We start from the raw sequence: 72,089 nt of genomic DNA, 5'->3' as shown, positions 1-72,089 counted from the left end.
TTGGTTCATCTAAAGCCAAGTAAAATATAAAATCACAGAAGAAGTAGGTCTGAATTGACACCGGTATTGTTATTTTTGGAATTTAACTCTTTGCCAGTTCTGTGGTACTGACTTTTCTTTCTTCTTTGTTTTTTTTTGTTTTTACACAAATTCTTCCTAACATTGTGATTATGGTAACAAAATTTGGTTTTAATAACCTGCAACTTAAAGGGCACAAGGATTCCACAGATCTCATCCTGGATGTCATCTAGATTTATCTTCTCTAATTTTCATATGGAAAACACATCTCCCTGAAGTTCCTCATCATCGTTTAGACACTTTGTCATCACCTGTGTCAGATACAGTTCAGGACCTGACATATATCTTTTCAAGAGGTACCAGAATCATTATACTTTTAATAACTTCAATCTTGAATTTAAGTTTTAAATTAAATTCTCTCTGAGGTAGATTTCTTGTTCAACTCAGGAATTATCATTAAAATGACTGTTTCTGCTTGACTAAGAAGAGTAATTTCACAGCACATTCTAGTTAATGGCTTCATTAATCTGTCTCAAATTTTTTTGTACTCAACTATTTTGTTAGGCATATGAAATGTTATTTCATAAGGAAGTTTGACTGTGTTAGTTAAGATAATGATATAGGCTTGAGCACCTTCAGTGGCAACAGTTATTACATGACAGAGGTGATCTACCAGGAAGAAAAAGTTCCAAAACACTTCCTGCAAATCTAACTTCATACATAGAAGGCCAACAAAACTCAACACGGGGTTAGTCCACTGAAGTTATTCTTTCATTTATAGATATGGTTCATGAAATGGTCTTCCACAGTCTAGAGACGCTTTATTTTTAATCCTGTTTTTTAGATCTTTTGATCTGGGAAGATTTTGACCTCATTTTTCCCTTTTCAACCTGCTCCCCAAAAAAGATTTTTTTTTTTCCATAAAATTTCACCTCCTTTTCCTCATCACTGCTATTGCCAACTCCTTTCCTCTGTATCCTGTGTAAGGACAGTCTGAAGAAATTCAGTGCAGGATAAGTTTGGTCCAAATGTGGGTATGGCAGTATCTCATAACTGAATAAATGGAGACTGCTAAGAAGGTTGTGAACTTGGTCTCTTCTGATCAGGGTATCTTTAACCGGAAAGTATGTGTGATTCCTGGACTGGTATTGAGACACACAGGAACAACTGTGAAATGGAGAGAGTGAATGATGAAGACAGGTAGTATTGCAGTTAAGGAAGTAGATAAGGGGCTTATAAGATCAGCCCCTGGCCTGGTGAAAAGGTTCAGGGATACTACAGAAAATTCCTTCTCTTGATTGCTGCTCTCCTGGTTATCAGGTAGGAGCCTGACAACAGTAAAACTATGAAAGTTCATCAGAACAAAGAAATGACGCAGAATCATTTAGAATAATTACAGGTCCACTTCTGTGAGCCAGGTTTTGAAAGAAAATATAAGCTTCTTAGATTTGTTTTCGATTTTGATGAGAAGGTCTTTGGTTTGAATTCTAGTCAAAATTGATTAGATGTGTTTAAAATAACTTTCATCTTAATAATTTTGATTTAGATATTCTTCCTTATGCTGCTTTGACCGTATCAAACATTGTAATTTTGATTCATCTTTGTCAGAACTCTCTTATTATTATCTCTTACTTTCAGTTATGGTTGAAGTGACATTTTCCACAGGAAACTCCTGCTTTCAGCATATCAGTAATTTCCAGAACAAGTAGATATTTCAGGGCTGGATTTTTTTAAAGTTTCATTAAAATAAATTTAAGTATTAAAATAAATTAAGTTCCAACAACATAGAGATAAATAAGTCCTCTAGGAGTTTTTTACTGTTTTATAAGTCTTGTTTTGTCATAACACATATACTCAACACTTCACAGTGAATTTAAGAGAAACATATATTTCAATTATTCCTCCTTTCTTCCAAAGCAAAACAAAACAAAGTAACTCCTACATTGTTTCTTTTTTTTTTTTTTTAAAAAAAAAAGGTGTTTTCAAAGATAAATTTTAAAAAGCATTTCTACACCTATTTTATAATTCTTTCTTGTTGTAACATTATAATGTTCCATTCAAATGGTAGGTAAATTCGTACTAAGATTGATGGAATAATTTATTTAAATTCCAGTATATATCACAATTTTTGCGAGACTCAAAATCTGATTGATCCTTCTTTGAAGTGCCTTTGGCAATAACAAGTACTTATCTCTATTTCTTTCACCTAATTCAGAAAAGCAGTACCTGAAGTCTAAAGTCAGAATACCATTCCTGGATATTATAAGATAATTTTATTGATTGACTGATTTTTATCAAGCCAGATTAAGCAACCTCTGACTTTACATGGAGCTCCTGGTACTCTCCTCTTTCTCAGAAGATTTTTTTTTTTTCAGTTCAACCTGAACTTTGTCTTTTAAGAAAGCAGATCTAATATAACTTACTCTACATTCTAGAATGCCAGAGAATGAATCATCCTGAGAAGTCTCTGTGGACTAGTAAGCCCCCAGCCTGAAGAAGAGGCAGACAAATCAGAATGGTTTGCATTAGCAGACTGACAGCATCTGTGTCCCCATGCTTCCCTGGTTCAGCTGTATGAGTCCTTTTGAAGGGCAGCACAGTGAAGGCTGGGGACTTCCCTAAAATACCATATTACCATATTACCATATTATCATAACTTTGGTGGTGAACATTTCCTTTAATTTATGATGTGTGAACCTGCAGAGAGGCTTATGTCCTTTAACAGATTAAAGCATAGAAATTTACCCACTCAAATTTACCAACAAACAAACCAATCACACTCCAGTATAGATGCCATTAGCAACATATTATGAGAACTTATCCAGGACGTACTAATTTCGCTTTCAAATCCACCTTGATTTCATGCTCTATATTTACTGGAAGCTGGTCTGAAATCTAGATGTATGGTAAACTCACACTAAAGTGTCAGTCAAAATCTCTTCAAATAGTTGTGCTGCTGAATAGTTAGTGGTTCCTACTGAGAGTCAATAGCACGCTAATCTTCCCAGCATTTTCTTCATCACATATTGTTATTTCAATAAAAATCTGATGCTGAAATCAGGATTTGTCTCCAGTATATTGGATGCTGCAGACAGACAAAAACACAATGCCTAAAATCAAAAGCTTACATCCTTGGAAAACAAAACAAAACGCATATACACACACACATAACACAAAGCAAAATCAAGAAATAACACAGAAAAAAAACCACAAAGGTTCAAGAAAGTTTCATGACATAATGATTTTTCTATCTTATGTTACAAAACACATATGTGCTCTGAAGCACATGTACCTCAAAGCTCAATTGCAATTGCATCTTTGTAGAATATACTCAGACATTTCCAAGAAATTTTTCTTTTCCCTGGCATACAGTGAGTTACAGCTTCCGTTCAGGCTCACTGTCCAGGCTACAATGTACATATTTACCCTTTGTGCCATTAATATATACCCCAATATCTAAGTGGTTCGGCCAATATCCTTTTCATTCAATATCAGACTCAGATTCAGCAGTATCAGACTCTGTGATTTAGGTCAATAAAGGGCCTTGTTGCCTTATACCAACACCAAAACATGTTAGGCTTATTACTTTTTTGTTGTTTTTTTGTTGTAGATTTTTTTTTTCCCAGGAGACTGCGATTAATAAGCAATTTCTGAGGTCAAACAAACTAAAACAATGAATGGAGATGGTTATGACTGCTTCAGCTGCAAGCAGTTCTGTCCAGGGTTGGTTGTTGCACTTGACCTAAGTTTAAGGAAGTTGCCAATATTAATTAAATTGTTGAAGCTGAGATGATCTCAAGAGCTGTTCTCATTTGTTAGTTCATGTATTCTTTCATTGCCCTGCGGATCCAGATTTACCTTACGTCCATCTGAATAAATGTTCTAATACTTGTTCGTATGCATATATGTTGTGACAGTGCTGGAAACCAGATATAGACACTCTCTATTTTCTTTGTGTGATATTTGGGATTGTTTTATAATACAAAACATTATTGGAATTAATATGAAATGCCACCAATTACCAATATTTCTCAGATGAAACTAAAAGACTATAAAAATAATGTTCTGATGCTGACAGAAAACACCAAAAATGAATGGCAAATACTTTTGGTATTCAGGGTTGGTTTCTTGTTGTTTCTGCTTTATTATTCTACCACTAAGTGAAACATTTTTTGCATCTTCTCAGTCTCTAGGGATTGCTTCTTTACTTCTCCCACGAAAGGAAATATCTTTCAACAATTCTTACCTTATTTCCATCCAAATCTGTTCAGAGGAAACTGCATTTGAAATAATGAAGAATTAAAGATCATTCAGCATGCACGAAAATATAGAGAATTCCACAGAAGCTGTGTAGGTATATGATAAATGTGATAATACTTTATTCAAAATGATAGTAGAGCTCTTTAGAGTTCACAAAACCAAAGCAGATTATCATAGTGGAACAAGGCGTGGAACATTATCGTAGTGGAATAAAGTGAACATGGCTCAGGGCAAAATTACAATATTTTCACAGTTAGATGCATGAGAAGAAAAAGTCTTCCCAAGGATGTGAAAACACACATGCCTAACGGAAGCTAACAAACAGGTTCTGCTAGGAACTGACTGGAAACTGGAAGTTCTTGAATGGAAACTCCAACTAAAAAAAAATTAAATTATCCTAAAAAAGACAAGCAAAAAATACCTTTTATTCCCTTCCTCTGTGGTATAGTGATTTTGAATTTTCTCTTTAAAAAAAAAAAAAAAATTACTGAATTTTTTTACTAGTTTTTCAAGAGCCAGAGTAGACCATGAAGGCTGGAGGCTAGGAGTAAGGTTTTTCTAGAATTAGCAAAAAACTGAACATTTTGTGGACGCTGTCTTTCTGTGTCCCCCAAAAGAATATCCACGGATTTGAGAAAAACTATCAGACTCCACATTTTCTGGGGGAAAAAAAAAAGAAAAGAATAGTTTAATTTTTCAAATGAGTAGAAAATGAAATTTCCAGTGCAAAATAAATCTTAATCAAAGCTCACATGATCTCTGTCCTTGATATACCTCAAATGCTGAGTTTTACCTGCTTATACTGTAAATTCCTAATAAAATACATTTCTCATGGGATATGTTCACTCTTGCCGGATCTTTTATATAGTTTGTGAGATTTTAAAATATTGTTCTCGTTCTGGTCAAGTTAGGTAGGGATCACTACCTAATCCAAACTCAAATTACATAGACACCAAATCTTTGGTGAGATCTGCCGTAGACTCAGAAATAAACATGAACATCAATCCTAGCTGCTGACTACATTGCTAAAACATTTAGATGACTTCACAGTTGGTATTATATGGTGCTTCCAAATACTGAGAGGTTAAGGAAATATTTATTATGCTTAAATCATGTTGACATGCAAACTTCATTTACAGTCTTGTATTTCCTGTATCTTCCAATATTTCTTGTTTTCTGTGGAAAACTCAGGTCATCCACCTTCTGAATTTACATCATTTCAGAAGGTCTCTAGTGCAACCATCTGCTCTAAGCAGGGTCACTTCTGACCTCAGGCTAGGTTGACAAGGGCTTTTCCGTTTAGGTCTTGAAAACCTCCAGGGAAAGAGATTGAGCAGACTGTTCCACTGAATGACTTTGCTCATGATAATTTTTTTTTTCTCCTTATGTCAAATCATAAACTTCTCTGTTTCAGTTTATGATTCCCCATCTCTCATCCTCCTGCCATATTGAAAGATTTGTTCCATCTTCTCAACAACCTCCTCTTAGTTCACCAGATGGTTGGGGTTGTAAGGGATCTCTGGCAGCCAAGTGATCCAAACACTGACTAAGCAGGGCCACTAACAGGAGGTTGCCCAGCACCACATCCAGGCAGCTCTGAAGGTCTCTACTCACTGGGCAACCTGCATCAGTGCTTTGTCATCCACACTGCACAGAAGTGCTTTCTGATGCTCAGAGGGAACTTTCTGTTTTCTAGTTTGTGTTCACTGCCTCTTTTCCTGGCACTGAGCACCACTGGAAAGAGCCTGGCTCCATTTTTTTTGCACCCTGCCTTCAGGTAGGTATATACACTGATAAGATCTCCCTCAAGTCTCTTATTGCTGGAATACCATTCCTAAATCCCTCCCAGCCTCTTCTTCTCTAGTTTTCATGAGTTCTTGTGATTATTAACTCTCCTGCAAGACTTTTGACATCAGCTACCTATTAAGAAGCTGTTTTTCTAATTACACATGTAAACATGAAAAATCTGCCTTTAATAAATCCTTCAGATTTTACTGGTTTATTTTTCCTGTAAAATATTAGGAATAAGGAAAATCAAATAAGTACATCTCTACCTTATTTTTCATGCCTGAACTTGTAAAATGTAACGTGTCAATGAATAAAGAAATATCTATGAGTTTGTTTTAATGATGTAATTGATTTTCCTACACAGTCCACTAAGAGTCTTATGCTATTTTTGGCATGAGAATACTTTCATTTATTTGTCACTACGCTTCTGTTATTTGCTTCCACTAGACAGAGCCCAGACACAAAATTGTAGTCCTTCAGATGCTAGTAGGAGATCTGCTGCTGACAAAGGGAATCTCACAGCTGGCTTCACATTAATTTTTCAAACTATTGTGTACTTTTACATATCAGAGTGCTATTTTTCTCTTCCTAAAGAATATGAAATCCCTGCAGGAAATGGTGCACTTTAAAACACTTAACTTGAAAAAATTACTATGCAGATAAACTCCAACTTGTAGATATTGTGCATTTGACCACTTGGTGCAAGATTTCATCAGCTTTTGCTAGATCTTCTATTTTTATATCCAGACACGTAATTAGCAGGAAATAGTTGCCAAAGCTGATGTACTGATGAAAATAATACTGACAGGAATTCTGGGAAATGTTGCAAATGACACTTTTTGAAATACCATATGTGTGTTCACGAGTACACTTTTAATTTTCAGTCACACAGTGTAAAATATATAACTTAAGGAAAAGAAAATCTAGATGCATATTTTAAATTAAATAGGACAGACCTAATTGAGGAATGCTTAATATAGTGGAAGATACACATATATAATTTATTGTAAATTATTATTTATAATATAAATATTTATGTAATATTTATATTATAAATATTTTCTCCTTACTCTATTTCTCAAGGATCTATCATAAAAATTCTATTTCCTTAGTTATATTGTTACTTTTTTGTTGTTCTTTTTATTTTTTCCTTTTAAGTCAAGCTGAACATTTATCAATAATAATTTATATTTTCTAGGTGTCAGCTGCATTACAAAGCTGATAGTGAATCCTTCTTGCCATTTGATATGCACTCATTCCTCTTCTCATTATTGCATCGCTAGACTATCCGATTTGTTTATTGTCCATTCACATAATTTATAAAGATAAGAAATTACGAAAGTCATTTAGATGCCTGCAGACACCCCATATGGTGGAGTCTCAAATGGATGTGGTCTTTTTCCTGTCAAATTAATGCATGCTATATATTCACTGCTTCTTTTGCAATCTTCGGTTTTATTTAGCCTCTCACTTATGGATGAGTCACTCACAGAGACCTTCATCAGTCAGTCAGTTATTCCACCATTAGTTATGTTCTGCTCTTCAAATGAGCATCTTTAGGCAAATAAAAACAAATCTGCAATTTCTGCAGATGATAAAAAGGGGGAAATAAATGGGTATGATTTAAAATGTGATTAAAATAGTTTCAGTAGATGACTTAAAATGAAATGAGACAGACTTATTAAAATGAACACACAATACAGATTCTACCATATCAAAGATTCTCAATGCCTCAGAGAACTGTGGTGGCATCTTTCTGCTTCCCATCAAGCCTTCCCATAATAAACACCCCACTGTAATACTTCTCAAGGTTGCTTGCAAATTGAAGACCAAAAATGATGGCCCAAGACTTAAAAGGCTCCTTAAAATCAACTGAAATACTTTGGCAAGCCAGTAGATTCTCAGGCAGCTTTGCTGTCTTAGAACTAAGCAGAAAGCAGGACATAGCAAAGCAATAATGAGTAACTGCCATTCTCCTAATTAGAAGTCAAGTTTGAGTTTATTGCTCTAATTAGACTGTAAATAACGAAAGAGGCATGAAGAAGAGCCACAAATAGCTCTTGTGATGACACTTGTACAGATGGTTTGGGCACTGAGGATGGCATATTTATACATATTTATGTGCATACTATCTCGATGTGAAGAATAAAATATTTCCTACACTTCAGTTTGCCAATATTATATTGTCCATAGGAAAAGGATGAAATCAGGGAATGCTGCTAGAGGAGCAGCTGAACAGGCATCTCTCTGTGGAACCTCTCAGTCAATGACTCTACAGAGCAAATAGACTATTCTCTGTGAAGAATTAACTGACCTAATACCCAGGCATATCAGAGAAGATGGTTTAACAAGATGGTTTAGAGAACATCAGAAGGGGAACATCATACTCAAGATGAACTGTTCAGAACAAACTTCTGACAGAAAGAAAAGCAGAGGCATATGTTTTCTTTCTAAGTCCACGCATGGAACTAATCTGGATCTACTGGGACCGAAGAAAAAAAAAGAAAATAGAAAAAAGAAATGAGGGAAATGCCATGTTTTACTGTTTTAATTAATTTTTTTAGACATCTTGTTCAAGCAGGCTAGAATGTTTTATGGATGAACAGATTGGGACGCTTTTAATCTCCTATCCCAAGTGGTCAAGCACCGATTGGATTAACAGAAGGGAGGAATTCTGGGACCAGTCCTGAACAAAAGCTTCTGTCAATGCCTGGGGCTCCACAGCGAGAGATCTTCATTCCTCAAGCACAACACTTCCCAAGGAGATGGCAACTCTGCAGTCAAATGAACAAGTTCTGGCCTAAAGAGCAAGTGAAGCACAAGAATTGGATGAATGTGACCTGACAAGTGTTGGGGGTACTGATGGAGGTCATATTGCCCCTGAAGTACTAAGAAAGCTAGGCCACAGAATGGCCATGTTTCCAAAAAGTACTTTCATGTCCCATTTCACTGAAATTCTGCAATTCCATTTGATATGCAAAAGGTCAAGATCATAGCCCACAGATTGGTATGTTCTTTCCTGAAGAATCAGAATAGCTAGTGGCACTACCTGACCTTAAATCAAGGAAGAAATAATTTTTAAACTTTCTCCTTCTCAAGGTTTTACATCACTCTGCAGATGCTTTCAATGAAATTGCAGTATACTGTTAAGTATTCAGGGACTGGCCATGTTTTCAGAGCAGTGGTGAACCCAGAACCATGCAGTGTTGCTCTATTTCAGAGGGAAATCTGGAAAACACAAACATTTACACAAGTAAAAGAATGTTTAGAGAAGATCAGAACATGGCACCTCATCCATATCTTTCTGTAGAAAGCAGCAGTCTCTTCTACTGTGTTCTGCAATCTTTGTGTAGTCCTCTCATTCCCCCATCTCCTTCCATCTGGTGACTGCACACAGGACACTGCCCACCAGACTGCTTCATTTCTGGGCAATGCCAGAGCTTCTTCACCCTGAGTATCAACATCCAAAGCAAACATTTAAATTCTTCTTAATAATACCTGTGGGAGAAGGAAGGGAATTTTGAATCAGAACTTAAGCAATAGTCCTGGCTTCTTTTCCAAGCAATTTAATTAATATAAAGGAAAATTTTAAAAGGTAGAATTTCTGAAGGGAGCATTTAAGGGAGTTAATATGTCTTTTATAGCCAACTACCACAGTGTAATACTAACTTCCCAGACAACTAAGAATGTTACGAAGAAGGTCAAATGAAATCTTATTTAAAAATTCTTATTAAATTGTCATGTTAATGATGTCTGTCTCAACTCTTTCTGAAAACTGGTCAGTCCAATCCAGGGTTTTCTAAAAGCAATTTTTTTGTAGAAAAACATTTTGTCTCAATAAGTCATGCTACCTTTGGACATGCAAATATCCATGTCAGAGAGCTCTGAAATGAGAGTTTATGTTCCAAAGCTGTAGGCCCAGGAAATCCATTATCATGGAAACCTGTCTGTTAAAAGAGACACAAGTTAATGTTTTATGTGAGTCTCTTCATTGTAACCACGATGAACCAATAAAGTCTGTTTTTATAAGGATGGGCATAAAGAAACATCTAATACAGATAGCGCTTTCTTTAAGCATGTTTGCGTGTGTTTGTGCATACAAAATAATAAATACCTATACGGTAGCAGATTCCATAAATTTATTCTTGCTGTAGCTTCACCTATCACCAGTTAACAGGCTTTCAGTGTTCAGAGCTTATTTAAATCTATCTAAAATTCTTGTTTGAAAGCAAAACTAGTACTGAGGAAAAGGTTTTGCCCAAATGCTGTTTTTATGCAACTGTCCCTAACCAGCAAGGTTGCCTGCTGAATTGTAATTCCAGTTTTGGAGTATTATTCACAGCAACAAACTACAAAGTCAGTTTTCAGTGTGTCACTCATTGTTTGGTTAAACTAATGGAATTAAAGCTCATTTTACATCATGTTTTCCTTTGGTTTTCAACATTTACTAGTCACTAGACAATAACAATTGTTTAATAACATAATTAGTCAGGCATCGATTTACAAGACATGTGACTTGAAACCATATGATTTCCAGGATTTCAGTAATTATTTTTATTCAAGCTGTAAAAATTCCATGCCATATTAACCAGCAAGTCTGGGAAAGAAGCCAACAATGCAGTTTAACATTTTATGATTAAAAAAAATCTTCTTTTCCAAACTGCTTAATAGACAACTTTCTGTGAAGATATTTCTGTATTAAAGCCGTGAGGGCTAGTCACCCCAAAAATGAAACAGAAAATGGTGAGTAACGTCTAGACGGAACTTTCATGGACCATCTCCTCTATGGACCCAGTGTGAGATGTTTTAAAAGCTACCAGTTCCAGTGCAGCAACAGAAGGAACTCAGCAAAGCAAGGTATTGTAACCAGTGGCTCAGTGAAAGCTTCTTTGAAAGATTTGGCTGAATTTCTGCAGACACAAACAAAATTAAGATTTGCTGAATTTTGTCTACTGCACTGTGAGGGCTCATGAGAATTCCTTTCTCAGATATAGTCCCCTTAGACTGATTGTATGGACATACCTTCCTCACAAGGGTTGATTGCTCTTATTCTTATTGCTTCTCAGTCATTCAACTAAAAATACATATATATGTAATTATTCACATGAGTAGGGAAATGTTCAAAACTCAGGAGTGAACTTTTGTAGGATGTTCCTTCAGAATGTACAGATAAAAAAATCTTTATTTCAATTGATTCAAAGACAATTTTCAGAAAGCATTTCTCCTGTACAAGTCACAATTCATAAGCATAGAACTCATATATGACCCCGAGGAAGCAACTAGTCTAGCTGTGCAGTAGTAGTGTGGTGGAAGAGTATTCAACTTGCTCTGTGGGATTTTCAGTGCTCAGAGACCCCAATTTCTTGCATAGAAAGAAAGTACTGCTTATGATACATCCTCAATAATCAAATTTGTATGGAAAAAAAATCTCACAACATTAACAAATGCCTTTTGAGGTACATGATTACTTTTTTAATGCTAAACTTGAAGAAAACAATATATGTTCTCAATAAGAACTATGCACATAGAGATATATCCCTATCAAAAGCATGGTGAATTCAATAAGTTCATGTGAAGCACATTGAAAGTTTGGATTTGAAAGCTGAACAGAATTCTACATATGAATGTATGATTTCCACACATGACCACTCAGTTGCAATTTTTCAGAGATCACTCAATAGAAAAGTTAGCATGACAAAATTCTGTGTGAAAGAGAACTCAAGAAATAAAAAAATATTTACTTCAAAAATGTTTAAGCAAGTTGGTTTTATGTACTCATACTCACTCATCTGCTCCTAAGATTTATTCACTCACACACTCATATCTGCTTATGTACAAGCACCTACATGTACACCGTGTAGTTAAACCCCAGAAGGGCAGGCGATGATGTCTGTCAAGGTGTTCTTGATAGGAAATGATAGGTTCCAAGGAGATGTAATAGTAGCCTTCCAGTACTAGAAGGGGGCCTACAGGAAAGCTGGGGAGGGACTTTTTATAAGGGCTGGTAGAGAGAGGACTAAGGGAAATGGCTGTAGCTGGAAAAGGGTAAATTTAGACTAGATGTTAGGAAGAATAATGTGTGTGGTGAGATATTGGAACAGGTTGCCCAGAGAGGTTGTGGATACCCCCTCCCTGGAAGCATTGAAAGCCAGGCTGGATGGAACTTTGAGCAACCTGGTCTAGAGGGAGGTGTCCCTGCCTATTGCAGGGGGTTGGAACTACAAGGTCTTAAAGGTCCCTTCCAACCCAAACATTCTATGATTTTATGATGATCTTGGACAGACCTTTCATATTTTTCAGGAGATGTCGACTGTGAAGGGGGTCTTCATTAGTTCAAATTTTAATTTACTCCATAACTCTCAGACCATGCTGTGCCAACTCATTGTCTGTTTTCTCTTGTTTGGACAATGTGTTTGAGATATTGACCTGCAGTTTATTTTCCTGTAGGGCTAGTGTGAAAAGAAAGTGTGAATGGGTTTTATTGCATCCTTGTTGCCAAGCATGAGGGTGTAGGGTCTCCTGATGGCGAGACATCTGTGCTATGATTTTATCAGAGTACAAGCCCTGTGATATTAACATAAGAATCTCATTCTCCAGTATTAGTACTTGGAGTGGGAGGATGGCAATGATGATCTGAGGTCATAAAAACAGAGGCCATTTTTTTCAGTCTTTCTATTTTTCTTCTGGTACTTCATGCACTTTCCTAATTCCATTCATAGTAATTCTAATTGTAATATTTCTCTTAGAAATCTCTGTAGTCTGAAAGAATTGGCAAATATGGCTTATAAATCAAGGGGGTTTTCTCACGTACTTGACTCCTTTGAAATTCTGGCCAGCATCTGAAGTGTGAGTTTGTTGTTAGCTATCTGTGTTTCTAATTATAAGCATCTTGCAACAGGCTGAAACTACAAAATAATCATCTATTTTATATCTTACTGGAGTCTGCTTTTTAGTTCAAATTTAATAAATATCTTTAGATTAAAGACCTTACCTGTTATAGTCTGAATCACTGATTTATAAATCATTTTTCATGAGTAAATAGATTTTAAATAGACATTAAATAAACAAAAATCTTTCTTTATTATTCCTGTAACATAAATTTGAAAAATCTGTTAGGTAGACTTTGAACACGGTATTTTTCTATCTTACTTCCCTTGACCTCAGCCAGTTCAACTGTCTTTAATTTATTCTCTTTAATTTTTGTAAATGTGACAAGTCTTCATTTCTTAGCCAGTTTTAGATAGTACTTGCATATCACTTTTTTACTGTATTTGCTGAGCAGAATAGAATACACATACTTTAGTTTATACAAAAAAATTTGCAAAAGGTTTTGTAATAAAGTGTGTTATTTTATTAAGAACAGTAAAATTATCACTGTACATAAGTTTCACCATATAGCTTATTTTAAATGGGGCAGAATATTTTAATGGTCCAAGAAAAGACATATTTTATAACTTACAACTAGAGATATATCTGTAATTTTTTCCATAAAATATGCATGAATGATTTTCAGCTCCATTTAACTAATGTGTTTTGGAAAGTCTTTGCAATAGCAAATGCAACAAATCTCAGGCAAAGTGAGAAGTAATAAGTAAATGTGGTTAAGGGTAAATTTTCTTTTTGCAATTCAGATTTTGGATCAAGTATCTCTCTAGGTAGATTGCCTCAGCATTATTTTGGAATGTGACAGAGAGATCATCAGGTATAAAAATGCAATTTATGTCAGAAAATAAAAGCGTCCAGACATCGTACATTACTCACAATGCATTTGCTAATGGAAAAAGAAGTATATTCGCCTTTGCACTAACTAGAGATCTTCTGAGAACTATCAGCAGCTATATAAATAGGTGCAAAAGAAAGTGTTGAGTCTTGAGCTGAGAGCTACTGAATACAGAGTGACAGCAGAAGTCACTAAGAAAAAGCAGGTGAGAGACAGTCTAAAAATCCATGAGATACCTACAACTGCAAGGGCACGTTGCCCTCTGCCCTCCTCTCACACACCCACCATGAAATCGTGCTTTTTCTTTGATACTATCCAGACACAGTGAAGCAATGCCAGAAACTGCAGGGTTTTGAAATAGTAGGAATAAGCCTGATTCCTAAAACAGAATCAAGAGCAGCAAATACAATTTTGCAAATAATTGATGGACATATCAAAATCACTATAAAGATTCTAACAGTAATTGATCTAGTTAAAAAGGGAAAAATGTCTCACCAGAAGCAAATGGTCAGGATTTCAAACTGCAAACAGAATTCCCCATCACAATATTAGTTATCCCTCTTTACTCAAAGGAATCAGCTCAGAAATGAATGCCTTCAGTGTTTGCTTCTGATAAATAACTAGAGCTAATCACCTCCATATATCTCTTTAGGTCATCTACAGACTTAATCTGCAGGAAGTAGGCTTATCAGAAGAGAAATACTTTTTATAAGAGAGCACAGATAAAAAACAAACACAGTCACAAATAAAAGGGATAGAGGTACAGTTCTGGTCCCTCCCTAATGAATTCATATGCTGGTTTCACTATAATGGCAGGTAAACTGCACCACAATGCTCTTTCACTTTTCTGCCTTGAAGAAAAAAAGGGACAAATACAATGGAAAAGATCTCATGGGCAGAGATAAGGACAAGACAAGAACTACAGGGCATACTTTTGGCTATAGTAAGGTATACTAAAAAGGACATATTTTGGGGACATGAACCTTGGAGGTAGGCTTTTGCTCTAGGATGAATAATCAAGCTCATTAGTTATTCTTCAAATTTATTCTATGGCCAAATGGTACTCTTTTTTTTTTTTTTTTTTTTTAAAGAAAGGCTGTGGATTTAAAGAAAAGCCTTATGTAAGAGTTGCAAGATTTAGTCCTCTGTTTGCCAGTCAGCAACATTTTTGCTATCAAATGCTGTGCGACTGCCTCACAAAAATTCTACATCTGCAAATGTTGTCAATATATGGATTGTTTCCTACGTTGGAAAGTCTATCTTGAAATATTCTGTTTTCAGACGTTATAACAAGAAATTAAGAAACACAAGACGGCTAATGTTATGTTTTACTTGATTGGTATTATTGAAGGGAAAACACAGTTACACCGTCTCTTACTTCATTTTAAAAACCCAAGCAATACTATTTATGGAAAGGTGCGATTGAAAATACAGCAAATGGAAATCCAGATAGTAGAAAAAGTATAATACATGCAGTACCAGTATATTATTTATTATGTGCTAAACTGCACCATTAACATAACTTCTGACCTTCAAATATCACTGTAAAGACAGAATAATAGTTCTACCTCAATGATGGCTTGATTTTTGCATTTTATATGGAAAATTACAAGATATCTGGGTTATCTGTCCATTTTAAGACTATCTGTTGCAACTCCTTGTAATGAACACACAGTTAGCTTAATCTTTAGGTAAGTAATGTGCAAAACAAGGTCAGCTAAACAATATTTGAGCAAACATAGTCTGGAGATTGATCTAAAATTCACTTTTAGGACAAGAAAAATATCTGAGAATTGGCTTTAAATTTGACATGCATTTTGAATGTGTCACCTCTATGCACAACAGGAGTTTAAGATCCAAAAAAGCAAAAGTGAGCACTTCCTGGAACACAGGATTTATATATGCTTCCATGTATATGTAGCAAATCAAGCCACTTTTTTCCTCAGGAAAAACAATCCACACTTGCATTTGTTTTTCTGCCTCTACTATAAATAATAATTGAGCACCATTCCATCTACTTTCTAATTAATCCTGCATTGCTCAACTTAGTATTCAGAATTTATCTAAGAATGATGTCAACAATGTTTAATATTTCAGTGCTATGACTGTAAAGAAATGAATGGAATAAAATCATGGTAATCTTTTGCAGCTAGTAATTAATTTAATACCATGGATGATGAATATTGATGAATAATGTGGACAATTTCTTTTTTCTTTCCTCTCCATAGAAAGTCAAAAAACAAGACTCACCAAAGGAAAAATTAACTTCAAGAAGTTAGGTGCAGTACATGACGATAACTGGGATGGAGCCAAGGCAAATGTTCTTAGGCATATTGCCTGGATATATTCAGATTTCAAGGAGGTAGTGTCAACTTCAGTAAGTACTTGGGCAGATGCTCGTGATATGTTAACGGCTTATTCAGATCAAAATCCTGTGTGGCAGACCCTGACCTAATGTCCCTTCTCCCCAGTAAAAACTATTAGCAAAAACTTCTGTTTTATATAAAAATAATATAAAAAAAAAAGCTCTTGCACAAAGTTTTGCAGCATCAGTATTACAAGATCAAGTTTCAATCGAACTCCCAATTTGATATTCCAAAGACCTTATGTGAATATGTTTATTCTCATATTTTGTGGGGGAGAGAAAGACTGTGTGTTCCTGCCTGTATATAAAATAAGATAGTACATACAAGGTAGAACACGAAGGTTTAAAAAATAGTAACATTGTACTATCAATTTGAAACTGAAATAAATATAACGTATAAAAATGTCTTTGATACCTCAGTAATAATATTTTATTCTGGACCAAAAAGACACATAAAGCAATGCTACCAACAATTAAATGTGAACTGTATTCCCTCTCTATCACAAGAGAATTGCATAACTTTTTGCTAAGGAATATATTAGAAGGGGTCACGATACAGTTTGCAAATTATACTTTAGAAGATATTTTCATAGTGAGACTGAAAGGTATTAAATATATTAATTATCCACAGATTAAGTTATGGATTTATAGAGGATATAGATCAATTTGGTGAGAGAATGTGAGGCAAGAGTTGTAGGATATGTATCTTAAATTACCTTTATTTTTTTTGCTATCTTACATATGGTTCTAACACATGAGAATTATAATTATTTTATAATATGAGATTGGTATGTCATCCCTTTTTTAAACTGAAATACTGAGCTTCACTAAAGTCCAGGAGAATTTTTATTTCAAATTTAACTAAATGATCACTTCACCTTTGGCTTTTCTAACTCAGATACATCTGATCTAGACAGTTATTACAAGTAGTATCCTTTTCAGTTAGCATACATGTTAAAAAGTTAATTGAATATATCAAACTAAAATTATTCATATTGTTCTCTTCCCCTTATGTCCTCTACGACATTCAAAAACTTTGTTATTCATATGAAATGCACTTGAATATGAGTAGCTTCATTCTTTCTCTACTCGCACCCCAGATCTAAGAAGGCATAAGTTGTTCACAAACTCTTGACATATAATCACAACAATAAATGTAAAGTTGGGATTCATGAGGTACCCTGATATTTGCATGAAGTAGAAATATTTGCATATTCCTTAAAGTAATAGAAAAAGTATTTCAAAATAGTGAGGATGTGTTTGTTTATCATTACACTTTTACTCCTGCATACACCTCAACTGAAACTATTTTATAACCACCATTATCACTATTCAAATTTCACATTCAGTGAAACTTCCTTTACGGAGGTTAGGTATGTCATGTGAATGGCAGTGTATAGGTAAGAATTCAAATGTGCACTCTTGAAAATTGGCTAGTCACTCTCCACAACACTTGCTTGCCTGGTAGCAGAAAAAAAAACAACATGATCTTTGATTGTGTTGCAATACGAATATGAATGTATAGGTAACTGGATGCATACAGATGTACATACACACTGGTGGACTGATTCAAAAGTAACAACTCCTATTTTATTACTATTGGTCCATGAAGTCAAAGATGTATGTTGGTGATATGAAAGTAAAGGCTGAACTTTCCCATCAATTTTTCAATACATTTTGTTGTCATGTTGCAGATGGCAGCAGAGGGACAGTCTGAATAAATGGCATAAGACGTGGAAGTATGGATGAAACAAAAGTGTGTCCATTCCTCCGTGAGAAAAAAATTGCAACCATTGACATTCACCTATGGTTGCCAAACTTTTATGAAAATCAAGTAGCAAATGGAACATTTTCATGCCAAAAGCACATTTGAAAATATCTTGGGATGTATTTTCCTCATAACTAGTTTTTCTAAACTGAAATTTATAGAATATTTAATAGTCTAATAGTAATGTTTTTCCATACTACATAAATTATATAAATCCTATCTTATTTCCTTTTAAATTTATAAATAATATGCCTCTAGCAACCCTTCAAGAAATCATAGGCAACAGTCGTTTCATTCTTTCATCATTTAGGCTTCAAATTTAGGAAAGAATCTTCAGTATACAGGCATGACTTTCTTTTTACTAATAATGAACATTTTCACAGAACATTTTATCTAATTTATATAATATATATGAGCATGATTATGCTCTCCTTTTGGTGAAGAAATAGAATACACAGAAAATACCAGAACCACCTCTGGCTCTGCAGAGATGTTCCATGGTAGTGAAATGGCTCTGTCACTTCCTACATTCCTTAAACTTTTGTTGTTAAAGCATTCTGCCTCCCAGGAATCGTTTGCCAGAGGTGAGATACATACTGTGCATCTCTGTGTATGCAAGGATTGTTTTTATTGATATTTCTCAGAACAATTTTTTTTATTTAAGAAAAAAAATATGAATGGATTAGTCAGAGAGAGCCAGAGTTAGTCAGAGGGTTGTCTTCAAAGGGTGCTTCAAGATAAGCAATATCACCGAATCCCTTCCTAGTTCATTTAATAATTTCAATGAGATAACTCTAACCATCCACTTTCATTAGTAGTATAAAAGGAGATGTGAATTTTATTTGAGAAATCAATTAATTACAGGCTGAGCACAACACGAGCCATGTTGTTATGTGCTGAGTTTAGAGTTTTGGGATCAAATATTCCATACTACATCTTAATATGCTTTAAACTCCTGGTAACCAATGTTTCATTATAAACAGTCTACTTTATTTATGGTTTTTATCTTAACAAAAAATTACTGACAAATTCCCTCAGAAAGTCAAGCTGGTCACCTACTATCTGGTTAAAACTAGTAGGAGAGCAGGCAGGAGGCATAAAGAGAACAGTTGTGTATTCTATTTCTGAGGAAAACTAGCTAGGATCATTGAAAAGTTACAGGCAGGACACTGTAAAATTGCAGTACAACAGCTGCTGTACAATACAAACTCTTATATTTCATCATCATCTTATGTTACTGTGCTCCTCATTACAGAGTAAAAAAGCAGTTAATAATTAAGGCAGGTGCTGAATGCATTGCCATAAATTCTGTTCTGAGGCAAAACTAACCACTAGCATGTCAATAAAGATCCTCATGGCTGTGTAAAGAGAAGAAATTTGTCTGTCTCTCGCAAGTATTTTTCTTACACACTTTGTGATTATTCTTTAACTTTTTCAGATTGATTTTATTATTTTATTTAGTATTCGCCCTTAGACAGGTTGTAGTAACAACTACCAGGCACAGTATGGCCATAAAATATTTCACAACATTTCTTTAATTAGGTTATCCATTAAGATCAATATGATGTATTCTATTTTCTCTATCATAAGCAGAACAGGGATGGCAAACCCCGTAATACACTAGCTTATACTACTTAGGTATATATGTAAGAATTAATAAATTTTCCAAATAAATGACGCATACTGAAATGTTACAATGTACAGATACAAAATACAGTAAAGATCCAGTATTTATTTTTTAAAGTATGCAAATTGTATGTTTGTCTCAAAAGACTACAAACAGATGGAGCGTTGTGTTCAGCGCATTTCTTCAGAGTTTCTATATCTGCCTGATGGGAATTCTGTTACCTGCACCAGCTGTACACCTGACCTCTTTGACTTCCACTTGCCAGACTCGGAATAAATGAGGCAGCACTGGCTTGTATTTAAAATAAAGTATATGTAAATATGGACATATCTGACATGTTGCTGCAGTGTCTATTTAAAATGTATGCTTTCTGGTATAACCCTTGCACTCATAACTATAATTTTTTTCCAACTGTCTATGCAATAAAATAATTTTATATATCTTTTATTTTTTGGTTACTCTGCTTTACTTTTTTTTTTTTTTTCCTTAATCAGAATTGGTTAAGATTTCTAATCTAAAAATCATTATTAATTGTAGATCTAATTTATTGCAGGAAAAAAAGAATATTTATTGGAAGTCTCTGAGATGTTAATAACACAGTTAATGTTTCATACACTTAGTTTCTACTCCATTTTCTTGGTGTTATGATTACTCCTTTCAAATAGTGGAAGGTTGCAATAAGGTCTCCCCAGAGCCAACTCTTCTCCAAACTAAAAAGGCCAGCTCCCTCAACCTTTCTTCGTAAGAACTGTACATGCAGTACTTATAATTTATTCTCCTTGTTACATCTAAAAGTAGCTTTGTCCAGGTCCAGATCTGAATTTTTTTAGCAGTCCAGGGGTCAGTTATTCACAACCCTGAGGTGTCCAGTGCCAGTCTGTGCCCAACTATCATTTCAATATTCATCTACACCACAGTCTGTCTGAATTTCCAGTGATTCTACTGTTTTACCTGCCTGGACTACATCACCTCGGCAGTCATAGGTAGCTCACTACGTAAATAATAAGCACTTAATTTTTGTATCTCAGTAAAACTATGATTGTACAAAGACAAAGAAAATAGAACACAAGCTACAACCACTTGGTTATTAGGAGAATTGTTGTTCAAGCTAGCCTCCATTCAGAGGCCTTGCAAACTCAGTTCAAAAGCTGTGTCCAAATACTATCAATGCTGTATTATAGGTCTATAAGACCACAGAGTTAAGTGCCTGTTTTGTAACAATAACTATATATCATGAAAAAAACATCAGAGATTATTTTCATTTTGTGTAATGGCAGTCATCTTAAATCACTACACACCATATCAAATTCCTCTGCTGAATTAATTTCTGGCAAACTTGCACACCCTGGATTTTAACAGAGCTCTATCTGATCAATGTTCAAAGCATACCCTGACCCAACACACCCCATTGCTGCCAAAAGTCCTCTTCTATCTCCAATACACAGTCTGAAAAAGACTGCCTCCCTGCTGCAGCATCAGCTGGGACTAGAAATTAGCTCAGGAGAGTGAAGAGAGGTATTTAAGGCAACCTTAGAAAAGAATTGAAAAGAAACTGATATGGAGCAGAAATAAAATGTGAAAAGTGAGTAAGCAGGTTTTAGGAATGGGCACTTGAAGACAGAAAAGAGGTGGAAAGTTGAAGAGGTAATGAGCTTGAAAGCATTTCTGTGTCTGTATATATGAGAGAGAGAATTCATACTTGTAGAAGTGTCAACCTACAGTTTCACAAACCACATAATTGAGAGAAATATAGAGCATATTCTGTACCAGGTGCCTAATCTCCATGATGTGAAATTTACTGTCTATACTAACTGCAAGAAATTCTACAAATTGACCCAAAATCTGAAACATGATAGATTTCCTGTGGCTAGCACTAACCTTCCCTTTATATTTCTCAGTACTGGTGAATTTAAAAAATGTATTTACTTTCAATCTTAAAAATGTCAGCCAGTAATAATTCTAATCAAGATTTACAAGGATCTAGTAACTACTTATGGAAATATTCTATGGGCTTTGCAGAAACAGCTCATAGTTTACAATAGTTTAACAAATGCAACAAGAGGCTGTGCTTGCAGGCCATAAAAATGGAGTAAAAACCTAAGATTGCTATTATGAATTTGAAATAGCCAGCCAATCTCAAGTCTAGTATCATCTCATCTAAAAAAATTGATTGTAACATTTTTATTATAAGGCCTGGATATAGCAGGTTTCAAAAAAAAAAAAAAAAAAAAAAAAGCACACTTTCAAAAGTTTGACATTTGAAAGTGAAAAACATAATTCTTTAATTTACTTCAAAATGTGTTTATTTTACACTATGAACAGCCAAAGTGTGGAAGAGTTTACCTGCCTTTAAAAATAGCTTTGAGTAATAGTAGTTTAATCCCTTCTTAGATGGGGAACACTGATGCTACCTGAAAAACAAATTTCATTTTCCTCACATGACAACTCACTATAATGGAACCCAGGTGTTAGATTAATTTCTAATTTAACCATAAATGAAGAAAAGAGAAATATTAATCCTCAATGCAAGTTGCTGTGGTATTACAGAATCCATCATAATGAAGAAATGACCCCATTTTGCACAAAGGTTAACTGTACAAATGGTACTCTATTGACAAAAATGTTAATGAGTTTGCGTGGCAGCAGGTAAGCAAGAACTGGCAGAAGGAAGCTATTGTGATAGGCAGATAATTACAATGGAAGTCATGTCTTTGGTAATGACTAGGATTCACATCACATATTTTTCCAGTCACAGTACAATTTCACCAGTTCTGTTTATGGTAATCTACAGGATTATTTGACAGCAAGGTGACACCTTGACTTTGGAAAAAAAATTCCTTCATAGATAGCACAATTACTGATATTGTGACATTCAATTGGATATATCACTGCTGTATAATTTTGATTTTAGAAAATATACAATCATGAGGTACATTTTTCATCAGTACATGAAGTTCTTTGTTTCTCCATTTGAATCTCATTGTGCTTTGATTTTACTAATATGTGGGATTCAGGAGAAATTTAACAGCTGTGTATCTTTAACTGTTCAACTGTGGGTTTAATAAAGAAAAAGGAGAAATGATACATTTTAAATACACTCTTTTCTAAAAGAGAAGGAATATAAATTTTCAGGCAACGTTTGTCGATGTTGTAAACTCTACTATGTAGCAACAAATATGCAAATGCTTTTGAAAAGGGAATTCTTTGAAGGCTGTGTTGCCATTCAGCAAGACCTGGATAGGCTGGAGAGCTGGGCAGAAAAAAACCGGATGAGGTTTAACAAAAGCAAGTGTAGAGTCTTGCATCTGGGGAGGAATAATTGCATGCACCAGTACAGGTTGGGGGATGAGCTGCTGGAGGGGAGCTCTGCGGAAAGGGACCTGGGTGTCCTGGTGGACGACAGGTTGGCCATGAGCCAGCAGTGTGCCCTTGTGGCCAAAAAGGCCAATGGCATCCTGGGGTGCATTAAAAAGAGCGTGTCCAGCAGGTCAATGGAGGTGATCCTCCCCCTCTACTCTGCCCTGGTAAGACCTCATCTGGAGTACTGCTTCCAGTTCTGGGCTCCCCAGTACAAAAAAGACAGGGATCTCTTGGAAAGAGTCCAGCGGAGGGCCACAAAGATGGTGAAGGGCCTGGAGCATCTCTCCTATGAAGAAAGGCTGAGTGAACTGGGTCTGTTCAGCCTTGAGAAAAGGAGACTGAGAGGGGACCTGATCCAGGTCTATAAATATCTAAGGTGTGGGGGGCAGAATGGCGAGGCCGGACTCTTTTCATTGGTGAGTGGAGACAGGACAAGGGGAAACAGCTGGAAACTGCAGCACAGGAAGTTCCGCACAAACATGCGCAAGAACTTCTTTACAGTGAGGTGACGGAGCACTGGAACAGGCTGCCCAGGGAGGTGGTGGAGTCTCCTTCTCTGGAGATATTCAAGACCTGCCTGGATGCCTACCTGTGCTACCTGGTGTAGGGAACCTGCTTTGGCAGGGGGGTTGGACTCGATGATCTCTGGAGGTCCCTTCCAACCCCTACAATTCTGTGATTCTGTGATTCTTTGACAGTAGATATTAAATCGCATGCCAGGCCAAATGCTCAGTTTCATTTACCTCAGTTTCACTAAGAACAGGAAAACAGTCATGTTCAAAAACACGCCACTCCTCCTACTCTTTATGTAAGCAATGTGAAATAGAGGAGAGAGGACAGGACTGACAGCAGAAGTTCCACAGTATCTTTGGTTCATGGGAATAAGCCGGATCTTATGGTGAACATTTCATTACAAGACCAAAGCCCACAGCATTCTGTCGGTACTTGGATGTAATTAAATAGTATTCAGCAGTCACAAATGAAAAAAAGATGCACTCTGGCAAACAGACAGTTTTCTCTTTGAAATTCACCATGAAATGCTTTGTGCAAAAAAACCCCTTTGCTTCAGGGATGCTCATGAACATTTTGTCCCTCTGCTTCATGTGCATGTTTCAGTGTCTGAACTTCTATGATCATTTACAGAAAGTGCATTATTTTTATTTAGTTCTTTCAGTGGCTGAACTAACCTTCGATAGCCATCTCATCTAAATCTATCTTGCTTCTTAATAGTGTATCTTCACAAATACAACATTCTAAGTAAGATTTTTTTTGCAAACAAAAATGAAAGAAATAGAAATAAGAATATAAAAAAGGATATGTATATATTGGAAACAAAGCTTGCTTAGAGAAAAAGCTTTCCTGCAAATACTTTATCTTACTATTACCATGTCTCATCACAGTAGTGATTTTTCTTCACTTTGCTGTGGGTTTTGCAGTCTGGAGTTTGTGTTATCTGCCTTCTTTTTAACTCTGAACCTCTGTGAAAACTTCGTTATTTTAAGGCATGGAATCTAAGCATTAATCAATGAGCAGCATTAAGGTACGACAGTGACTCCTAATCTGCATGGAGTCTGCATCATTCTTCTATTGAATTCAAGTGTAAACTTTTATACTGAAATTGGATTAGAAAAGTTGGCTTAGGTAACTTATTGATAGTCATGATGTGGAAAAAAACAATTTGCTACTAGTATCCCATTATTTCCACTTCTGTTCAGTAATTTGTGACTTGAATTAATAAAATCTAAGGTTTTAATGGGACGAGGATGCTGCTAAGATTTGTTAGAGCAGTGACAGAGTAGAGAACATCATGCTTACTCTCTCCAAGGAGACAGGCTGCAGTCATAATTACCTTACATTTGTATAGGGCATCTTCATGCCAAAGAACCCCTAAATGCTTTAAAAATTTATAAATTATATATATAAAAATCTTTTTGTTCACCACTGAACTTCAGAAGTCCTTGCTGCAAAAGACTTTAAACAATGCACAGAAATGTCTCATTCACTTTAGGAAAAGATACAGCTACTATAAAGCAAGAAGATTCTGCATGCAGACAATAACATTTCAGATGGAAATGTAAAGACCACTGAAGGTAATTTAGTACTTAGGAAGTGTGGGACATTGGTTTAACAACGTTTTGTGTATTAAAAGGACCGCACATCCAATAACTCACTGAGCAAGTCCAAGGGCACTTGATGCACCTGGAGCACAGTTCTTTAAGGTGCCAAGCACTGTGGTTCACAAGAAAACAAACGTTTAGTCTGTAAATATGACATGAATAAATGTAAATAAGTGCTTAATTGATCAGAGCTTGCATTGTTGTATGAAAGAGCCAGTGCCCCTGAGAGCCTGAGGTTCATATCTGGAAGCAAGGATTCATGAAAAGAAACAGAAACAGTGAGAGGACTCAGTACTTTTCACTGGCAGAAATAGGTAATTCCCCTCAAAATCCTTTATTTCACTCATTCCTCAAGAATCTGCTTTATGAGCTACAGGTGAAAAGGACAAGATCTGTTTAAAAAAAAAAAAAAAAGATTAAAACCAATCAGAAAAAAATTAAATCAGAAAAAATGTCTATGTCTCTAAAAAATGTTTACAGTTATTAACCTAACAGTAGAGATACCTATTTCTACAAACATTTTCAGTGCTCTATTAAAGATTGTGCAAGGAAGAGGTCTACCATAAACACTGCTTTAAGAAGTATCTCAGATGGAGGCAAATATTCTTGAGGACAGATAGCTGCTGCAGCCACAGCAGTTGTACTTCTTTGGTAATAGACAGAGCTGGCAGCAGTCTGATGGGACTCCAGGACATGAGTAGTATATCTGAAGGTCTCAAAGAAGTAAGAGGGAGAGCTACCAGAAGGGAAGATGGTTTTGATAGGGAGGTCATTTATCTTAGTCTTCTAAAGTTCACCCAAAGGTGCATCGTCATCTTTAACAGCTTTGGATTGCTGATCCTCAGAGATCCCTAACCCCAAATCTGCAACCATATTTGCTGTCTTTTACATCAACGTTTGGGTTAGAGTTAGGTTTCCTGTGTTAAATGTATAATGAAAGGTGACCGTTACATGTCTCAAAAAGGACCCAGAAAGGCCAGCACAGCAAAATGAAAGCAACCTAAAGTTATAATGTTAAACTGCAGTACACCCTAGAGTGAAATCTAAAGAAAATGTTTAAAAGTGTTGTCACTGTTTTTTTCACAAGCCAAGACACATTTTCACATTTTTCAAGATTGTATGATAGCTCTCATTTCTTTGTTTTTCAGATACACGGACCCAATTCTGAAGTTAGTATACATACCCTGTCTTTCTATCAAAACTGAAATTGTAGACATACTTTCTTTTTAAAACAGTAGGAAGTAAAGGGAAATGAGCTGTTTTATAAAATACAGTTGTTAGATAACTCATCTACGTAACAGATGACTAAGTTCAAGTATCTGTACCCTAAGATACTGAACTTTTATCTATCATCTCACTAGAAGTCCTAACCAATAAGCTACAAAGTAATGAAACTAAGCCACACTGCAATTCATTACTGACCGGTCCAAGGCTAAGGGAAGGAATCTCTGTAGATTACCCTGGGAAGGAATGATCTGCACCCTCGTTTTGCCTTTTCTCTTCCTTCTTTTTCTTTTTCTTTTTTTTTCTTTTTTTTTTAACATTTCTATAGTAGATTCACAATAATATCAATAAGCTTTCAAAATATTGAAGACAAAATACCAAAGACTCAGACAAGCCTGGTAATTACTCCCTAAAATGGCTGTGTGAGTGAGTCTAGTACAAAGAAAAGTATAACGTGACTTCAAATACTTCAAACTCTAGAGAACACTTTAAATTTGCAGCCACTAGCAAAGTGTTTTATTTCATACTAACATTAGTTCTAAGGATATTGGTAAGACTTCTCCAGTAGACTTAGTTGCTAAATGGAGAAAAATGTGACATAAAGATCAAGTTACAAATGTCTATAGTGACTCAAGAGGGATTAGCATCCCAAATAGAGCTGAATATGCAGTAGGTGTCACACTTCAAAGTAAGGCAAGTAAGTTAACCACAGTGTGCAAGTTACATGCCTGACCTCTCTGGGAGGTGTTAGTGAGTCACTAGAAAGTGTCATCAGAAAATCCCCCTCTCAGCCCAACAAAGGAGATCAAAAAGGTGCAGCCTCACCAGAGCTAATATAGAGGGATGATCACCTCTTTTCTCCTGCTGACTGCACTATTTCTGATTCAAGCCAGGATGCTGTTGTCCTTCTCAGCCAACTGGGCACACTGCTGGCTTGTGTTCAGCCAAGCACTGACCAAGATCCCCAGATCCTTTTTCTCCACACAGGTTTCTAGCCACTCTGCCCCAAGCCTGTAGCATTGCATGGGGTTGTTGTGACCACAGTACAGGATCTGGTAATTGGTCTTGTTGAATCTCATACAACTGGCATCAGCCTATCAATCTAGTCTGTACGGGTTTATCTGTAAAGGGTTTGACTATTAAAGATAGATGTAAAAAGGGCATTGAGAATCTCAACCTTTTACTTACCCTCAGCAGTCTTGTTCCCCACTGTATCCAGTAAAGAAGGGAGATTCTCCTTAGCCCTCCTCTTACTGTTAATGTATTTGTAAAAATATATTTTGTTGTCCTTTATCACAGTGGCCAGGTTGATCTCATGTTCGGCTTTAGCTTTTCTGATCTTCTCCCTAGATGGAAATATGTTTGTGAGCTTCTTCCATTACATCACTACAGGTCTAGTCTTCATATCAGATCTAAGGCAGCAAGAATGATATCTAAGAGAGACAGACATTCTCTGATACCCAGGCATACCCACAAAAGAATATTCAGCCCTATCAGGAGTTTGGCTCAGTGTCAGCATGATGTCTGACTAGTAACCCCCACTCCCTACCTTTGCTGAGGAAGCATATTTCCAAACAGATTCTCAGATGGATTCCAGCAGAATGACTAACCAAGAAAGTAAAGCCTGGCAGAGCATCAGCTGGCACCAACAATGGTTCAGTATGGATGAGGGCAGCCAAGGATGTGAAGAAAGAGTCAGGAGCTGGGGGTTGAAGCAAGTGGGGCAGATGTAATCAGGGCATGTATATAAGCTGATATTTAAACATGGGCATATGACAAGAGTTAAGAGGGAAGCCCTATAAAAATAGTACTGAGGAAAGGGGATTTACCTCCTCCTGTACAGTCTGCTTCTGTGAATTGCCAGATTAGACCCAGCAGTCCAGTCTTCATTGGTCAGAGATGAATCCACTGTTGAGTTAGGAGATGGAAATTAAAAGGGAATACTGGGATGAAATAGCCCTCATGTTTGCACACATAGCAAAGTAGATAGGTTCCCCAAATATTGTTTCCTTTCTGTTCTGTGTGTGCACTGGAGAAGCACAGTGGAAGCAAGAGGAAGTAACTAGTAACAAGAGGAAAATCAAAAACAGCATCCTCTATGTGCATACACACACACAGAAGGAAGTTGAGGAGGAAAGTGGAATGAGTGTAATACCTTCATCAAGAAACAATCTTGAACAAGGAGAAAACAGCAAAAACAGAGATGAAGGAAAATCATTCAACTGTGAAACATAATGGGAAGACATAGACATGTCCCTCTTGCGGAAGCTGCTTCACTTTGCTCTGATGGAGACAACTAACCAAAATTACAGGTTAACAAAAGCCCCTGCCCCCTCTGCAGCCACCACTGCCCAGGTTGTGTTGCAGCCCTGATTAATTTACTGCCTTTTTTTCAACTTATGCCTGTGAGTGGGAAGCACAAGCATAAATCCAGCAAGTGCTTCAATACTTTTTACTTAACATTCAGTGGAGCAAGAGCTGAAAACAAGATCTCTTTTCATATATTTTTTCCTTAACTACTAGCACATTGAGTCCTCTGTGCACGCCCTTCTTCTTCTCTTTTTTCTCCTTTCCATCTTCTTTTCAAGAAAAGCGAGAGAGATGGTTTCACTCACCCAAATTCTCAACGAGTATCTCACATCCTATTAAAGAACTATAATACAAAAAACTATTGAATAAAAAGATGATAGAAAGCTGTTTTCTAGTTTTCTTTCTTAGCAAGTTCACAGGTAAGCTGGAGAAAGAATGCTTGTTAGTGAATTCAGGTGGAATTCTGGTGGATAATAAGCTCAGTGCTGAACAGTTCAGCTCTAGCAAGGGTTACTGCTTCCTGTATGTGTCTTGAAAACTTACAAACACCTCAGTAACATTTTATATAGATGATTTTTCTTCTTACTGATGATTTCTGTAGTCTTCCCTTATAATTGTTATCATTCTCTATAGTAGTTTTGCAAAACTACAGTCAACACATGTAGGCTCCTGTTCCAATTCTGGTGCATGTCCATGTAACTGAGGAGGAGATAACACAAACTTTAAAAGTAGCACACCTGCCAAGGAACTATTCTGTGAGATGTGTCATGGTTAGTGTATCTTCTCCAGGAAAAAACAGTTAAAACCTGTTTATTAAATTACTCTCTTTTGTAAAATAGGTACTTTTTACTGTCTGGACAATGTCACTTTTTAAAATATGCATACATATTTTGCCCAGTTAGCACTGAAAAGCAGCTTCAGGGTAAAAGCATCAGCACTTCTAATGATGTTAGAAGGCCTGGATGCTCAATTGTCATTTGATACTTCCATGAATAGGATGTCATTAGAAATGTGGAATTAATGCAGAACCAGAATAGTACAGTCTTGAACCAAAACTTCCAAACCATTGAGAAATAAGAACAAAATGGAAATACCATTGTAATTCAGGCATGAAGAATAATGAGTGGAGATAATGTGATTTGTATGATCCTTATTACTGATGATGGGACTTCATAGCTTGAAGCTTTGCTCTACAACATGTACTCCAACCTACTCCAACCTATTAACTGTACCTGCAAACACTGTCACAGTGCAGAATGTCACGGATGGCAAAAGCACTTCCATATATGGCTTGAGATGATCCTCGAAAGGAATAATACGTTCTGCAGAGGTAGCAAATGCAGTTGAAATATGTATAATTTTAACCTGTTTTAACATTAGAGTTATGCAAATTCGATTAAAACAGGCTTTAACAAAAACTGCACACTGAGCAACAGCAGCACGTGGGCTTCAGGTGGCTTTCTGCAGCACACGCTTTTCCACGCTCCTCCAGCTCCCTCTGGTGCTTAGTCTCTTCTCCTGTTTTTCATAATTGCAATGAGCTCTTGCTTTTTTTTTCTTTTTCTTTTTTTTTTTCCAAACCTCTGTTTTGACGAGAAAAAAATGATGCAGATTAAAATTGTGCCTAACGCAATGAAATGATCGCTTCAATTGATAAACAGTGTGTGAAAAGTTTCATATAATTATTCTCTTATTTTCTCACAAAATGACAAGAAGCCCATCAGATTCTTCTGATTGCTTTCTGGTGAATTGCTGTGCATATATTCTGCCATCTGAACTTGACTTAGTGTAACTGTAAGGTATCTGTTGCTCAAGCTGACACATCCTCGTTATGCAATTTTATATTATACCAATCACTTTTTAAAAATAATTATGTTTACACATATCTCAGTGTACTCTTTATTACTAATGTCTCTTTCAAGCATCTCTGGAATACTTTATTTCCCAGATTTTTATGGTGTTAATCTATGAAAAGTGATAAAGAAAGGAAGCTGCAGTTTGTATTCTTGTACTCTATTCTTTATTACTCTTTCTTCATTTCTAAATAAAGTTGACAGAGTTTATCCAACAGCTGTAAATATCCAACAAATATGCTGATCAAAAAGCAATATAAGTACAAAGCACTCTCACACACATTCATTAAAGTAGAATTTTGTTTTGTAAGATACAATGAAGGGAAGGAAATACCATCAGGAATGTATGTTGGAAGTATTATGAAACACTCAGCATCATGCTGACTGAAATGGAGATCTGAAAAACAGCAAAGGTTAAGGGAATATTAACATACAAGATTATGCTGTTCTAAGGCATCTCTGATCTGCAGGGGATTTTAGAAAACCCACAAGGTCTAGCTAGATTATGTAAAAGATGGGAAGCTTAGAATTCAATGTGCAATTTTCTCCATGGGTATGTAGGGTATTATATCCTCTTTTTTTTTTTTCCTTTTTTTTTTTTCCTGTTTGGATATTCAGCCATGCAATTATGTCAGCCCCTGATAGAATCACCTTGAGAAAATAAGATTATGAAATCTTCATGCGAAATTCTGCAGAACTACTGAAAGTACAGGTTTCTGGAATCTTGGGCAAGATGCTACTTTCTCCAACCAAAGTCACAACCAAAGTGACTTTCTGAGGGATATGTATTAATGGTCACCCCCAGAAGTAATGCTACCTGCAGGTATGTATCGTGTTACACCTGGGAATATGTGCAGTCCACCTAAATTCCACCACAGACAGCTTGGACAACTCAAGCTTGATCAAATATTGCAGACACTGTTTGGATATACTGCTTTCTCCTTTGTGAGGGCAGTGCTTACACACAAATATTTTCTATGTATTCATTTCCTGTTCAGGAAGTGGTGACACATCACTCTCTTTCCAGGGCACAGTAGAAGTGGCTATCTTTGCTATCATCTTCTTCGTGCAGCTTGCTACTGAGACACAGATGAGAACCCTAGAATTATAGAATCTTGAGAATTCAAAAGGACCCTTAGATGTCATCTAGCCCAACTCCTCTGAAGGAAACAGGGACACGCATAGCTAGATCAGGTTGCTCAGAACCCTGTCTAGCCTGACCTTGAATGTCTCTGAGGATGCGGTATTTATTCACTACTTCTCTGGGAAGCCTGTGAGGATAGGGTTCAATGGGCTTGAGACTAATTACATGATTGAATCCTTACCAGCAAAAATTATAGAATTACATTTAGATCCAAAGGTGTGTAAAATAAGTAGGTGGGCTGCAGAAGCCCAAAGCTGCAGTCAGAAAATAGTCCCTTCTGAGGCTGCCGAATTCTGGAGGTAGTGGGAGGATATTTCCCTTCTAGACTGAAAGCCTGTCAGGCACATGAAATCTTCTTCCCCTTGAGTCAGCTTTGCCACCATCACAGATCAGTTAAGTGTTGGACAGGCCACCCAGGCATCTTCATTCAGAACAGCAATAATAGCATAATGCTGTGCACTGGTGACCGAAAAGCACAGAACAGTGTCCAGCTGCTCAACTGCTTAAATCCAAAGCAAGCAACAGCTCTATCATGTGCATTTAATTAGGTCTTTATCTATTGTACTACACTGTTTATGGTCTACTCTCAAGCACTACTGCTCTGCTGAAATGGTAAGTATGCATGCAGATGCCAGCCATTAGCAGCACTGTATGTTCTGTTGATGCTACATATTGTTATATGTGGTATCTCCTACGCTGAGTGTCATGGGTGTCTGGTGTAGACTCTAGCTGGGCTTCTAATGGATTGTAAACAGTCTTGCTCCTAGTCTGGCATTGAACTGTGTCCCTATGCACACAATGCCCAGCTTATCATTCCTTCAGCGCAACTGCTACAGTGACTAATACCTCCTTTTTTCAGCCTTCAGAGTATTGCTTCAATCTCCATACTACAGAATAAGGAAAGAGAGTCATCCCTACTAAATTAATTGGGAGAAAGTTCCTTCCTGATAACAGGTTTGGTGATTAGTTTAATTGTGACCACGCGAGTAAAATACCCTTTTAGTGCCACTTGGGTTTAAGATCTAAAACTCATCATTTCATTCTAAATCACTTACTTATTAATATGGGTAAAAGAATTACTGCAGCCTCCCTAGTGCTGCAGGGGAAGACATAGAAAAACTGGAAATAAAAGTTATATATGAGGGCTGCTCCAAAAGTAATGCCTCCTATTTGATGATGTTGGTCCATGACATCAGGATCGGATGTTGATGGTATGGAAGTAAAGACTAAAGCTTCCTGCTGATATTTCATTACATTTTGTTGCCACGAGACAAAAGGGCAGTCTGGCAAAATAGCATCTGACATAGAAGCAAAGGTGTGTCATTGAATTCCTTCATGCAGAGAAAATTGCACCATTGACATTCGTCAACATTTGCTGAACATTTATAAAGATCAAATAATGGATGCAAGCACAGTGAGGCAGTGCATTTCAGCAGCTGTGACAGCAGGTCACCTCCACTGGTGCAGATTTTTACAGCCGCAACTTTCAGGCTCTTGTTCATTGCTGGCAAAAATGCATAGGTAATGGCGGCGGCTATACTGAAAACCAGTGTTTTGTAAACAATAATTTGCTCTTTTGTATAGTGTTATTGTGGCTTATTGCTTTCTGGGGAAATAAGTAGGAGGCTTTACTTTCAGAGCAACCTATTTGGGATTTGAAGAAGAAAAACATAGGCAAAAAAAAAAATTCACAAATAATCAAATGCAATCTTAAAACATAGGATTACTGTATGTTGGTACTTGGAATCAGTGAAATTTTGTCTGCTAAGTTAGTTGTGATATCAGGCAAAGTGTCATTAGGAACATCAGTAATCACATATAGGGAAAAAGTTGACTCATCTAACTGGAGATAGGCTCCCTAGGTCTCAAACACTCCTTCTCAGAAAGTAGCCTCCATGCAGATGACAGTGTCTCTTCAGAGGCTAGCCCTTAAATGAGCCCAGGGAGGGGCAGATTCATGTTCATCCCTTCCAGTCACGTGGGAAGTACAGGTAAATTGCTTGCACCTGTGCTTCCTGGGCCAGCCACCCTCTTTACCAGGCCCTCAATCATCAGTTCAGGCTGTGATATATCAATTCCCTTACATTGTACCAGAATAAATAAATAAATACGAATGCACAACAATCTGATTTTACCTTAGCCTCAAGGATTCCTTACTCAAACGCTTAACATTTCTCATTCTGTGCTCAAGTCTTTCCCTGTATTTTTCATTCCTATATAAAAAATATACATTCCTTGTCCTCTACTTTATTTAGAATACCTTTAATCTTCATTTTCTAATTTTCTAATTAAAATAATGTTGGCCATTTCATAACCATTCTACCTTATAACATGACTTAAATTCTCTGTGATAATATATTTATAGTCATTACTTCCACTCTCATCCAGTTTTTCTGTTTCTTTCCAAACCTTGAGAGAGAACGAAAGCAAGCAAAATGCACATAGCCAAGGAAAGCATGAGCAGAACCACAACATTTTGACCCCGTAATAGAGACATTCTCTTGAGAGTGGGTGAAGAGAGTGAACTTCAAATGTGTATGACCTTGCATGTTGCCTAAGCACAGCCAGGAAGCAGGTGGCATTCTACTGCTATTTCTCGATAGCTTTAATTCAACAGGTAGTATGACAGAGAGTTGTTTGATTAGTTAGTTTTGTTTTGCTGGACTGAACTCACCATGAAAAAAACACAACTGGAAAATTCTTGTGCTAAGAGCCCAAGTTCCAGGTACTTTCCAGCCCACACTTGTGCTTGGGATTCCTGTAACCCAGGTGCAGGGTCTTGCATTTGGCTTTGTTGAACTGCATGAAGTTCAGATGAGCCCACCTCCCAGGCTCATTAAGGTTGTCCCCCTGAATGGCAACTCTCTCCTCAGAAGCGTCAACATCATTCAGTTCAAGGAATTGAATTATGCTATTTACATTGAATTGAATTATGTTATTTACAGGTGTCTGTTTGATTATTACCCTGGTTACTTTCACATTAGGGGCTGAATATTTGAAATACAGATGAAAAGACTTTGAACTTTATCCCATACTGTTCCTTTGTTGATTCACATCTAGCCACTGCACAAAAAGACTGATCTGAAATCAGCTTTTAAAACTAAATTAGTACCTGTAGAGAAGTATCTTGTTAGGTGCTTAGATGAATAAAGGAATAATTTGGAGAATACAACAGTAATCTATCTGTACCACTCCATAACTTTAAGATGCCAGGGACTTTTTAGCAGTCCTGTATATACAAAGCACACTTATGAAGAATGAAGCTAAAAGATGAGGAATTAGATATCTGAATGTAGTTGCAGTGCAATGATTGTATTAGGGTCACAGAGATGTAGTGGAATAGCTCATGCAACAGGAGTGCTGATAGGCTCCTTGAGAAGAACAGGCTGAGACAGAGAAGTTATCCTTTATATGATAGGAACAAAGCAAAAAAGCATGGCTAAAACTCTCAAACTTATAGAATGGCCTGGGTTAAAAGGCACCTCAAAGACAATCTAGTTTATACCCCTCTGCCATGGGCAATTGCCACCAACTAAATCAGGCTGCCCACAGCCCTGTCCAACCTGGTCTTAAGCACTCCAGAGACAGGGTATCCACAACTTTTCTGAGCCACCTGTTCCAGTGACTCACCACTCTGAGTAAAGAATCTTTTCCTAACAGCTAAAATCATTTTCGCCTCTTTCAGTTTAAAGCCTTCAAGACAATAGATTTCAGCCTCATAAGGGATCTATTCAGACCTAAAAGAAACAATGTCCTGAAGATGGGCCCATGAGAGCTAGATGACTTATAAGGATTGCATCCTCAAAATTAAAAAATGATCAATCTCTATATGCAAGTTAAGAAAAGATAGCAGACCTGCTTGGATGAATAAGGAGGTTGTGACAAAACTCAAGTGTGAAAAGGAAGCACAGTAGGTGGAAGCAGAGTTGAGTGATTCAGGAAGACTTACAGAAATGCTGTCTGAGCACACAGGGGTGGCATTAGAAAGACCAGAAAATAAATATAGATAGATAGATAGATAGATAGATAGATAGATAGATAGATAGATAGATAGATAAGAAGTTGAACTTGGCAAGGAACATAGAAAGCAACAACACAGGATACAGGAATATCAGCTAAAAAGGGAAGACTAAGAAAAATGTGAGCCCAGTGCTGAACGATGTAGTGGACTTGGTGACAAAGGACATGAAAAAGACTAAATGACTTCATTGACTCAATATTTACTAGTAGGACGAGCTTTCAGAAATCCTAGGTCTCTAAGATCAGTGAGAAACAAAAACACACTTATCCACAGCAGAGGAAGAACTATCTAAGTTTCTAAATATGTAGTTAATAGGCTCATTTTATGATTCTAAGGGTGGAAATAAAGACTGAGCCAGTCTTCTCAATGGTGCCCAAGGATGAGAGGAAATGAGCAAAAACTGAAATAATGGTAATTCCATTTAAATATTCAATACACATCTACGTACCTACAAGCACTATTAAATACTGGAAAAGATTACTCTAAGTCTCCATCCATACACACATACAAACCCAACTAATCTTGCTCCTGAAAAACCTGACCTAGTTTACCCTGCTCTACACAGTGTGGTTGAAGATAGCCTCCATCAGTTTTCCAATCTCAGCAATTCTGTTGAGGAGAACTAATACTACCAGTATAAATAAATAAATAAATAAACAAATCCACTCACTTCAAGTTGAAGGCCTAAGATATTTGGCAATCAGTATGAAAGAATAATAATCAGAAGACTGTTTGATGCTTTAGGTCCCTAAGTATGACACTTCAGTCTTGACCCAGTAACTTCTAGCACCTATACCAGCAAGCCCTTCGACTGAGGAGCCACATCTCCATTCTTTCAGTGAACTGTACTGTACTTGTGGTAGACTCTTATTTCTTATTTCAAGAAAAAGAAGAAAATGTGGCTTTCTAGGGTGCAAGACAATTAATATAATACCCTGCATTTGGAAATAAAAGCAGAATGAGACAACTTCTCTAAGATTTAAGGTGAAGTTAGGAGCTTCTGCCTTTCTCAGATGAAGAAATCAGTTTACCTGCCTTAGAGTAGGAAGTCACACAAACTTTTTGTGTAAGAATGGTTGGTGGAGACTCTTTTAATAATGCTTATCCAGGTTGTAGGTTTGATCTGGTAAGCCTGGTAATTTGACTGTTTTCAAATTTCTAATATGTAAAAGGGTTGTATGTTACAACTGACATCAGACAAGGTGGAATTCCAGTGATTTCAGAGATGCTCAAAGACTGACTGAGATATACACAGCGGATCATTTTGGATTTAGCTTCAGCTGTTAAATAGACATATAGAGCTGTAGTTACATACCCAATTTTTCAAACAGGATGATAACCATAATCAAATTTATGACTATGTATCAAAGATGTTGGAAAACTTTTATGAAACAATTTATTCAATAACTGAATTAAATGTGCACTGAAATACGCAGTTCATTATTTGCCAAGTAATTTGATATACTAAATGACCTTGCCTGAACAAGTGAGGAAAGACAGTATTTTTAGTCTAGTTCATTTACTTCGTTTACCTCAACAGGAGATGGCTCCTGGAAAAAAATTACAAAATGAATTGATACATTCAAAAGAACTGCCCCTTTCCACCAGCACTGTGTGTGTAGACTGTAACTCCAGATGTTACAGAACTGCCAGTTATTAACATAGTTTTTCACGTTTTTCCTTTACAAATTAGCAGTGTAGCGATCTCGATTCAGGAAGTCTTTATAAGCACGTTTTGCATCTGTTTTACTGTGCGGGATTCTCCCAAATGGTTCCAGATCATTGAAGCAGGCATCAAAAACCTCATCCACAGCTTTTTCTGCAGTCTCTCTGCTAACTTTTCTTACAGCCAGAATGGAGCGAATTGCTCTGTCTCGCACACAGGTCTAAAATGAAAATCAGATAAAGAAGATCTGTCATTACTTGAAAAAACAGAATACATTCTTTTTTCCTCAAAAAAGATTTTGTCAAGTACTATCTTATACTACATGCACAATGATTTTTATCACAGAAAAGTCAAGCAATGTCTCCAATAAGCATTAAAATACGTAGTTTTCAATTCTGTTTTGACTATGTATTTTAGTTTTCCATTGCGTACATAAACCTTCAGAAAAGAAAATGAAATTCCATTTAACAGGAAAAAATAAAATTTTAGATTTGCTGTGGGTATTGAATATGTGTATAATTTGACTTGCGCACAAAATATGTCAAAAATAAACAGACATAAATACCAATTAGTACTTTTCCAATTGAAATTCTCTAAAACATAAAAAGGAACGATTCCTCTATTAGCCTTTGTTTTGATATGTTTCTTTATGCCTACTTTTGCTTACACAGTTTGTATACTAAAAGATAAGAATAACATAAGCATCTCCAGCTACAAATGCTGGAGCCAGCATATTGCTGCTCTGGAGTAAACAAGACTAAGGACTTTGGGACAAAACCTGTAATCTTTATTATTAAAAAAATTAATTCCTTCAAGAAGCACTGGTGCAACTTTGCTCCCTAACCCTGGTAATATGGTTACTGTAACCAACAATATGGCAAACATTCACAATTGCAAGTGGGCTGGCCATGTACCACTCTTCCCCCTTATCTCTCCCCCTCTCTGGCATCACAGTGTGAGGATGTCCACTCACAGGGTAAAGTCCTTTTGCATTATCAAGGCCCAGGTGCTGGGTCACGATAAGGATGTGATTACACCCCTCACATAATATGGAAGCACAAAGAGCACTTGGATTTGGGACACAGAACTGGAAACTGTAAAATCAAGCAGCAGCAAGCACCAAGTGGGAGCCAAACCAGAACTGCTGCTGTAAGATCAAACCTATGACTCCTCTGGTGCCTCATCTTCATTTCAGAGGACTGAGTGAGTGGCTCGCGTTTGTTTAGTCAGAGTTTAGGTTATGATTAGTGCATTACATACTGATTAACAAGAATCTGACCCAATCTGCAGAGGGTCCGGGTGACTGAAAAAACCTGTGTGACTAAGAATTCTAGAAACTGTATGTTAAGTGTAAGCTATACTAAGTGACAGAAATTGTAGATAACAACCAATGCTGACTGCTAACGTTTTATGTAATTATAAATCTTTAATTATAATCAAAACCCTGTAACCAGCTGTCATTCTTCCAAAGATCTCTAAAACAATCTGCTTGTCCTCGGCAGCATTGGGTGACACGTGATTATTTAAACCCATTGCAATATCTTTTCCTCCAATTTTCAAACCCTTAAAAGTTTTAACCCTTTGGAGTAGGTGAAGTAATCCTGTTACATTTCCTGTGAATCCTGTTTTTGTTTAGTTTTTATTAACCATCCACTATCAGTGGCAATGCTTTAGAATATGACTAAGTATTCTGGTATTTCATTCTAACAAAAATAATTCAGAAAGTGTAATGATCTTGATGAGAGGATTGAGTGCACCCTCAATAAGTTTGCAGACAAGACCAAGTTGCTGTCTAAGGGAAGAAAGGCACTGCAGAGGGACCTGAACAGACTGGATCAATAGGCCATGGCAAACTGCATGAGTTTCAATAGGGCCAAGTGTCAGGTCCTGCATTTTGGTCACAATAACCCCAGGCAATCCTACAGGCTTGGGGAGGAGTGGCTGGAAAGCTGCCTGATGGAAAGGGACCTTGGAGTACTGATGGACAGTCAGCTGAATATGAGCCAGCAGTGTGCACAGGTGGCCAAAAAGGTCAGTGGCATCCTGCCTTGTATCAGGAATGGTGTGGTGAGCAGGACTAGGGAAGTCATCCTGCCCTGCACTTGGCACTGGTGAAGCCTCACCTTGAGTACTGTGTTCAGTTTTGGGCACCTCAGTACAGAAAGAACATTGAGATGTTGGAGCAGGTCCAAAGCAGGGCAACAAGGCTTGTGAAGGACTTGGAGAATATGTCCTGTGAGGAGAGACTGAAGAAACTGGGGCTGTTCAGTCCAGGGAAAAAGAGGCTGAGGGGAGACCTTATTGCTCTCTTATAATATCTGAAAGGTGCTTACAGCGAGAGCGGGGTTTGTCTCTTCTCACTGGTGACAGGACAAGGGGAATGGCCTCAAGTTGTGCCAGGGTAAGTTTAGGTTGGATATCAGGAAACACTTCTTTACAGAAAGGGTTGTTAAGCACAGGAATAGGATCCCCAGGGAGGTGGTTGAGTCACCATCCCTGGTTGTGTTTAAAAACTGTTTGGATGTGATGCTCAGGGACATGATTTAGTAGAGGGTTGTTAGAGTTAGGGTAGTATGGTTAGGTTATGGTTAGACTTGATTCTCTTTAAGGTCTTTCCCAACCTGAGCAATTCTGTGATTCCACAAACCAAAAAACAAACAAACAAAACTAACCATGAACCATTAAAAGTTAATTAAACAAATGTTAATTAAGCAGCAAAATCCATGGCATATGTAGGAGCATTGGTCCTGTCACACTACTGCTCTCCAAAAATGGAATTGCAGGGTAGTACAGAGAGATGAACAGTATTATAAAATGTGGATGAAAAATATCAGAAACCATCAAAAAAGAATGCTATTATTACATGCACATCGGCAGGTACAAGTGACCATGTAAACTGTGAAATTAAATTATAGACTAATGTTTCAGGACTGACTGGTACCTTACATCTGTAAAACAGCGGAAGGAACTAACAATAAACTTCCTTTAGGAAGTACAAAAGTAGGAGTAAGGAGGAGGAAGAATTAAAAATAATGAAGAAAGCTAAATATTAGGAGGCTGCTGCTTTGCAGAAAAACATTCAGTCACCTGCAAGAACGCAGGACAGGCCAGGAATGCAAATGCAGGTTCCTGGATAAATGAGGCAAGATTAAGTTCCTTATGCTTCCCCCCTCTCCAGCCTACCTGTTAAGAACATACTGCAGCTGGAGTAGTATGAGGAATATGCAGATTGTTTAGCCGCATTCTGCTCTCTTCTCACTAGCAGAGAGGTTTAAGAATGGGAAATACGCAAAGAATGCAAGCCAAGAATGAACAAGACTGCAGGAAATAGAGGAATGTGCACAACAACAAAGAAATAATGAGTGCAGCCTGGATATAGATGGTAGGCACAATTAACAGATCATGAAGTACACATCCAAGGGAAAAACTTACAGAGGAAAAAATAACAGGGGCCCTGACGAAATTTCTGACATAAACAAGCACAAATTGAGGCTCAGCAATGGGAGAATAAAATCCAAAGAGGAAAATGAAGGGTACATAAAAGTTGAACAGAGGTATTAAGGATTGTCAGACATATCAAAGAATCACAGAATTGGAGAGGTTGAAAGGGACCTCTAGAGATCATTGAGACCAACCCCCCTGCCAAAGCAGGTTCCCTACACCATGTTGCACAGGTAGGTGTCCAGGCAAGTCTTGAACATCTCCAGAGAAGGAGACTCCACCACCTCCCTGGGCAGCCTGTTCCAGTGCTCCATCACCCTCACCATAAACAAGTTCTTGTGCACATTTGTGTGGAACTTCCTATGCTGCAGCTTATGTCTGTTTCCCCTTGTCCTGTTTCCATGTACCACTGAAAAGAGACTGGCCTCACCACTATGGCCCCCACACCTCAGATATTTATAAACCTGGATCGGGTCCCCTCTCAGTCTTCTTTTCTCAAGGCTGAACAGACCCAGTTCACTCAGCCTTTCCTCATAGGAGAGATGCTCCAGGCCCTTCACCATCTTCGTGGCCCTCCGCTGGACTCTTTCCAAGAGATCCCTGGCTTTTTTGTACTGGGGAGCCCAGAACTGGACACAGTACTCCAGATGAGGCCTTACCAGGGCAGAGTAGAGGGGGAGGATCACCTCCCTCGACCTGCTGGCCACGCTCTTTTTAACGCACCCCAGAATGCCATCGGCCTTTTTGGCCATGAGGGCACACTGCTGGCTCATGGCCAACCTGTTGTCCACCAGGACACCCAGGTCCCTCTCTGCAGAGCTCCTCTCCAGCAGGTCATCCCCCAGCCTGTACTGATGCATGAAATTATTCCTCCCATCTACTTCTGTGACATCTGTGACATTTTTAGCTACAAAAGGAGGCAGAGATCAAACTGCTAAAGAAGGCTCATTTGTTAATCAGAAGACATTAATATCTACAGTCTTTACCTGATGATGTCCTTTCAGTCCAAATTTAAACCTAGCTATTTCATTCATCAGTGTACAGTCTCCACTGAGATTAGCAGCTCGAATCTATTGAGGGAAACAAAAAAGCCACAAGATAAGAAAAGCGTGGAAGTACAAAGTTTATAAAAAAGTAACTAATTTTTTTCTTCCTGGTGGCTGAGGGCAGAAAATATTCCTTTTCAATTTGCTAAGTACAGAATATCCTTTTTAACTGCTCATTCCACTCCATTGGATTACAAAGTAATACTATACAGCCTGCAGGTTTCTCTGAGGATTAAAGTTCACCTATTCTCAATGCTTAAATGAATGAGCTGAAAACAAAAGTAAACTCCTAAAAGAAATTAAGTTAATCCTAAAAGCATCTATTTTAGAAACTGATGAAGGAGTCTGGAAGAAAAGCAGGCACCTTTGAATGACTACCACCTGCAATATCTAGCATAGCAGTAACCCAAGCTCTTTAGAAATATACACATTTAAACGAGTACATCTTCCTTAGCTTGTTAACTCTCGTCCTATGCAGTACAATTTCTTCTGTCTGTCAACCGTTCCACACACTAACTCCTGAGTTAAAAAGCACAGACAAAACTAAATTGCCTAAAATTAAGTGAAAACAAATACACACCACAGTGAAAACAAATACAGAGAAAATATGAAATGGAAAAATTAAAATATTGACTAAATAAAACTTGAAAACACTATAATAATATAAAATAAGTATCAAAAGAACTGGAGAAAACAGTCTCAAAAAGAGCAAGATCAAGCCCAGTCATGTACCACATATAGGAATAAGCAGTTCTATATAAACAATACTGTACTATTATATATACAATGTAAAATGTGCAACTAGCAACATTACAATAAAAAATTGCATGCTATGGAAGTTAGCATAGTTCTCAGCAAACAAAAAACTGCAGGAGAGGAAAAAAAAAACAGTACAAATATTTAATTAAGATGTGAATGTATTCTAATCTCAAACTATTCTCATTTGGAAATAACCACGTCTTGATACACTTCCACCCACAGGGACTACATTCTATTTAGTATAACACTGACTTACCACTATTTGTGAAAACAAAAGGTTTGTTCTCTGTACGAAAACTGGTTAGATTGACCAGATAGAAAGAACAAAATATCTCAAGAGCAATAACTAAATCAAATTAATATAACAGGATGTCTAATTGACCCTAGCGACAATCAGCAATGAATTCAATGATAACATCAGAATCATTTGAACTTACCTCTGAGCAGGCCAAATGTTTGACATTTTTGAACCAGTCAACATGAGCACGGCAATGATCAAAAGCATGTATCAATTCATGCGCAACCACTCGGTTCATATGGGACTGGTGGCGAATGTTGTTCTGACACAGAACAATCTGCAGAAGAAGAGATACAGGTAGCTTTTTCATCAAGTTTCAACATCTCCTTCACTTCTTAGAGACCCGCTGCATAAAATCTACAGCATACAGACTCTTTAGGTCATCATTTTTCAACATTAGTAGCCCCATCAATATATTAGCAATGCAAGTTCAATACTGGAGAACAACTTTCACATGCCTTGTTTTCATGACCATAACTCAGATATCAGTACATTTTTTCATTAAGGAAGAAAACATTAAAAAACCTGTAGTCCTCTAAAAGGTCATAGAACGGCTTGGTTTGGAAAGGAACCCTGTAGATCATCTAGTTCCAGCCACCGCTGCTGCAGGCAGGGTTGCCAGTCATTAAATCAGGTACTAGATCAGGTTCCCCAGAGCCCCATCTGATCTGGCTATAAACACCTCCAGGGAAGAGGCATCCAAGCTTCTCTGGGTAAATTTCTCCCCGACATCTAAACTAAATCTCCCTTCTCTTTGTTTAAAATAGTTCCCCCTTGTCCTATCACCATCCACCTGGGTAAAACGTTGATTTCCCTCCTGCTTGAATGCTCTGTATTGACAATATCTAGTTCAGTGCCTACCTGAGAAGTGGCAGAATCAAAACCTCCGCTGACACAGCCATCGCAGTTTTCACAAGAAAAGTGCCGATCGTTGAAAACAGTGCTAAAAGGTACAAAGTTTGAGAAGAACTTGAGAAAGCCTGCTAATCCCCTGCAACGAAGATGTAACTACACAGAACGGGATGAAGTAGTTTACATACCAGCCAGACTGCTTCATGGCCGCAATAAGCAGTTGAGCATACGGATCTAGAAAAACATTGCTGCAGTCAATTTCACTTGACAAAAGTTTTGAAAGTCATCTACAATCAGAATACAAAGACCGTAATGACAGAAAGAATGCACTGCATACGCAAATTTTTGCTTTGCAGTATTCAACCTTCAGGCAATCACTGACACCTCAGTGCCAGAGCTCAGGCTATGCAAAGCAACGCGCTCAAAGCTATTGAGAAGTGAAGTCACCTCTGACTGTCATTTTATAAGTAGCAGGCATGAAGATAGCGGACAAGGTCTTTGCAGGCAACGTAACAGAGTAAGAATCAAGCCCTAAACGTGAACTCCCAAGCCCCGCGGCTGCCGAGGCCCCATCCTGCCGCCGCAACTCTCCAGAGGGGCAGCGCCCGGCACCTGGCGGCGGGCAGCCCTGCGGGGCGGCTGGAGACCTCGCGACCCAGGGGAGAGCTTACTCGTCTCCAGAGTCATCCTCAGCATCAACTGGCACCTGTTGTGGAAGGTGAAGAGGCTGCGAACCAGGAAGCTCTGCGGCTCCTTCTTGCGATCGGGGAAAAGCCGGTATCCGAAGTCATCCTCCTCCTCCCCACCGTCAGCACCAGGCGGCGAAGCAGACTCCCCGTCCTCCATGGCCGCTCACCACCTCCTCGCTCCTGCCAGCCACCGTCCTCGACTGCGGGGCAAAGGGCGGCTATGCCGGCGGCGCCAATCGCTGGGCCCGCTTCCAGCCACGTGACGTGGGGGTGTGGCCAAGCGGTGTCCGCGGCTGCGGCCCAGAAGCGGAAGTGAGGCGTCTTCTCGCGCGCGTGCGCTGTCCGTTGCCGCGGCGCCGTCGGAGCGCCGTCGCGCTGCAGCCTGGGAGGAGATTGGGCTGTGCAGCGGCAGGCGGTGCGGGTGAGGTTGAGGCGGGCAGCGGAGTGAAGGGTGGGCCGGGGTGAGACGAGCGGGGTCTCCTTTCGTGCGTGTAGGAGGTGTGGCGGTTGCTCCAGCCTGCTTTCGTGTGGTGGCGGCCTGTAGCCCGCCCAGCCGCGTCTCCTTGGTATCCGTGTGGGGATGGTGGGCAGTGTGAGGGGCGGGTGGGCGGCACCCCGTGCTGCTTCTCTGAGGAGGTGGGGAGATGGCGGCGGGCTGCAGAACCCAGAGCCGCTGTTCTCACGGGGCTCCTTCTGAGGCGTGCTGCTTTGTTCGCTCGGTAACGGGACGGAGGTAGTGAGAGCCGCCTCGGGGTGGGAAAAAAAGTACTCGTGTTTAAGCGCGCTTATGTTGTCAGAAAGTGTGTTTCAGCGTTGGCTTGTCACGCGTGTTGTTTCTACTCGGGTATAAAGTAGTGTGTAGATCTGTAATCTGTAATTGAGTCTTAGTGTGAACATGTTGATTATTTTCCTCGTTCTGTCTTCTGGGAAATGCTCCAGAAATTGCTTTAAACTAGGATGTCTGCATCATCATTTCCTGGATTTCTCTTGACCTACTAAATCTCATAACTTACTCTTAAGTAGGAGTGCATGACTTGTTTTCTGTTCTATTTAATCTAAATAATATATTGACTTCTTGTTTTCACAAACGTATTTAACTGTTTCTTAGTCTCTTTATATTTAATGCTTTTGCCATGCTATTTGAGAAGCATGCCTACCGATTAAGTCAGACTTCTTTATTTTGAAGTTGCTGGCTTCCTTCAGTACGTGCTTACAAATTCTCCTTAGGAAGATCTCTTGTATTTTGGTAGGTTACAATGACTGCATCAAATAAAGCACTGGAGCTTCAGCTGCAGATAAAGCAAAATGCTGAAGAACTGCAGGATTTTATGAGAGAATTGGAGAGCTGGGAAAAGGATATTAAAGAAGTTGATTCTGAATTAAGGAAACAGAGTGGTGTCCCAGAAGAGGTAAAATCAGTGGACTTGTGATTATAATTATTTATTTATTAGATATGTCAGTGTTTGTGCTGTAAAAACATACTTGTTTTGCAGATGTCTTATTTCAGAGAACACAGTTAACTTCATCAAATTATGTTCTGAATTAAAATATGAGCAGATGGTAAGAGCTGATTTGTTCTTCATCTGAAGTAGATCAAGGATCCCGCTGCAAATTATTCTGCTAACTCAGCTTTGAATCCATAGCCTGGAGGTCATGAATGCTTGGGGCCAATAAATGTTTAATCAGTTCCTGATAGATCTAATACAGTATTTCTGTTAGCAGCATCAATATTATTTATCTATTTATTGTGCACTGTTAACGTATTAATCAGTGATACTTTGCAGAAAGTTGTCTTCTAAAACTCAGTATTATATCATGCATGTAATACTTGTTATTGCTATATATTGAAAGATTTATGCTCGCTATCTTTTTTTGTAGAATTTCTTGTAGGATTCCTGACAACAGCTTTCTTGATGGATTTATGAAATAAAAGTAGGCAGTAGATGGGGATACCTATGTGTACATATAGGTACTACAGATTATTCAGTACAAGCAACTTTTGTATCTCTGTTTCTTTTATAATAAAGTACTTATTTCAATACAGAATTTACCACCCATTCGAAACAAAACTTTTAAGAAAAAGAAGAAAAGCAAAAGTAAAGTCCCATCAAAGACAACCACTGAGGAAAACAAGAAAAACAAGATCAAGTCTTATGATTATGAAGCTTGGGGAAAACTCGATGTGGTGAGTTAGAGTAATTGCTTGTTAACATGGTTTGCTTTCTTTTTTGTCCCTGGTTGATTTTGTTTTTAAGTCAGATTTTCTAATAGTGCTGAGAGTTACATTTAGAGGTCAGAATCTTACTTTACAGGAGATTTTACAGACAAAGAAAATAGCTTTTTCCCTACAAAGGATTATGCATTGGAATAATGAGAAATGCTATAGTTCTTTCGCTCTCTGCTTTCATCCAGCAGATTGCATTTGACTTTCAGGGAGCAAAAATGTTTTAACAATAGGTCTATTAAAAAATTATAATTCTAGTATAATATGACACTAAACACTGCTGTTGGTGTTAGATGGTTTTTTTGTGGAGTGTGGAATACTTCTCAATGAAGAGGACTTTAGTGGTAGAGATTCTTAAACAGATGAAATTCATTTTCCTAAAGTTTTACCTGATTTATTTTGTGTTTTGAAGTTATTATAAAGATAATGGTTTATTTTATCTATTTTCAGGATAAAATACTGGAAGAACTTGATAAAGACGATAGTACTCATGATTCTGTATCTCCAGAATCAGACTCTGAAGAAGATGGAATTCATATAGATAAAGAAAAGGCTCTTGCAGAGAAGGAAAAGGTTAATACCAGTGTTTACTATCTACAAATTATCTATGAAAAAACAACTTAAACACAGGAGCTGTTATAATTGCTTCTTAAAGATTGCTCACTGAGATAAGACTGGAATCTGCCTGCTCTTCAGATTTTTTTGAAGTTTTTTTTCTGGCCCGTTGTTTCAGCATTTAAAGTTCTGGCTGCATTTCTCTTATCATCACTGATGGCATATGCTTAATGTACAGTTAATAACAGTCAATATATTGGTGTTGTTCTTATATTAAGAAATTTGAATGCTTTATAGAATTCCTGCATGAATCAAACTGCTATTTTAGTTACAAGAATTATTTCATAGTAAAGCAATATTTTCTGAGAGATATTAAAAACATTCTAAAATACAAGTATTGACTTATATTTTTTTTTAATCAAGAATTAATATATCTGCAATAATTTGCTGAGATTACTCCTTTATTTCTATTCACAGGGTAACAAATACTTTAAACAAGGAAACTTTGATGAAGCTATAAAGTGCTACACTAAAGGGATGCATTCTGATCCATTCAATCCAGTACTGCCTACAAACAGAGCATCTGCTTTTTATAGAATGAAAAAGTAAGAATTTTATTGTGAAGTCATATTTTTTCTTTGACGTGCTACCCTCAGTGGTGTGACTTTATCATCTGGTTTACCTTTCAGCTTCTATCAGCTCTGTTTCTAAGGCTCTAATTTCTTTTCAGAGAGGAAAGGGTATGAGGGAGTTGGTTATATTCTTTGTTGCAGTAGGTTGTCATCTTCTTTCCTTTCCTGATTTGATGTATTCTGAATCAGAAATTGTTTGAACACTTGTGCTGTGTCTCTTGAGAAGCCTGCAAGATTCTCACTTGAGAAAGAGCCTGTAAAGTTTCAAAGTGTCTTCCTAAGGTTGTGGGTTTTTTTATCTAAATGCGTGCAAACTAACTCATTCATGTCTTTGCTAGGTTTTCTGTTGCAGAATCTGATTGCAATTTAGCACTTGCTTTAGATAAAAATTATACAAAGGCTTATGCCAGAAGAGGGGCTGCTCGTTTTGCTTTGAAAAATTTTCAAGGTGCTAAAGAAGGTGGGTTTTCTTTAACATATTCCTTAAAAAAATTCTCAAAGGAATTTTATTTTGTGTTTTCATTGCTAACCTCTTATTCCTACCTGAAGTATTGTTTTCTGATTTTCTGATAGATTATGAAAAAGTTTTAGAGCTGGATGCCAACAACTTTGAAGCAAAAAATGAACTGAAGAAAATAGAACAGGTAGTACGACTAATATATTCTAACATAAATTAATTCATCCTGTTTACTTTATATCGTTATTAACTTAAACAAGAACCAAATTCAACAAAATTGCACAGGCTTTTTCTAACATTTGAAGATCACTGAGGTCGAAATTTGTAGCTGAATTACATCTAGTTTTGGAGTGCATGTGTAAGTTGTTGTAATGCTGGGTTGGCAGATTAGGACTGAGCTGTCACAGCGAGCTCTGTGGCTTTATCATCTTCCATTGGGGTTTTTTCAACCTCTTGTGTTAATGTTCTTGTTGTTTTTTCTTTTAAGTCATGCATAGCATTTTGGTACAAAGTAGCAGTATGTATGAGAGACATTACGTATCCTCCTGTCTATAGATTAAAGCCTAAGTGCCTATCCTGCCTATAGTTGCACTGGTTGCTGTGCCAAACTAGAAAGTGAGTTTAAGCCTAGTGGAACAGAATGTTCTGCTCCCTCTTCGGTAAGAGGGAAAGAACGTTGATTGTGATGAACTTAGTAAAACAGAAGATGATCTAGCATTACCTCTTTAATTGTAGTCTTGAAAATTCTTTGAAAATTTCATTTCAAAATGAAGACCCAGAATCTCCAATAATTGAAGAAATAAGTGACATGTGATTTTGGAATGTGTCTCAGAAATTATATTCCTTTTATTTACCAAGTAATATTCCTATTCAGAAGCCCACATAGAAATGCAATTTCAAGAACAGTTTAGAATGATCTCTTCAATTTGTGCTCTTACTGTAAGTTGAACTAGTGTTAAGATGCTTGGCTGACTTTTACAGTTTGGAAATACTCTAACTTCTGTTCTGAAAATGCATAAGTGAGGGAAATGCATACTGAAAAACAATGATACCTTTGCAGGCTCTATCATCTGAAAGCTCAAAACAAAAAGAGTTCGAAGAAGCAGCCAAATCAGAGTTAACAGACAATGAGAGAAGGTGCATTGAGGAAGAGCAGCTCAAGCAGAAGGCTGTTATAGAAAAAGATTTGGTAAGTTGCATCTTCTGATTGGACAGATGAACTAGCAAAGTAAAATGTTGTATTGTGCTATTAATCATACAAATGTGCAAATTTAAACTTGATTCTGTCCTGAATTTCCTAAATACAGGGTGGTTGGTACGCACTGTAGGAAAAAAAAATTACAGCATACATTGTTGTAGGTAGGATTAAAAAAACAATGCCACAATAAAGAAATCATACAGTGGGTTAGGTTGGAAGAGACCTTAAAGATCACGTAGTTCCAACCCCCTGCCTTGGGGTCAGTTTGCCCTGGGCCCCATCTGACCTGGCCTGGAGTGCATCCAGGGATGGAGCATCCACAACTTGTCCCAGCAGCCTTTTGCAGTGCCTCAACACCCTTTATGTTATTAACTTTCATTAGGGAGTGGCTTGTACTGCTCATCAAGAGTAAAGAACTGTTGTCTCTGCTACCATTCTTTTCACTATCAAAAAAAGGAAAGGTTGCAATTCAGACTTGACAAGTTCAGTGTTGCCAGTCACAGACCAGCAGTCATTCAACTCTGCTATGCTGCGCTTCACTAAACTAAGATTTCTTTTGTGTCACCTCTCTTTGTTCCTTTTATCTACCTAATGTATGCCCCTAATCACCTCAAACTGTACATGTAGCATTTTTGCTTTAGTCCTTGAAGTACTGGAGAAGTAAATTTTTGTAGTCTGTCTGCACAGATTGTATAAAAATAAGCAGACCATAAATTCCTGCTTTAACCTGTGTATTGTTTGTCATCTTGATATTGTGACCTTGTCTAAGAAAAGCCAATTGCACTACATCTTGCTCAATGTTACTTTTTCTTCTAAATATAACAGGGTAATGGTTATTTCAAAGAAGGAAAGTATGAGGCTGCTATAGAATGTTATACACGTGGTATAGCAGCAGATGGCACCAATGCACTTCTGCCAGCTAACAGAGCCATGGCCTATCTCAAGATACAGAAGTAAGTAGGATTGTATGCACCATACTGTTGCTTTTTTCTGTGAATCAGGAGAAATAATGATTTTCACCCAAGTTTCATTATAGTCACTCCAAATCTTCCTATTATTCAGTCTAAATCATGCTGAAAGCAGTAAAGGATTTTTTTTAAAGAAAACAACTGAATGTGTGATCTTCAAATGTATCTCACAGGAAAGAAGTTCTGAGAAAATAAAACGTCATCTGTTTGAAATTATAGCAAAAACTAAATGACTTTTAATTTTTTTTTCATTCTTTCACGTGTAAAATTCTACATATTTATCTTCTTCCAAGAGCATACCCCTAGCTTAGTCTTTACTGATTATTTAAAAAAAACCAAACCAGTCAGCTACTAAATATTGCACTGAATAAATAAGTAGGTTCTAACTTGGTTGAATAGGAGCTTTTTCAGAGAAGAGTCATCTTTTAAAATATTTCTCTAATGCTAGTAATGAAGACATGTACATACAGTGTATTTAATTTTAATTACTCTTTACTGAAATAATCCATTAACAGTAGGAAATGCTTTATACCAAATGAGAGAAATTCCATATCACCATTTTTAAAATTGTCAAATACTACTTTTTTTGTTTTGACTTTCTCTCTCATCTCATTTGAGATGAAAGTGTAGTCCTTTTAAACTGATAGCATGGAAAGTGGAGATCTGAATATTTTGTTGATCTCTTCTGATGTGATACGGCTGACTATGTAGAGATAATGTGCTGATATTAAATTCTGTTTATAAAATAAGTTACACACTATTTCTGTGACATAAGATTTGCAATTTAGGGTTGAGGGTGTGGAAGACATTACAGTGCAAATAATGTCAGTGAATTAGAGAAAATAATACTTTAACTAAATGACCAAGCAGAAAAACTGACTTTTTAAGATATCAGAGTGTCATGGGTCTTCACATTTTGAAATGAGGACCCAGGAAATGCAACAAAAGCTTGTTGATACTCTCAAAAACATCTACAATTGATGAGAAATGCAGAAAATAGTATTTCCACATCTTTAATGATAAATTGAAAGAGGAGAGGGGAGGAATAAATGAAAATAATATACACGTAGTGAAGTCATAGTCAAACATAACTGTAATGAGGAAATTTTATCTTACAACGAAAGCAAATGACCATAATAGAAGGCTATACTAAATTATTCTTAATAGTATCTAAAATCATATGCCCCTTATTACTTGGTTTGTTTTTGTTTTGCATTTTGTCCCAGTGATTTGTATTTATCTGTGTATAGATAATTAGGGTCTTCATGTTTTCACTGTTTTGAATAACTGTCTCTTCTGCTGAAACTGATAGCTGCTTTTGAAGCTGATTATTAATTTTGTACTGTTCTTTTGCTGAGATATGAAGAGGCAGAAAATGACTGTACACAAGCTCTTCTGTTAGATGCATCTTACTCTAAAGCTTTTGCTAGAAGAGGAGCTGCAAGAGTTGCTCTTGGAAAGCTAAAAGAAGCTATGCAAGGTATGACTTTGAATTAGCCCGGGTGTGATGGGTAGGTGGAGATAAGAAGACGACGTAGATAAATAGAACGAGATTGAGTGTTTTTTGTTTGTTTGTTTTTTAATCTTCTGATAGCAATTACCATTTCTGACTAATTGAGGTTATCAGTACAAAAGTTGAGATGGATGGTTGTTTGTTTTTTTTTTTTAAATTGAGTATGTATACAACTTTAGTGTTCTGATATTTACATGATAGGAAAACAGGTGTGTGTGAAATTACAACTATTGCTACTTATAAATAGTCAGAAATAGTTTCAAAAATGTGTTTGAAGCAAAATTACGGTACAAATGTTGGGATTACTTACCTGTCTTTAATTTATGGTCATAAAAAGAAACAGAAGGCTTAATAATTTGCCAGGAGTACTTTGTAAATTGCCTGGAGTTTTCACTCAGATTGTTTTGTTATTTTTTTCCTCAGATTTTGAAGCTGTTTTGAAGCTGGAACCTGGAAATAAACAAGCAATTAATGAACTCACTAAAATAAGGAATGTATGTATACCAGTAAACCTAGAATAAGTGCTTTCATTCTTTATTATGTAAATTTTAGCATAATTCTTTCTGATTTTTTTTTTTTTTTTTTTTTTTTAATTTAATCTTCATGGACTACTTATTGTGCATTTTGGTTGTTTGTTTGTTTTTCCCCAGGAATTAGCTGAGAAAGAACAGTCATGTCATGAAGAGTATCCTCCAGAATTGATAAAAGAATCCGAAATAAAAAATGTAGTGAAACTCATTCATAATCCATTAAATCAGAGATCAACAGTAAGTTAGGTGTTTTTTGATGGTGTTTTGTTTGTTTGTTTTTGCTTTTGTGAATTGCTGTCTATAATGATGAGAAAAATAGAGTTTAAGTTAAAATATAGTTTTTGCTTTTGTATGTCTTCTCGTAGATATGTTGTGCGTGTGGACAGCTTAAAGTTCAAAGATTGACTTTTTTTGATATTTTTTATCAAAAATGTAATTTCTGCAGTTCTGTGTGTAGCCACAATGTAAAAAGTGCCGCACAGGAAGCATGGTGTATGCATATATCAGTAATATGAAATGGGGAGGCAACCTCACAACCTTCTCCTGGATTTATATCTAACATCGTAGTTAGCAGAGCGAAGGGGAAGCAGTTGAGTCTCACGTTTGATTGCAGACTTGAGAAGGCTCCAGATAAACTTCTTCCTTTTCAACAGCTGTATTCAGTTCCTATAGCAATAGGATATATTACCTACTTGTCTCATATGTTGATATCACACGGGGTTACTGCAATAAGTTTGAGCCATCAGTTTCATCCTCATATGCTGTGATATATCTGGATGCTATTTTTGAAGAAACAGTATTTCTAAAGTATGAATTATCAATGGTTATATTCAGATTAATGAGTTACGTATGACAATATGATATAGGCACATAGTCTGTGTTTTTAAGTAAATACAAAACGTGTTCAAAGTGTGCGGTTAGTTTTGATAGAAAATGTATAATTATTGTGGTACCTTTCTTTGATATACGCTCTCTGTAGTCAGATACTTTTATCCTTAGAAACCCAGAAGAATTTATTACGTAGCAGCTGAAATACAGTAGGTGATTTTATGAAGTTCTCAGTTTGTCTGCTAAATTAAGAGGCAATACCAGGTTGCTTTTTTTTCTTTCCAGTTCTGTTAAGGTAGAGCAGGTACAGATCAATCATCTGTGTTCTTTATACTCCCCACAGAAGAAATATAACTTCTTATCTCATATCCAGTGGACACTTGTACAATTTGCTTTGACAATAGGCCATCTCATAATTGGGCAACAGACAACTTACATGACTTGTAGCAGTTTGCAAACTGCTAGGAAGGCTTGCAGTGTTATTGTTTTAGAAATGGATGGAAACCTGACGTTTATGGAAGCCTAAATTGCTGAATGTTTAACTGTGTATGTTTGCACCTATATTTGTAGAACAATTTAGACTATATATTCAGCTCAGTAATTCCAAAGTTCCCTTAATTAGTGACTCATAGAGGACTTACGAATGTGGTGTTAGGTGGTGCTCAGAAATTATGGCGATCATGCAGAGATGAAACAAGCTGAAGCAGTTTATTTACTTGGAATACCCTCCAGTGGTAGGATTAACTGCCTTGTAATGTATACAACTTGGTCAGCCAGGAGGCCTGAGTTAGTAATATTTACAATCTCAAAATTTTATGTTGAGAGTTAAGGTTTATGTTGATGGTTGCTGCTTTGTTCAGCTAAATTTCAAAGTTTGATCACATTGTTGGTCAATATACAAGCTATCCTGGCTAGTTCAACCTTTTTAATGGGAGGTGGCCGTCACCATAATGGGTATGGTTTTGTTGTTTGTTTGTATTTTTTATTGGAGAGACAGTGCAGATTCTGAGATTCTCTAGAGTAAGGGTACATTGGTTTTACTGAGGGAGAAATGGTCATATAATACTTTGTACACACTGAAGCTTTCTTTTTTTGAAGGAAATTTATCTTTATTGAAAGTCTTCCATGTGTACCAATGCAGATGAAATTGATTGTCATGGGATTGTTTAAAATTAGACCTAGCAGTTTATCCAGGCCTCTGTTTGCACTGATGTAAATTCTATGCATGTGACATCAAGTATGTGTTCTGTTTAGAAGCCTTTGCGGAGAATAGCCATTGAAGAAGTTGATGATGACATGCTGAGTAGTGATTTCTCCAGCTCTTCTTCTTTAGTTCATAACTGGAAGAATTCAGTGAATATTGAAACAACAGAGAATCTAGATCAGGACAATCAGTTAACTTCAGTGGACATTCCAAAAGCAAAGCAATTGAAAATCGAAGAAATCACAGATGTGTCGTCACCACAGTAAGTATAAAATTTCTGATCCTCCTTTAAAAAGATAAATGTAGTTGAAATATAATCTTCATTGTGAGATTTCTACGTGTGATGAGTATAGAATGTAATTTGGAGAATTGGAATTTAAAAAACATTAAAAGAAACATGCAGTTCTTACACATCTGCCTTATTGATTGCATAGTAATTGAAACAAATACGACTTGTGCAGTGTCAGATGAACGACTGGTAAGTGTTCCTTTTTTTTTTTTTTTTTTGCTGTCTTTTCTTCCATGTGTGCTTTCTTTCCTAAAAATGATTTATATTTTAACAATTCAAAGTGTATTCTTAAGTAGAGTTGCAACATTCTTTGCAAGCCAGTTGATTGAGAGAAAAGGAACGGGAGATGGTATCCTTTCTTCCTCTTAGCAGACAGCTGATAACTTTGGCTTTACTCATGGTTCCTGTGTTTCATTGTGTTAGATAGACAGTCTGGCTGAAGCCTAGAGACAGCTATCCCAACTAAGTGTTGAAACTCTGCTTGTCTGCTTAAGAAAAGTGCATATGCACCATTGTTATCTCATTGCATTAATATCTTTTACGGAATCCTGATTGAAGACTTCTGTGAGAACCATTTCCCCTTGCCTTTTCAGCTGGGTCAGATTGATTTACTGTGAGGTGTTGAAGGAAAAAGTAAATTGCTGAAAATACACATTTACTTACCTGGAAAAATATGGGATAAAAATATATCTTCACATATATCCTTTTGGCTGGTTTGGGTCAACTGTCCTTGCTGTGTTTTCTCCAGCTCCTTGTGCACCTCCACCCTCCTCACTGGCAGGACAGCACATGCTGAAAAGTTTTCAGCGCTGTACAACTGGAACATTAGTGTATTATTGTTTTTACCCTAAATATGTTTTAGCACTGTATCAGCTGCTGCGAAGAAAATTAACTATTCCTGCCAGAACCAAGACATACAGATATTATTTTGCATTATGAAATTGCAGAAAATGTAGTATTTTCTGCAGCTGTGTTTGCATTTTTTATGTTATAGAATTCTATCAGTTATTACCAAAAAAATAGGGAACTGCTGAGTATATTTGTGTTTGAAAAGATTAAATGAGTGTAAATCTTTTGTATATTGAATGTTGTTTTTTTCTTATAGGTGTTTTATTTTATGTTACTTTAATTTTTACTTTTATAGGTTTTTTTCATCTTAATTTTACAGATTAACGTATCACAGATCTTTCAAGATTTCAAAGGTCTCCAGTTAGGTTGCACTTCAAAAACTTCTGTAAATGTTTTATAGATTACATATTTCAACATCTTTCTGCAGGCTTCCTGCTGGTGTCAAAGGAATTTCATCAGTATTGCATCCATCTGTGAACAAGCAGATAGATAGAGAAAGCAAAACATCATTTAGATCTGCATCTCCAGTCCCTGCCATTCCTGCAAATTCTTTCCAGCTTGAATCTGATTTCAGGAAGTTGAAAGAGTGCCCAGAAAAAATGTACTTGTACCTGAAGGTATGAACTGTAGTATTGAGTGACAGTTTCTTTAACATTGAGGCAACGGTGCAGGCATAGGTGAAATGGGTAGCAATGTTAGATTGTCTGAATGAGGTACAGTAATCCCTTTCTCTAAGTATGTTTACATAATAGATATCGTGGTCCAGTTTTGAATAGTTCTTGTGTGCCTGCCCTTTCATTTGCCTCAGAGCACAGTCTCTGTATATAACCTGTCTTGTTTCAAGCATAGGTTTTAACTCTATAAGCTCTTGAGTAGCCATGTTAAATTTTTATGTCTCAAATTAATGCTTCTAGGTTAAATAGAGCGATATTGTTTTTAAAGTGAACAAATATGTGAAACTCATTGATTTGTTAACGTTTGTTTCTGCTTATATATATTTTAGTTTAAAAAAATTGCTTAAAATCCTTTTTTAAAGAATTTAGCAATAATTTCTCAAGATAAAATAAAGACATGCAAAAGTAATGTTGAAAGTCAAAATATACAACAGTAATTTTTAAATTTATTTTTCCCATGTATGCACTTCTGACATTGCCCAAAACATCCAGAAGACTCTCCTTTCTTATTCTCATGACTGAACTGCTGTTTTCTTTTTTCCTTAACATGACACCTTTTTAATTTTTCCAAAGCAAATAGAGCCTTCGATTTATCCAAAACTGTTCCAGAAATCCCTAGATCCAGACTTGTTCAACCAGATAATGAGAATTCTACATGACTTCTACATTGAGTAAGCTTGGTTTCTCCTTTGTCTTTCATTTCTTTCTACTCTGTGTTGTTTTTTTGTTTGCTTGTTTTCTCCCTTCTCCTTACATTTGCTCTTGCAGAGTTATTTCTCTTTAGGCTTGTGGAGTTGGAGTGATTTAATTGTTTCTTAATAAGAAATTAAACGTATGTTGAAAATTCAGAAAAGAGTTAAAAAATAAATAGCCTGTATTGAACCTAGTCGAAAAGTTCTGCTGTGTAGCACTAGCAAATGTTTATTAGACATGTACAAAGTAATTTTTTGTATGTGTGTTCCATTATCACATACAGTTGCACAGTGTCAGCTTTTTATATATAAGAAATGCAGGCAGTCATTTTTCTGTGCTAAGCTTGTGATACGTTGTGAGTTTTAATTGCTTCCTTGGACCTAGATGTTCTGATAAGAAAGGAGGTGGCAATTATTTTTGAAATTACTATCCAGTTTGATTTCCTAAAGTTGATTTTTGTCTATTGGAGACAGTGTGCCGCTCCTCTTAAACTCTGAGATCCCACATACAAAATATTTTCAGGTCGTTTTATGGAGAAAAGCAATTATAAATAAAGAGTAGGATTTCCTTCAATTTCTTTGAAAATATATGTGTAATATGTGTGAAACATGACATTTTTAAGAGTTGTGGTCCTATGTTTGTTATACGATTTATAAAGGTTAGGAAGCTTAAATTGTTTGCAGTGAAGTTAAAGGTTTTTCTTCTGGAGGGAGAAAGACAAGTCATGAAAGAAAAATACTTGTTAGTATTTGTAGTGAAGACAGTGACTGCTTACTACTACTCGTTATCCAGAAGAATGTAAAATTCACACTGTCTAAGAATTTACTGTATGGGAACAAATGACAGTAACTAATGTCATACTTCTTGGGGCAAGATGTAAGCATTAAATCATAAAACTGTTCTGTGCCTCAAGAGCAATCTGTTTGCATCAGTCCATTACTTTCTTTTTCTGTATTTCTCTTTTCTTGCTCTGTGTTATAACTGCGTAAAAATTTCTGAGTGTCTCTTTGCTTAGTCAGTGGAAGAATGAACAAGAAAGATGAGAAGCAAAGATCCTTTCATTTGTTGTTGCTGACATCTTTAATATTGCTTGCATCTACTGAATCTTTCTAATGAGCAGTAGTTATTTTTATGTTTCTAATAATTTTCTCCAGGAAAGAGGAGCCATCACTCATCCTTGAAATCCTCCAAAGGCTATCTGAATTAAAAAGATTTGATATGGCAGTAATGTTTATGTCAGAATCAGAGAAGAAAAGTAAGTAATTCAGCACTATTATTTTAAACATAGGCCATGATACTGCCAAATTTAGCAAAAGAACTGTAAAATACAGTGCTTCTCCTGTTGTTTATTCCATTAAATAATCTATTAAAGATTAGTTACTTGTCTTGTTCAATGTTTTAATTGTTCTAGGGGTTAATGTGGGAAGCGTTGTTATTTTTCTTAATCTTTTGGTTAAGACTCAAAAAGCTACAGCTAAATTCTCCATAGTTTTGTCAATTATACCAGCTCCTTCTAATCTGATAAAATAGCCCTCACTAGCATTTCAGCTTGTCATTCCGTAGTGCTACAAGTTTATGGATTTGTATGAAGTCTTAGATTTGAGGTCTACGTGTACCAGCTAACATTTCACAATTTAAGACCATTTCGTGGCAATTCTGACTTGCTTCATTTTTGCCACTTTCTAAACCTCTGAGTCTGCGTCTCTTGTTCTCAAGACACTGCTTAGATTGGTTTATGATTGAGGTGGGCATTGGCTTGAGTTCCTGCTTTCTAAAACTGGCTTTTTTTTTCCTCTCATGTTTCCAGTCTGTCTGTAACAATGAGACACTTAAAAACCAAACCTTTATCTAGGACCAAGTAGTGCTAATTTTGCTATCTACAACTGAGTTTTGCTTATAACCATTATACTTTCAAAATATTATGTGACTCTAGTTAAAATAAGGTTACTTATTTGACTCACTGAAGTGCAAGTAAATTCCACTTACGAATTGCCTTAACACCATAACCTGAAGTAAGTTTTATTTGCCATCTGGCGTTAACTTTTACCTTTGCAGTTAATGCTGTAGTGCCAAGATAGTAAAATAAAATCTGTGTTGTCAGGATTGTATAGCTGTTTGAAGAAGTGTTGTTAGCCAATTCATGAGCATCAAAACAAAGCAAGGTTTTCACTACTTTTCTTCGTCCTCTCAATAATCATGAAAACATACTCATATTTCAGCTATGTAGTACTACTACTCTCAGTGGAAAGATCTGGACTAATTTACATTATGACTGTCAGTCACAGAAATAACAGTTTACATTGGGATTTTCTTTTCACAGTTACACAGGTACTATTCAGTCATGTGAAACACATGGGATTGAAAGATGCTTCTGTTGAAGAACTGGAGAAGAAATACGCCGTATTCTCTTAGTGAGTTTCCTGACAACTACACGTGTGAATTGCTCTGTTTCCATGCTTCCGTCATGTTGAACTCAGCTCAAGAATCCTATAAAGACTGGAGTTTGGTTGCTTTTGTATATGTGGTTAGATTCTTAAAGTTAATTCATCCAAATGGCCAGTGCCTGGAGAGAGAATTTCTTAGTTCTGCAGACACATTTACTTTCCAGCACCTGAAACAATACAGATTTACTTATCTTCAGTGGAATCTGTTAAAAAATGATGAATAGTGTTCCAGATTGCAACTGCAGATGGAGATCTTTATTAAAAAGAAAAAAATTATATTTATGAACATTCTTTTGGTAAGAATCAAATGATGTGTAAGAATTTTTTTTTTTTTATTTCAGAAAATAAAATAAATGTTGAGCTAAAATATCATGTCTGTTGTATTTTTTTTTTTTAAATAAGCATAGGCCACACCAATATGTATAATTTGCAAAGTGAAACTGAGGGACAGTGGCCAAACATTCCACAGTTCCTCTACTTATGTTTGTCCAAAAGCACTGACATGTGAGATGTTCCTGTGAACTACAAATATAATTGCAGAATAAAAGCAAGCCAAATACCATGAAATAAAAGAAGTGTAGGGAAAACAGTTTGTTTGTCTTTGAAGAGTACTTTTAAAGTAATCTTAAATTTATCTTTGGGATCTTTTGTTCCTAACCAGCTAAAGCTCTCAAGAAGGCTCAGAAAGCAAATCAGTGTAAAGAAGAGAAAGGCATGGTATCACATTAAATTCTTAGATAAGAAATAACATCAGGCAAAGCCACTGTAGATTTTTCATACTGTTCACATAAATAGAGGATGAAAGTAACATCTCTTACAAAGTGTACTTTAATTGCTTGAGTAGTAGTTACATATTACTTTCAAAAATTTTCCTGTTTGCTATGCTTGACCAATACTTTTTTCATCCTTTTGATATGTTCTGTTCAAAAAAAAAAAAAAAAAAAGGGTTCAAACTTCCATGAACACACAATCACCAAGGTTGGAAAAGACCTACATGATCATCCAGTCCAACCATCCAGCTATCACCAATAGTTCTCACTAAACCATATTCCTCAACACAACATCCAGACATTCACAGAACACCTCCAGGGTCAGTGACTCCACCACCTCCCTGGGCAGCCCATTACAGTGCCTGACCACTTTTTCAGAGAAGTAGTATTTCCTAACGTCCAGCCTAAATCTCTCTAACCCTACCCCTGATCTTTACCCATAGGGATTTGACCTTATCATCCCCACCCACAAGCTCAGTAACATCAAAGCATTCTCTAATATAGAGAGCCATGCTGCCACCCCCCTTTCCTTGCCTATGCTTCCAGAAAAGCCAGCCAGCCATTGCAGCACTCTAGTCATGGAAGCAGTCCCACCATGTTTCCATAATGGAACAATTGGGTCAAAGCCTGCTGCACAATGGCTTCCAACTATTCTTGTTTGATGCCCATGCTGCATGCATTGGCGTAGATGCACTTCAGCTGAGCCCTTCGCCTCACCCCTAATCCCATTACCGCTCCCCCAAACTAATTATCTCTAGTGGGCCTAGTTTTATCCCTTTCTCCCTTCATATCTAGTTTAAAGCCTTCTCTACAAGACCTGCCAGCCTTCTGGGCAAGGATCTGTTTCCCCCTTTGGGATAGGTGATACCCATTGGCAGACCTCATGCCAGGTGCCGAGTAGACCGCCCCATGATCAAAGAGCCCCAAATTCTTGCATTTGCACCAGTCTCTCAGCCATGTGTTTATAAGGTGGGTTTTCCTGCTCCTCTCAGTATCCTTCCCTGCCACTGTAAGAATACAGGCACATGTTACTTGTACGCCTGCTCCAAGGTGAATTAATAGGGAGAAGTATGAATGTTATTTTCTGTTTAGTTGGTATTAGAAGAACAATTATAAAGCATTAACAGCTGTGTAGTGTTTCATATATATTCTGGGGATTGTATACAGGCAGAGCCTGTGTAGCTGAAACAAGTGGAGCACTTGATTCATAAGGTAGCTTTAAATTTATTCTGAAACAGAACTAGAACAAGGACAACAGCCAGCGTTGTTAAGGAAATGGATGAGCCTTTATATAATGCAGTTTGCAGCCTACCTACAACACAGACTCTTGTTACCAGGTGTGACCCCAATTACTTGGTAAGTAGCTGTTTTTCTCCCCACTGTAAATCATTACTGATAATGTGTCATGAATGTTGCTTGTTAATAATAGCAATATATATGTATATTTAAATAGCGATGAAAGTTGTTATAGAAGAAACTTTTATGTGCCTTTGTAGGTATAGAATATTCTCTAATGGACTGATATTCTTGTCACGTGAGCTGTTCAATGATCTAGGAACACAGATGCCTACCTGACTAGGGTATGCTCATAGAGCATTTGTTGTGTTCTCAGAAACTCTTGCTTGAAGGCTGTTGAGAAAAACAAGTAATGGATCTACTGATGCTTAACAGCGAAAACAAAATGATACTGGAAAGATTTGAAAACTGTAGGTCAGGAATCCCACAGCTCCATTCAGTCTGCTGTGCATTTAATGAGAACAAAGTGTTGTGTTTGGTTTCTGGTCCCCCTTCCACTTTTATGTAGGTGGATCTTCGATATTCATATGATGATAAGGAGGGCTGATTGAAAAGAATCTGTTCACATGTAGAATTTGTTGGGGTGGATGGGAAGACCTGGTTCGTGTTGCTACTGACTTTGGGCTAGAGAATGTATATTGCAGAACTCTACTCCAGTTTCTGTTGGCATTTCTGAATGCAGTGCCTGATAGTAACCTGCTAAGTGCCTGAGGTTGCGTGGAAATGCTAGATAGACAGCAGAATGCATTCAGAGATCTGCAAGATTGGCTTTCTCCAGGAGATGGCAGTATTTTTTTTACCTTCTAAATTGCTAAAGTTATTCCTAAATCTCTGAATGGAAAAGTTAAACGAAACATGGAAAAAAAAAAACAACAGAGATCTGAAATAAATCAAGTAAAGAATTATTTTTGGAGGGAGACAGTATTTATTTATTAATTAATCCTCTCAGTGTTTGCTTTCTGCTGGTACAGGAAAATGCCTAATGCAGCTAAAGAAAACTAAATTCTGTGGAATAGCTTATAGCCTTGTGCTATGCTAGAATGCTGTAGTATCCAATGTGTCAAAAATTTGGGGTCTTATCCATTGCAGTAGCTGATACAGACTTAAATTTTGAGGCCTATGGTTTGAGCTTAGCATTTAATGCTGACAAGTAAAAAGAATATTTTTCTAGACTTCTTATTGCAAACATTTTTATATTGAATATTGTTCTCCAGTAAGTCTGGGAGACATCCAAATTCCATATTTTCTATTTATTTTGTCACCTAGGCACTGAGTGAGAATTGGAAGTGATCCTAGAAAATATTTTTGCATTACATCTTTCCAGCTTTCTCTTTTGACAGTAGACTGTTGTTTTTCTTATTTCTGATAATTTGCATTCATATAGAAGTAGTTTAATCTGAGTTCTGTTTCCCTGTCTTGCTTATAAGAATGTCCTGAGATAGCCGGACATCAAAGTATTTTATCTACTACTAGCCTTAGATTACTATTGGAAAAATATAACTTTAATGTAAGTTGGTTTTGGACAACTGATGTCAGTTACTGTTGAGAAACTGTTTGAGTGTTTGTTCAAAAGTATCTTTTAGAATTAAAAATTGAAGGTCTCAAACTCTGCTTTTGAAGTCCTCAATGCTTCTCTCTTGTCTTTCTGTTTAAAAACAGACGTTGACTGTGTGCCAGTTTTCAAATACAACTGTTAATACTGCTATAGAGCCTGCCTCAGCTGATTTTTAAGGTATCTTATTGTAAAGTCTGATTGATGGAACTTATGTAGCAGCTGACAATCTCGTATGTTTCTTTCTCTGATCTTACAGAACCGATGGTATTGAGTGTTTACATGATCTTTTGATCACATCCTCAATGTGTATTTCTCAGTTGAAAAATTTACCAAGCAAAAGCCACTGCTATTGATTATTCTTGAGCAGAAAACTACCCTGACTCCTCAGAAACGTATTGTATGTTTAAACCTAGTCTTCATTCAACATTAACGTGAGTAACAAGTCTGCTAAAGGTCCTGGAGCTGCGTGAGTGCTTAGTCTGTCTTTACCTGCTTTTTTGGTTATGATAAGGGAAAGTGAAACTTTTGGAATAAAAGGTGAAATTGATTTTCACTGTTGTAATCTCTCTTAAGCACTCGGTTTGGTCAGATTGCAACAGTGAAGATGTGTTTTCTATATATGTCTATTCCTTTTTCTGTCCTGAGTTTTTTTCCATTGCATGTCACACTGTGCTGAATCTGTCTCTGAATTTGTCTTGGTTTTCAGTCAGGTTCAGAACATTGTCTTTTCTGCTGCCTTCCCTCTTTTGTAATTGGTTTCAAGCACCTCAACCCCTACAGGTATCATTTGAAGTCTCGCTTTCTACTGTATGCTGAAGGTGTTGTGTAACACTGTGCAGAACATGAGCCTTGAGGGCTCCAGTCCTGTCCCTGGAGTTGGGATTTCTTAGTATTTTGTGATTGGATTCCTGTAGTTGTGAAAATTAGGCTGTCACAGGGTTACACTGTATTAAATAACTAATGCAATATTGTCAAGAAAACAGGGTATATTTCCTTATAATCTGTAGCAGTGAAAAGGCATGAAATAAATTCTTAATCCTCAGATATCTGGTAAATTCTTTTCCTCTGTTTTATGCTTCATTCTATAGACAAGCATGTCTGAGTGGTAAAGCTGGCATCTGTCACCCAAAAATCTGCAAGCATTGGTTGAACTAAGGGAGAACTTCATGTGCAGTATTACAAGTGAAAACATGCCTGTCACATCTCATGCTTTGCTAACTGAAGCACTGTTTTTGGTCACTTCACTCTCCTCTAATAAGATGCCTGTATTTCCTGCACTGGGAATATGACAGCTCTCTATTTTTGGGTTTCAGGCTCCTTTAGCTGGTCACGTAACTGAGCCCAGAGCACAGGACAGCCAAGCAGCAGAAATAGTGAGACTCTGAAAGAAAGGAACAGCACACTTCAGCAGCATCCCTGTTCCCTTAGCATTGCATGCACTGCCTGGCCCATTGCAATCTCATTTTCTCCTGACAAGAGCCAGGTTCTGTCAGATGATGTAAGTATCTGCAGCACTGGGATTCAGCTAGCTTTTGAAATCTGAATTACTTTTTCAGCAGTGTTGAGTATAAGGCCACAATGTGTTTGAACTCTAAAATTAAAAGCAGGAACTAGAAGATTCACTCCTTGAACAGTTTTGAAGCTTCAAGCTCTATTGATCTTATGAGAGGGCTTCTGCTCTGTCTCTCACCTGCAGCTGTACTTGAAAGAGTGCTGCTGAAAATGGATACAGATGACAGCAAGTGAGGGTTTACTTACCTAGAGCTTTTCTGAGAATCATAGAAATGTATGGGTTGGAAGGGACCCTTAAAGGTCATCTAGTCCAACTAGACTGCAATGAACAGGGACATCTTCAGCTAGATCAGGTTGCTTCAAGTCCTTTGCGAATGTCTCAAAGGACAGAGCATCCACCACTTCTCTTGACAACCTGCTCCAGTGTCTCACTACCCTTGATTATAAAGAACTTTCTTATGTCCAAACTACATCTCCTCTTTTTTCTCCTCATCCTATCATTACAGACCCCGTGAAGATTCTGTCCCCTTCTTTCTTAAGTCACACCTTTAGATACTGAAAGGCTGCTCTCAGGTAGGCTAGGAAGCTAAAGGAAGCTAAAGCCTCCTCTTCTCCAGGCTGAACAGCCCAGCTCTCTCAGCCTGTTCTCATAGTGCAGATGTTCCATCCCTTGAATCAATTCTGTGGCCCTCCTCTGGACGTGCTCCAGCAGGTCTGTGTCTCTCTGTACTGAGCACTCCACATCTGGGCACTACTCCACGTGAGATCTCACTAGTGCTGAGGGGCAGCATTGTTCTCCCTTGTGCTACTGGCTTCTTCTGATGCAGCCCAGGATACAGTTAGCTTTCTGGGCTTCAAGGACACATTGCTGGCTCATGTCCAGCTTGCCATCCACCAGCACCCGCAAGTCCTTTATGGTCAGGGCTGTGCTCCATCTTTACATCTCCCAGCTCATACTAATAAGGTTGCCACAACCCAGGCACAAGGTCTTGCACTTAGATTTATTGAACCTTGTAATGTTCTCTGGGCCCATTGCTCAAGCCTGTCTAGGTCTCTGGATGTCATCCATCCCTCAGGCATGTCAGCTGCACTACAAAGCTTGGGAGTATCATCTGCTTCATTTCTGTCTACAATTCCAAATACAATTTCTGGCTAAAACACATACTTTGGAGCTTGATTTGCATCCTTTGTTCAAACTAACAACACTGCATGCTTTGAAGTAGAAAACTCACTTTTTGATTGTCTTTCTGGCTTTTACAGCTAGGTGAAGCTGATGCCTTTTTCCTGAAGTGGACTGAAAAGGTCTCATCTAAGAGGGAGGAAGAGATTGTATATGTTTGAGCTGTCATGGAGACAGGGCTGTCAGCTGGCACTACACATCATGTAGGAAACAGAAGAGATGCATGGTACTTGTGTGAGTGCTTGTTCTCTGCATAATGTAGGAGCTCAGTGTCAGGCTGAAAAATGAGAGATGTGAAATTCCATTTCAAGATTCACAATGAGCATTTTTTTTTTTTAATCTTCTGATATTTTAGTCTCAACCTCAATATTCAACACATCTATTTCAATAAAATTAAACTTTAAAAAAATTTATTTGATTAATTATTTTCTATACAAAATCTGGAGAAGCTGGAAACTGAATGTACCCTATCAGCCCACTTTGAACCCACAGTCTATTTTAATAAGTTCAGCCAGTATTCCTCTCAGAATTACTCTTTGTACTTTGTCCTTTCATGCTTTTGCCTTTTATGTATCAGGTTTATATGAAGCCATCTGTATTAAGCACGGATTCCTGCCGTCAGTGTTCCCATTATCAGATTTAGTCAGAAAAATTCTGCTGCTTCAGAAGCAATGAAGAAATTTGTCTTGATCAGGATACCTGCGTGCTGCATATAAAACAGCCAAGGAGTCTTCAGCTGCTCTACAACAGGGTTTGCACTAATAGAAACTGGAACCCACTTTACCATGCAGCCAGAGATCCAATCTCAAATTATTTAATAAGGCTTAGTTCTCCAGCTACAGCAATACTGATGCAAAATGGTGTTGGAGGGATCAGCTTTGAAATCTGTTGTGTTCAGATACTATGGGCCCTGTTGTTATTCAGCTTCCAGGTATGACAACGTGGGGTTCTTCATCCTAAGACTCTAAAACCTTAGAGCTAGATAAAAGAAGTGTATTTATCATTTCCAGTTGCCTAATGCATGGAACAGAGCTTGTTCTAATCCTCATTCCCTTCTTCCCTGCTGATTTACTTTGGGCTAATGCTTTCCATCCTCCAGAGTGCTTGCTCTTATTGCCAGTTCCTGCCTGAATATAGCCCATGTGCCTGTCAGAGCATGACTTTAAGGACATTTTGAATTCAGCAAATTAATTCTGAACAATAGACCAAAGCAGCATTTTCACACGCCTCAATGTCTTCCACCTCCCAGTGTTGAGAATGCCCCAGGTACAGAAACTGCACACAGACAAACTCCAAAGCTTAATGAGATGAGCATCTGTCTGGAGGTTGTTAAAGAAACAAGTGACAATTAAACACAATTTGCCTCTGAATATCAGGGAAGAAAAAGACTCTGCAACAGAAGATCTCCCTATAAGAAATTAGCCATCACCTTCCTGCCTTACTACCTACAAAATCTTGTTCAGTGAACTAATTTACAAGCACTGATAGTGAATATTTGTTGTTTTAATGTAAACATTCTGTTTTCTCTATCCAATGTCTCAGTCCAAAAATAAAGCAAGAAAATTTCCACATGTTATCTATGAGCTGAGACATTCAGAGAGAACTTTATTTTCCTTCAGGAAATATTTTTCAGGTAATTGTGGCTGCAGTTAGACTCATGGGTGACTTTGCTGTGTTTCTTTCTACTTTCTTATAAATACTCTTCCTTGGAAAAAGGAGAATTAATGCTTCCATAAATATTCTCTTCTCTCTAATAGTTCTTTTGCAGCCTGTCTCCCACCTCCTCCATGTGTGTTGCCATTCTTCCCTGCAGCTTTCTTGCTTAGACTCATCACCTCCAGACATACCCAGTTATCTTCCTTAATATTGCAATCTCGAATTTAAGTCTTCAGATTAGGTTCCAGGTTAAGGGCATCAAGCTGATGTGAAGCTCCTGTCACTTCTTGTGAACCCTTCTCTCACATTCCCTCATTCATGTGCTGTCAGTCACTGCTGTCTATGAAATAAACTGCTAAAGTGTGAAATTGCAGAGCAGTGTGGAGCTGGAGTGTCTACACTATCCAGGAGGTGGAGCATCAGAGTCTTTTCAGAGGTAGTTAGGAAAATTTGCTGTAGCAGAAAGATGAGATTGTCTTCATCTGTAGCAAAATATTTTATCCTACTAGAGAAGGCAGCTCTAGGTTTGTAGGAGAGTCAGGGCAGGGAGAAGTGCACGGCAGCTCTTGGGAGGACAGGAGATTCTTGTAAAAGATGGATGAAAACTGAGACTTAGGAGTGAAAAAAGCCTAACAGCAACTTCTAGGCTCATGTTGCAGCTACTCATTGAAGATTGTGTTTGATGAAATTTGCATGAAATATCCTTTTCCTGTTCATAATTACAGAGCTGGAATAATGATTTGATAATATGCACAGACTATTCATAAAGTGAATTTTGTGAAGGGAAAGCTATGAACTGTATTTGATTTGTTTAATTTATTTGACAAGCTTTGAATCTGACCCAGCTTGAGGGCAGAGAAATGCTGGAAGGGAAAGAGAGCACAAGGCCTTTATCTCTGCTGAATTATTTCTGCTGGCAAAGAAATCCTTCAGGTCTTCAATTATTTTGGTCCCAGCTTGAAGTTTGCCTCCTATATCCCAGACCTGGATCATCTGAGCTGTCATACAGGATCATGGCTGCTTTTCTCTTGTCAGCCTAATGCTAACAATGAGTTCTGTTCTCCTTCTTACCCGACAGTCTGCTGATGAGGTGAGTTTTGACAGGAAGTTTTGGAACTACACAGAATTGCCACAAAATCCAGTATCTGGGGTAAAATGATAACCACTGACAGCTAGCGCCCAAACTGGAAATAGTCTTCCAGGCTAACATGTTTTGGTACATTGCTGTTGCTATAAAAAGAGTAGCACAAGACCTCTAGGCACACACAGAGGGTGTGAAAATCCAATATAAACAGATAGAAAGAGACAGCAGTAGCCAACCCTTGGCTCAGGGCAGCTTCTCTCCCCTGAAATGACTCACTAGCACTATCCGGAGTCAAAGGAAATAAAAAAGTCATGACCTTCTGCTCTGACAGAAATAGCAAAGTTTGCCACAACTCCTTGCTTTTTCTGGGCTCATTTGTCCTGCATGTGTTGAGATGGCATGATGGCTCATTTGAAGATTTCTTCTGCTTGTTGATTCATTCTCATTGAAAGCATAAAGTGTGTGTATTGGTTGGTAAATAGTATTCATTGACTGTGCTAAGCCAGCTGGACCATTTGTGTTTACAATCACAGAAACAGCTCTCTGTCGTAAAAACAGTAAATGTAGAATCACAAAGCCAAGAAAACAAAAGGCATAAAAAGTTAATTATGCCCTAAGTGATACTTAACCTTTATTCAGCTCATGTGTTTTTCAGACTGTGCTGTAATCTTTAATTACATGCTACACCCAACTGCTTACCTTCTTGCATCAAGGCCCTGAAGCCCTGAATATATTTATCTTCCAGTAGTCAGGGCATTTACTGGAAGTTGATAGGTTTGCTCCTAAAAGGCTTCTGGTGCCCATAGTTAGCTGTCAAGAGGGCAGCCAGTCACTTCCTCAGCACAGTTTATGCTTTTCAGCTTTTCTCAACGTAGCTGTGAAAAAATATCTAATGATGAGCTGTAGCCACAGGAAGGTAAGCAAAGCAAGACACGTAGCTTTGATTCAGCTGGTTATTAAAAATTTCATGATAGCGTAGGTGGCAACCAGACACATGGTTATTCTGTTTCCCTGTTGTAGTAGTCTTTGGTTTCCTGGCTATGTGGTTCCAGAAAAGCATCCATATGACCAGAAGGTACAGGCCTGTATGTTCTGGTGCAACTGGACCTCATGCCACACAGCATTTGCTTTAAGTTGGAGAAACAGGCAATGAAAAAATGACAAAATCTACAGCATCAATAAACATGTTATTAATATTTCAGGCTGGATATTAGGAAAAATTTCTTCTCTGTAAGAGTGGTCAGGAGCTGGAACAGGCTGCCCAGGGAGGTGGTTGGGTCACCATCCCTGGAGATGTTCAAGAAATGTTTAGGTGTTGTACTAAGGGACATGGTTTAGTGAGGAAATATTGGTGGTAGGTGGACAGTTGGGCTGGATGATCTTGTAGGTCTTTTCCAACACTGATGATTCTGTGATTCTATTTCAGGTGTTTTCTTGCGGAATCTTACATTTTTCTTCCATTTAATTTTGTTATTTCTCCTCCTACACTTTTTTTTTTTATTAATGAGAACTAATTAACTGTGCCTATGAGCTACAATCCTTTGCTAATGAATGAGCCTTGAGCTTTATGAAAGCACCTCAAAAGACATGGGAAGAACTACTTTCAGCTGAGCCAAACCCAGCACATCTGGTATTAGGCAGACAGGGAGAGAGTCTCCATCTAACAGCCTTTGAGGAATTGTGGATGCTGAGCAATTAGAGAAAGCCTGAGAGTAGTGAGAGCTTTGGAACTTGGCTGTAGCAGAGTCATAGGGGTACATGCCTTGCTGTGAGCTGCATGGATGGGACCATTGAGGACCTGAAGACCTTCAATCTTGTCTTAAAATGCATGACTTGCCAGAAAGGAGAATAATATCTGAGTGCAGAGTGTAAGGAAAATACTGCAGAGAGCAGCCAGCACAACAGGAATGTGTGGAGTTAGTGCAATTGAAGGTGTGTGTGAGTACTTTCAGAGGAAGCTTTTAAATGGAGAGGGAGGCTTAATTCTTTTCTGGGAAAAGGCTGAATGGGAGAAATTTGTCAATCCACCACCGCCACAATGACAGCAAGTAAGATGGTTCTGTCTCCATCTCTACTTCTGAAAGTACAATCACAAACAAAATAGCATCGTGCTCTTCAGCATTTTTACATTCTTTAGGATAATGGCAAAAAAAAAATGGCATTGGGAAGAAATCATCTGGTTCACACTTCTTCCTTTTCTTTATGAACTGCCCTGTTTTGGACTGTTCTTACAATATTAACATAAATAAAAGTAACAGCAAAGAGAAACAGAAATGGACTTCAGTCTTGAAGAAATTATAATATTTTAATATAATGCCATATAAAATTGTTGTTATGAATAATTCTGTAAGAGAGAGAAAAAGAAAGACTTTTTGATTTAGAGAACTTTTTGCCTACCATTAATGGCAAATGAAGTAAACGCAGTTTTATTGCATGAAGGAACAGTCTTCAACTGACTCCAACCATTGCACACTGTACTTAGCCCAGAGGCTAAATGAAACAAGCAGAATGAATGTAAAATATCTAAAATAGGCACAGGTTAAGAGAAAGCTATGGGATTAAAGATTCATAGAAGGTGAAAAAAGGCTTACCTAAATTTCTCCATTCTCCTCTGCCCGCAGAACTGAGCTCAGAGGAAACCCAGGTACACCATTTCTCAGGGACAGCCTTGTGCATGTGTTGAGATGCAGCAAGAAGGAAGGGTATGCTGGTGGGGTACAAGCCCTGTGTTTGCTGTCTCACCATTGTCTGGCTTCCCCACACTTGTTGAAATCACAGCAGTTTTCAATGTAAAAAAGTGAGTTTGCTGAACACAAAGAATGAATGAAAAATCCTGCTTTCAGTCGTAGAGCTGCATGTCACACATTCACTAGCTGAGAGTATCCAATAGCATATGCAACATAAATTTCCCTTCTATGATTTTAGAACAGCTTTTCCTCAGTTAAATCTACTTTGTTAAAGCATGACAAGTATGAATCTTTCATGATTCTCCAGCACTTCTTTGGACTTCACACTACAGTTTTATTGTTCATGACATGAAGTAAAACAAGGTTACAGTAATACTGCTTTTCCTCATAAACTTTCTTTATCAGTGAACATAAATGGAAAAAAAAGTAATGAATTTCTTTATAGAATATCTTGCATCAAAAGGTGTCTTCGTTGCAGAGAAAAAAGAGGAATATAGTTAATAGAGTGTGTGCTCACAGTGACTTTCTGTTTGATTACTAGGCTGCTGCAAAAGGCAGCACTGAGCCTGATTTAGAAAAACGGTCAGGAGCATCTGGTCAGGAGAATCTGACTGCCAGCTTTGTGAATACGTTTGTAGCCCCTGGTTTGTTTCATTGATTGTTTCATTTCTAAATCATCTTTAAGATCACTAGATATACAAACTCTATTATGCCAAATAAAATGGGGGAGAAAACACCCACAGAAGAAATTGACACCAGGAAAATAGCGACAAAGATAATAAATCAGGCTGAGCACAGTGCAGTGTGCCCAAAAGCTCAGGTTTTGAAAGTAAATTAGGTTACAAATAAAGTGTAATTTTCCTTTTTCAAGCTATTCTACCCTTGGCCTTTTTGATTTCTTCAACTTGCCCTTGTGAGATATGATGTACTCAACGGTTATTGCTTTTGCATATTCTCATTTAAGA

The 72,089-nt window shown here is 37.3% G+C and overlaps 2 protein-coding genes across 5 annotated transcripts; one reads left to right on the top strand and one right to left on the bottom strand.

The window, feature by feature from the left end:
* Positions 1–30,980: 30,980 nt before the first annotated feature.
* Positions 30,981–44,557, bottom strand: ATP23 (ATP23 metallopeptidase and ATP synthase assembly factor homolog). Of its 2 annotated transcripts, none has more exons than XM_048947993.1 (6): positions 44,309–44,557; positions 43,826–43,871; positions 43,647–43,728; positions 42,925–43,062; positions 41,669–41,752; positions 30,981–37,461 (listed from the first exon to the last, which is right to left on the bottom strand). In XM_048947993.1, exons 1-6 carry the CDS (start codon positions 44,481–44,483, stop codon positions 37,258–37,260), a joined length of 729 nt encoding a protein of 242 aa, XP_048803950.1. In that variant the 5' UTR covers positions 44,484–44,557; the 3' UTR covers positions 30,981–37,257. The 2 variants fall into 2 exon arrangements, with proteins under 2 accessions (XP_048803950.1, XP_048803961.1); XM_048948004.1 differs by having other exon boundaries at positions 44,344–44,490.
* A 76-nt stretch (positions 44,558–44,633) lies between these two features.
* Positions 44,634–59,750, top strand: RPAP3 (RNA polymerase II associated protein 3). Of its 3 annotated transcripts, none has more exons than XR_007377580.1 (17): positions 44,634–44,747; positions 45,577–45,735; positions 46,371–46,511; positions 47,001–47,123; positions 47,583–47,710; positions 48,076–48,197; positions 48,311–48,381; positions 49,255–49,383; positions 50,218–50,345; positions 51,719–51,840; positions 52,297–52,367; positions 52,524–52,640; positions 54,486–54,697; positions 56,001–56,190; positions 56,821–56,918; positions 58,064–58,195; positions 59,261–59,750. XR_007377580.1 is itself a non-coding variant. In XM_048947748.1 (17 exons), the coding sequence occupies exons 2-17, from the start codon at positions 45,583–45,585 to the stop codon at positions 59,350–59,352; spliced, it is 1,998 nt and encodes a 665-aa protein (XP_048803705.1). In that variant the 5' UTR covers positions 44,634–44,747; positions 45,577–45,582; the 3' UTR covers positions 59,353–59,750. The 3 variants fall into 3 exon arrangements, 2 of the variants coding, with proteins under 2 accessions (XP_048803705.1, XP_048803712.1); XM_048947748.1 differs by having other exon boundaries at positions 58,095–58,195; XM_048947755.1 differs by having other exon boundaries at positions 44,676–44,787; positions 58,095–58,195.
* Positions 59,751–72,089: the final 12,339 nt, after the last annotated feature.

This window comes from Lagopus muta, chromosome 1 (assembly GCF_023343835.1).
Source record: "Lagopus muta isolate bLagMut1 chromosome 1, bLagMut1 primary, whole genome shotgun sequence".
Lineage (NCBI taxonomy): Eukaryota > Metazoa > Chordata > Aves > Galliformes > Phasianidae > Lagopus > Lagopus muta.
The sequence above is the reverse complement of the archived record's forward strand: the minus strand, read 5'-3'. Positions and strand labels throughout refer to the sequence as shown.

Excerpts from the sequence above, each read along its gene's own strand:
- ATP23 (XM_048947993.1), bottom strand. The coding sequence starts at position 44,483 with ATGGAGGACGGGGAGTCTGCTTCGCCGCCTGGTGCTGACGGTGGGGAG. Across the intron at positions 43,872-44,308 it reads GAGGATGACTCTGGAGACGA|ATCCGTATGCTCAACTGCTT; the intron begins GTAAGCTCTCCC and ends ATGTTTTTCTAG. Across the intron at positions 37,462-41,668 it reads GACTGAAAGGACATCATCAG|ACCTGTGTGCGAGACAGAGC; the intron begins GTAAAGACTGTA and ends TTTTCATTTTAG.
- RPAP3 (XM_048947748.1), top strand. The coding sequence starts at position 45,583 with ATGACTGCATCAAATAAAGCACTGGAGCTTCAGCTGCAGATAAAGCAA. Across the intron at positions 50,346-51,718 it reads GCCTATCTCAAGATACAGAA|ATATGAAGAGGCAGAAAATG; the intron begins GTAAGTAGGATT and ends TCTTTTGCTGAG. Across the intron at positions 54,698-56,000 it reads ACAGATGTGTCGTCACCACA|GCTTCCTGCTGGTGTCAAAG; the intron begins GTAAGTATAAAA and ends ATCTTTCTGCAG.